Source organism: Oncorhynchus gorbuscha, linkage group LG12, assembly GCF_021184085.1.
Source record: "Oncorhynchus gorbuscha isolate QuinsamMale2020 ecotype Even-year linkage group LG12, OgorEven_v1.0, whole genome shotgun sequence".
Taxonomy (NCBI): domain Eukaryota; kingdom Metazoa; phylum Chordata; class Actinopteri; order Salmoniformes; family Salmonidae; genus Oncorhynchus; species Oncorhynchus gorbuscha.
This window is the reverse complement of record NC_060184.1, coordinates 37364554-37418916: the sequence shown is the minus strand read 5'-3', so window position 1 is coordinate 37418916 and position 54363 is coordinate 37364554. Positions and strand designations below refer to the sequence as shown.

The 54363-nt window shown below is 42.6% G+C and overlaps 1 protein-coding gene across 3 annotated transcripts; it reads left to right on the top strand.

Annotated features, from left to right (window-relative positions):
* Positions 1-703: 703 nt before the first annotated feature.
* On the top strand, positions 704-39187 carry LOC123990967 (serine/threonine-protein phosphatase 2A 56 kDa regulatory subunit gamma isoform-like). 3 transcript variants are annotated; one of them, XM_046292029.1, is made up of 16 exons: positions 704-859; positions 1289-1348; positions 4791-4953; positions 29521-29720; positions 32061-32171; positions 32319-32411; positions 32534-32664; positions 32800-32859; positions 32967-33075; positions 33251-33304; positions 33517-33687; positions 33793-33920; positions 34092-34193; positions 34279-34351; positions 34703-34813; positions 36179-39187. In XM_046292029.1, the coding sequence occupies exons 1-16, from the start codon at positions 833-835 to the stop codon at positions 36311-36313; spliced, it is 1728 nt and encodes a 575-aa protein (XP_046147985.1). In that variant the 5' UTR covers positions 704-832; the 3' UTR covers positions 36314-39187. The 3 variants fall into 3 exon arrangements, with proteins under 3 accessions (XP_046147985.1, XP_046147984.1, XP_046147986.1); XM_046292028.1 differs by having other exon boundaries at positions 705-859; positions 4788-4953; XM_046292030.1 differs by lacking the exons at positions 704-859; positions 1289-1348; positions 4791-4953 and adding an exon at positions 15767-15969.
* The last annotated feature ends 15176 nt before the right edge of the window (positions 39188-54363 follow it).

Below are 54363 nucleotides of genomic sequence, written 5' to 3'. Positions count from 1 at the left end.
TCTACTGGGTGAAATTCCACAGTGTGCCATCACAGCAGCAAGATTTGTGACCTGTTGCCACGAGAAAAGGGCAACCAGTGAAGAACAAACACCATTGTAAATACAACCCATATTTATGCTTATTTATTTTATCTTGTGTCCTTTAACTATTTGTACATTGTATATATATATAATATGACATTTGTAATGTCTTTACTGTTTTGAAACTTCTGTATGTGTAATGTTTACTGTTCATTTTTGTTGTTTTTCACTTTATATATTCACTTTGTATGTTGTCTACCTCACTTGCTTTGGCAATGTTAACACATGTTTCCCATGCCAATAAAGCCCTTGAATTGAATTGACTGAAAGAGGTCGGCATATTGAACATGATGTTTAAGGCACTAACTACAGTAGCTACTAGTAATAGCTACATACACATATTTGCTCATGTGCATCGTTATTTGTGAAATAGATGTCAGAGCATCTGACACAAATACAAATAATTTATAGATAACTGACAATTCTGAATGGTCTCCAGCAGATTAATAAAAAAAATAAAGTTAGCCCCACACATTAAAAGAAACTGCTACCTGCCACGTTGGAGAGGGAACAAGACCCACCCAATGACTGTATACTTTACTTATGCTGTAATTTGTCTCGCTGGCAGGGTGCTTCCATCACGAAGGTATAAAGAACTCCCTCCGATGCACTCAAAGAGCACGTTGGGTCACCTGACAGATATCAGCCTATCATATCCGAGAGGTTAGGCGAACGTCTAGGTGCAGTGGAGAGTTGTCAGGATTTAGCTTCGGTGTGTCAAAACGGGAACGACGGCGGTTATTTTTGTGCAATGCCGAATAAATCGAAAAAAGAGAAGGTGAGTTAGGAGTTTGCTTGCAAAACAGTTGATACTAGTGCAGAGTACTAACAAAACTACCTATTTTTTTATGTTTTAAAACTACGAACAGACACCCATCGACGCGATATTTGTAATGTCCCATCAACGCATCATCAGCTAGCTAACTAGGCTTGCTAGGCTACCTGAGTGTTGTAGTGAAGCTAGCTATAGTTTGAGTAACGTTAATATCTAACGTTGCCGTATGTACGTTTTGTGGTACATGAAAACGCTAGCTAACTCTTAATACAAAATTCACTTTTTAAAGTCAACTTCTTTAACCACAACTGTCAAACAGTTTAGTTAGCGGAAAAGTTAAAGTACTAGCTAAATTAACGTTAGTCTAAACTTGCCTCTGTCCCTTCACATTAGCTGACTGGTGAATAATGCATCTCCATTTTCTTTTTACAGGACTCTCCTAAATATGGAAAAGTTGGCAAAACTGGAGGACAAGAGAACTCGGACATTGAGGTAACTTTCTAACACGTGCATGCTGACCACACCGCTTGCGTGCGCCAACGTGTTGATTTTGTCCACCAGCAACAGACTCTACTTAAAAATTAAGCGTTTATTTGAACCTTTTTAATTCGGCAAATCAGGTAAGAACAAATGTATTATTTACCATCCCAAACGTTGTTTGGCCAATGGTGCGCTGCCCTGTGGGACTCTCAATCACAGCTGGATCTGTGATAAACTGAACCAACTATATTAATTTGGGGACAGGTCAAAAAGCATTAAACATTTATGGAAATGTAGCTAGTGAGCTTGCTATTACTGGCAAATTTGTCCTTGGATATAAACATTGGTTGTTATTTTACCTGAAATGCACAAGGTCCTCTACTCAGACAATTAATCCACAGATAAAAGGGTAAACAGTTAGTTTTTAGTAATCTCTCTTCCTTCAGGCTTGTTCTTTGGACTTTATAGTGGTTGGCAGACAACTTTAAGCTGCATTACCACCACCAACTGGAGTGTGGACCTCAGTTCATCTTTTAATCACCCATGTGGGTATATCCTCCTAAATACCAATGAGGAGATGGGAGAGGCGGGACTTGCAGCGCATCACAAATGGAACCAAGTTTTATTTTAGCGCCTGGCTATGCAGACACTCGTTCGCGCACGCAATGATTGAATAACATGTATGTGTACATTTATTTGCAGCATGTTAGCTAACATTATATAACCAACTAAATATGAATTAACTTTGGTTTTGAATAAAAGCGTTTCCATTTGGATGCCATTTGGTCTATCCAAGTAGCTGTTTTCAACCTGAATTACATGGAGACGACACTAGTTGTTAGTGTTGAAGTCAGTTTCAAAAACATGGTAGCCACTACAATACTTTCCTGTGGATATTTTGTCTCACATTTTAGGGTGGCCAATCATAAATGCATCTATTTTGTCCAATAGGTAAAATGTTTATTGTGTAGATACTCCCATAAGAACACCAATGGTCCAAACTTCATGTCTCTAACATAATTTATTCAAACGTTATGCGTGTTATTACTCTTGTATGATGGCCATTATTATGGTGATTAATGAAGGCCAGAGAAAGTGCTACAAAATCAGGAAAATTGTGTTGTGTCAGCTAGGCTGGGTTCTGTGCAAGAATTAAAGATGCATTATGCAGAAATGTCTTTGCCATTTCGTGGTTGCAAAAATTCTGATAGTTTGTGACAAAACAAGCAAGTATAGTGTAGGGAATCAAAGTACCTTCTAAACCTCTGAAATATATTTTCCATAACCAAAAATATTGTTTTCATTTATTTGAAGCTGGTGTACAAAACCTAAAGTTAAAGACAATAACTAAACTTTTTTTATTTTATAAAAAAACATGTATTTTTTTCCCATGCTAATATGGAAATTATTTGTTAACTAACCAACAACAACTGTATTTGAGAGACAAGTGCTCATTGTGCAAATGTATTTGTTTTCAATAAATATTTGGAAACAAAATAAGGTTTGCATGTTTTCAACTGTCTGTTTTGCCTCATAATTGCGCACGTGTCAGTTTCTGTTGTTAAACAACCAAGTCTATTTTTAGTATACATTCTCACAAAAACAAGTGTATCACTGAAATATTTTTTGATATAATGTTAGACCCCACTGAACGATTCAGAACATGAATAATCATATTTGTCTTGGTAAATTGTATTTAAAACCGAAGGAAGTGAAATTGAATCACCAAAGCTCGCTTTCACAGCTGAAAGACATACCGCACAGACAACCGGTAGAGTAGGGTCAAATGTAATTTTATATAACATTCTGGCTTGTAATGAACTTTTACATGATTTTTGCAGGCAGTTTCAGACTGTATTACAGCCTGATTTAATCAGACTAGGTAGTCAATATCCCTTCAGAATGGATGGTAAAAATAATGTTTGCAAAACATTAGCTACTACCATTGTGCGCTGAGACCACTTGACATAATATATGCCATTTAGCAGACGCTTTTATCCAAAGCGACTTACAGTCATGTGTGCATACATTCTAGTATGGGTGGTCCCGGGAATCGAACCCACTACCCTGGCGTTACAAGCGCCATGCTCTACCAACTGAGCTACAGAAGGACCACATGATTAGCTATGTCCGTTCAAATCAGAAAATATACTGAAGACCAAAACGAAGATGTGGCCTTAAACCCATAGAAACACACAAACCAATCGGTAATGAAAAAAGCTCATAGAATGGAAGATGTCCCTTGTTAACACCCAGTAATGCATTTCTTTATTTTGTGTAGTCTGCTCTTCTCTCTGGGGCTATAACCCTGGATTATGTTTCTACTGTGTGTCATCAGCCATGAGGCAGATCTGCTAATGTGCCAACCTTGTGTCAAATTTAAATCGATGGACAACAAGCTGTTGCTGTTTTACTCCCCCACCCCTTCCCTGCGTACAGCCAGGCTCCACTCTCCTCACGGATGCTTGTGGGCTCTAAGCTTTCGACGTCAATGGGACAACGACAAAAACATGAGAGTCATATTAAGACGGGCTGATTCAGGCTTGGTAATTTCCTTTGTTTAAGCGCCCATGGTCTGTGAGCTGGCATTATCTTCTCATTGTTTGAGCAAGGTTAAAAAGGGCACTAAATGTAAGCAAAGAGGTCTGTTAATATGTATTCTGCTGGTTTCTGAACAGACATTTCTGCCTCTGGTTGATATAGCTAAACCTATTTTCTATCCATTTTGTGTGTTTTGGATGTATGAACCACTCCTCTTACTCAATCTCTAACCCAAGGGCCTGACGAGCCGCAGTATGAAGCGAATACAGTATATGAAGATATTAAGCCCACACATTTTATGAAGCTAACGCTGTTATTTGAAGGTAAAAAGAAGCTTGCACAGTAAGATACTGGCACACATTGGGTAAATGAATCAGCGGGAGAAAAGACCTTCGGTTGGGTCACATGCGTCAGTAATCCAGGCCCATCACGGGGTTCAGCAGCTTTAGTCTCCCAGACAGTCAGCCAGCCGGCGGCTCACTAAGAAGGCCTAAAACCCTAAACCCCTGTCTTGTAGTGTGAAGGGCAAAATTAGTTGAGGTTCTAAGTTCATTTGACAATCCCCACCCCCCTTGTTGTCGTGTGTGTGTGTGTGTGTGTGTGTGTGTGTGTGTGTGTGTGTGTGTGTGTGTGTGTGTGTGTGTGTGTGTGTGAATGGATCCCAGCAGGCAGATGGGACAAGACAGGAGAAACTATGGGACAAGACAGGAGAAACTGCCCACATTCACCAGATTACATATCTAACCTAGGGGAGATTGGGGACAACACTGGGTTGTGCTAAAACCTTTTGAAATGAATAGTCCCTCCCCGTTTGTCTTTTTTTTTCTTCTTTTTTTTTCATTTGGTGTCTCATGAACAAACCCAGGTGCATGCTCTGATCCACCTCTACTCTTTCCCTCCCTTCATACAGCAGGGCTCCAACAGAAAAGGCAGTAACAGTGTCCCTCCTACCACTCAGCTGCTGAAGGGCAAGCAGCTGGGTTCCCAGATGCCTGTCAAGAAGGACAAGAGGCAGAGCTCGTCCCGCTTCAGCCTCAGCAACAACAGAGAGCTGCAAAAGCTGCCCGCCTTCAAAGGTATGCCTGGACCTAATCTAGTCTATTCCTTGCCTTGCTGTAATGCAGCCCATTATTTTGCAGCTATATTTTGCATACAGTCAATAATACAGTTGAAAAATATGTCTATATACGAAGGCAAAAAAAAGGCCATGGTGGGGAAGTAAATGCAATATAGCAAGTAAAACACTAGAATGGTAGATTTGCAGTGGAAGAATGTGCAAAGTAGAAATCGAAATAATGGGGTGCAAAGGAGCTAAATAAATTAATACAGTAGGGGAAGAGGTAGTTGTTTGGGCTAAATTATAGATGGGCTATGTACAGGTGCAGTAATCTGTGAGCTGCTCTGACAGCTGGTGCCTAAAGCTAGTGAGGGAGGTAAGCGTTTCCAGTTTCAGAGATTTTTGTAGTTTGTTCCAGTCATTGGCAGCAGAGAACTGGAAGGAGAGGCGGCCAAAGGAAGAATTGGTTTTGGGGGTGACCAGAGAGATATACCTGCTGGAGTGCGTGTGCTACAGGTGGGTGCTGCTATGGTGACCAGCGAGCTGAGATAAGGGGGACTTTACCTAGCAGGGTCTTGTAGATGACCTGGAGCCAGTGGGTTTGGAGACTAGTATGAAGGAAGCGCCAGCCAACGAGTGCGTACAGGTCGCAGTGGTGGGTAGTATATGGAGCTCTAGTGACAAAACGAATGGCACTGTGATAGACTGCATCCAATTTATTAAGTAGGGTATTGGAGGATATTTTGTAAATGACATCGCCGAAGTCGAGGATCAGTAGGATGGTCAGTTTTATGAGGGTATGTTTGGCAGCATGAGTGAAGGATGCTTTGTTGCGAAATAGGAAGCCAAATCTAGATTTCACTTTGGATTGGAGATGCTTAGTGTGAGTCTGGAAGGAGAGTTTCCAGTCTAACCAGACACCTAGGTATTTGTATTTGTCCACATTTTCTAAGTCAGAACCGTCCAGAGTAGTGATGCTGGACGGGCAGGTCCAGTTGACGAGCATGCATTTGGTTTTACTTGTATTTAAGAGCAATTGGAGGCTACGGAAGGAGAGTTGTATGGCATTGAAGCACGTCTGGAGGGTTGTAAACAGTGTCCAAAGAAGGGCCAGAAGTATACAGAATGGTGTCTTCTGCGTAGAGGTGGCTCAGAGACTCACCAGCAGCAAGAGCGACATCATTGATGTATACGGAGAAGAGAGTCGGCCCAAGAATTGAACCCTGTGGCACCCCCATAGAGACTGCCAGAGGCCCGGACAACAGGCCCACTGATTTGACACACTGAACTCTCAGGTCTATCAGGTTTGGTCCAACATAATTGGTCATATAGACACCGAAACAAATGGAGACATTATTTTACTGTGTTAGAGAAGTGAACCTCTCTAACGAGACCCTTTTATTGTTCAACTACTCAAATTGCGCTCAGAGCAGAAACTACTCAAATGGGAGCATCAATGAACATTGCTTCTGGAAAATGAATGCGAGGTTTGTTACGTGCAGTGTTGTGGTACCAGTAGCTGCATTTTAGCCAATGACTGTTATACTAGCTGTCTATTCTGTTTTAATAAATGTGCAATAAACACAGAACACAATTTAATATAAGGAATTGGCAACTCGTTCTTAGAAATAAGCTAGGCCCCTTAATTTCAACATCTGAACAAAGTGGACAGGCAAATATACTGTTTAAACAGTTAGGGAGACACTGAAGTGTGTTCATAACAATTCAACTGCTCTGCCTTATTAGCTAGCAAATGGATAAAAAATATTGGTTAAACTTGACATATAAAGATTAGCTGGCTACTCACTAGCCTCTTAAGCCTATGGCTTACTTTTTCGAACAGTCTTTTAAAAATCGCGCAACATTTCAACGTCCTGCTACTCATGCCAGGAATATAGTATATGCATATGATTCAGTATGTGTGGATAGAAAACACTCTGACGTTTCTAAAACTGGTTAAATCATGGCTGTGACTATAACAGAACGTGTGTTTCGTCGAAAAGCCCAAGGAAAAAATGTCAATGCGCCATTTGCATGTATTGTCTATGGCACAGCAAAATAGATGGCTCTGAGTTTACAAGTCCTACAGCTTCCACACGATGTCGCCAGTCTTGGCAATTGCCTGGAGGTTGTTCCTTGGTCAAACGAAGAAGAGAGACCCTATACCATCCGGTGTACGACAGGATGTTTTGGAAGAAAGACTTCCGACCATGATTTGAGGACTTGGAGCTATTGAATACACATCGCTCCGTGATCAATTTGATAGATTATTAACGTTTACTAATACCTAAAGTTGAATTACAAAAACATTTTGAAGTGTTTTGTGAAAGTTTATAGGCAACTTTTTTAATAAAAAAAATGACGTTGCGTTTTGAAACTGTTTTTTTTAATGGATCACACAGTTTTAATAGATGGATATTTTGGGTATATATGGACCTATTTAATCGAAAAAAAGACCCAATAGTGATGTTTATGGGACATATAGGAGTGCCAACAAAGAAGCTCGTCAAAGGTAATTAATATTTTATTTCTGCGTTTTGTGTAGCGCCGGCTATGCTAATTCTTTTGTTTAGGTCCCCTTCAGGTATTTCGGGGTGTTGCATGCTATCAGATAATAGCTTCTCATGCTTTCGCCGAAAAGCATTTAAAAAATCTGACTTGTTGGCTAGATTCACAACGAGTGTAGCTTTAATTCAGTACCCTGCATGTGTGTTTTAATGAACGTTTGAGTTTTAACAAGTGCTATTAGCATTTGGCGTGGCGCATTTGCATTTCCTGATGGCTGGGTGGGACGCAGACGTCTCAGGTGACGCTAAGAGGCTAGCACACGAGCTTGAGATTGTTTGAGACCTGTGTTAGTTTTCTAAAACGCCTGCAACAAGAAGTTAGTCAATTTGTAACAAAGGGCATTTTTGTAGACTGACTTGAAAGCCAGATCAGTGACTTGCAAAAAAGACTGGTTAAACTATTTTGATTAAATTATAGAAAGGTATTATGTTTGGAAGGCTTATATTTAGCTTGGGTAGCATTTCATAGGCCCTGAAATAATTGAGATTATTGCTCACTGTTTGAAATGCAGTGTATTTGACATTTTAATTGTACAGCAAAGCTTATTTAGAGAACATTAAAGTCAAGATATTGTGAATCGTCTGAAAGTTTTTTTATTTTTAAATCAAGATTATTTTTAGGCCATATCGCCTAGCTCTAAACAGTTTATTCTAAGACCTATTTTGTGTCACTCTGTTAGGTAAAAGCAGATTATCTGGACCGAACAAAAATATAAACACAACATGTAAAGTGTTGATCCCATGTTTTTTGAGCTGAAATACATATTTGCTGAAATGTTACAAACGCACATAAGCTTATTTCTCAAGTTTTGTGCACAAATTTGTTTGCATCCCTGTTCGTGAGAATTTCTCCTTTGCCAAGATAATCCGTCCACCAGACAGTTGTGGCATAGCTGATTAAACAAAAGTATCATTACACAGGTGCACCTTGTGATGGGGACAATGAAAGGCCATTCTAAAATGTGCTGTTTTGACACACAACACAATGCCACAGATATCTCAAGTTTTGAGCGAGCATGCAATTGGTATGCTGACTGCAGGAATGTCCACCAGAGCTGTTGCCAGAGACTGGTATGTTCATTCCTCTACCATATGCCGCCTCCAACGTCATTTTAGAGAATTTGGCAGTACGTCCAACCGGCTTCTCAACCGCAGACCACTTGTATGGTGTTGTGGGCAAGCGGTTTGCTATTGTGAACAGAGTGCCCATGGTGGGGTTATGGGCAGGCATAAGCTACAAACAACAAACACAATTCCGTTTTATCGATGGCAGTTCGAATGCACAGAGATACTGTGATGAGATCCTGAGGGCCCATTCAACCACCGGCATTGCATGTTTCAGCATAATAATGCACAGCCCCATGTCACAAGGATCTGTACACAATTCCTGTAAGCTGAAAATGTCCCTGTTCTTCCATGGCCTGCACACTCACCAGACATTTCACACATTGAGCATGTTTGGGATGCTCTGGATTGACGTGTACGACAGTGTGTTCCAGTTCCTGCCAATATCCAGCAACTTCGCACAACCTTTTTGAAGAGGAGTGGGACAACATTCCATAGGCCAAAATCAACAGCTTGATCAGCTCTGTGAAGGAGATGTTTCATGCTGCATGAGGCAAATGGTGGACACACCAGATGCTGACTGGTTTCTGATCCACCCACCTACTTTGTTTTTTTTTTGGTGACCAACCGATGCATATCAGTGTTCCCAGTCTTGTGACATCCATAGATTAGGACCTAATGAATGCCCTTTTATGAATTGTAACTCACTAAAATATTTTGTGTGTGTTTGTACACTGCTCAAAAGAATAAAGGGACCACTTAAACAACACAATGTAACTCCAAGTCAATCACACTTCTGTGAAATCAAACTGTCCACTTAGGAAGCAACACTGATTGACAATACATGTCACATGCTGTTGTGCAAATGGAATAGACAACAGGTGGAAATTATAGGCAATTAGCAAGACATCCCCAATAAAGGAGTGGTTCTGCAGGTGGTGACCACAGACCACTTCTCAGTTCCTATGCCTCCTGGCTGATGTTTTGGTCACTTTTGAATGCTGGCGGTGCTTTCACTCTAGTGGTAGCATGAGACTGAGTCTACAACCCACACAAGTGGCTCAGGTAGTGCAGCTCATCCAGGATGGCACATGAATGCGAGCTGTGGCAATAAGGTTTGCTGTGTCTGTCAGCATAGTGTCTAGAGCATGGAGGCGCTACCAGGAGACAGGCCAGTACACCAGGAGACGTGGAGGAGGCCGTAGGAAGGCAACAACCCAGCAGCAGGACCGCTACCTCCGCCTTTGTGCAAGGAGGAGCAGGAGGAGCACTGCCAGAGCCCTGCAATATGACCTCCAGCAGGCCACAAATGTGCATGTGTCTGCTCAAACAGACTCCATGAGGGTGGTAATGAGGGCCCGACGTCCACAGGTGGGGGTTGTGCTTACAAGCCCAACACCGTGCAGGACGTTTGGCATTTGCCAGAGAACACCAAGTTTGGCAAATTCGCCACTGGCGCCCTGTGCTCTTCACAGATAAGATCAAATCAAATGTATTTATATAGCCCTTCGTACATAAGCTGATATCTCAAAGTGCTGTACAGAAACCCAGCCTAAAACCCCAAACAGCAAGCAATGCAGGTGTAGAAGCACAGTGGCTAGGAAAAACTCCCTAGAGAGGCCAAAACCTAGGAAGAAACCTAGAGAGGAACCAGATGAAAGCAGGTTCACACTGAGCACGTGACAGAGTCTGGAGACTCCGTGGAGAACGTTCTGCTGCCTGCAACATCCTCCAGCATGACCGGTTTGGCGGTGGGTCAGTGATGATGTGGGGTGGGGTGGCATTTCTTTGGGGCTGCACAGCCCAACTTGTGCTCGCCAGAGGTAGCCTGACTGCCATTAGGTACCGAGATGAGATCCTCAGACTCCTTGTGAGACCATATGCTGGTGCGGTTGGCCCTGGGTTCCTCCTAATGCAAGACAATGCTAGACCTCCTGTGGCTGGAGTGTGTCAGCAGTTCCTGCAAAAGGAAGGCATTGATGCTATGGACTGGCCCGCCCGTTCCCCAGACCTGAATCCAATTGATCACATCTGGGACATCATGTCTCGCTCCATCCACCAACGCCACGTTGCACCACAGACTGTCCAGGAGTTGGCGGATGCTTTAGTCCAGGTCTGGGAGGAGATCCCTCAGGAGACCATCTGCCATCTCATCAGGAGCATGCCCAGGCGTTGTAGGACAGTTAATACGGGCACGTGGAGGCCACATACTACTGACCCTCATTTTGACTTGTTTTAAGGACATCAAATGACCCAGATCTTCCAACATTCAGAGAGGGAGTGGGGGGAGGTTTGACTGGACATTTTGCATGGCTTGGTGTAAATCTTACACCTGTCTACATTGTTCTCTTGCATTCTGTAAATTGTTTAACATCTTGAAATAATAGGTTATGCAGTCTATAGCAAAGAAATAGGCCACTTGGCATGGCCCTGCTGTGCGCTGCCCGGTCAGCTCCTTACTGCGTGGTGCTGGTCAAGTTGAAATGGGCTATACATCGTCTGTCACATCACGATGTCGTCGCCATCTTCAATATCCGATACTAACAGAAGATTTCCCAACCCTTTTGAACCACTTTTGACTGACTAGTCAACTAGTCCTGTCTCTCAGGACAGAACCATGTATAGGCTTGGTACGGTTTGGTTTCCCAGCCCACCTTACTGATGCCTGTCCCCTGGCCTTGGCTTAGCCTTTAATTTCAGCCTTAACATAGCTGCCTGCCATCTCAGTCTGCTTGCATTCTTATCTGATGTAAATCACACTGTGTCTATCCCTCTCTTGGTGTGTGTGTGTCTGAAAAGCCACACTGCCCTGCTATAAATCGCACCGCCACGGTGTTGCGCAAGCCATGGTAACATTAAATGTAAGTGACTGACTGCTTGATTTAACCCAAGTGTCTATATTTAGGGAAAATCCAGAGATAAGGCTTTAATGCTGTGGGTCCTTGTGTTTCAGGATGCTGCCAGTGCCTAGATAAGCGGGTGGCTGGCAGGGAGCTACAGTGTAGCAACTGCAACCCACCTCTCATCCCCTGCTCCTCTCATGGAAAATGTCAGCACCAGCAGATGCATGTCCAATGCTATGCTATCATGTTACTACTTTGAATGACTGGCACTAAGTTGGCTCTCCATGGCCAAACTTTTAAAGATGTGGAAAGTGCACAGTGTTCAAATCCAGTGGATTTTACAGGAGAGATGATGCAATCTTGCAGAGTGTTTAGGAGCTTCTAGAGTTTTAATGTAGCTGTGTTTGGACCACTGTGTGGATCCTCTCCATGCTAATCTACCATGACCTGAACCACCAAACCTCTCTAGGGCAAAGTAGAGAGCAGCTATCTGGCTTCAACTCAGTCTAGACTGGAGCTTTGGCAACAATCCAGCCGAACAACACCACACACACACACACACACACCACAGTTGCCTTGTTACAGTTGCCAACCAAGCCAGCTACCTCAGTAGTGATATGGTGTCATGACCTGTATTCACCTCTCATTCTTCCCTGTGTCTTCTGTCATATTGCAGTGCTTCCCTCGGATTTTTTTCATCTGGGATTTTTTTCAGCAAAGGTGGCAATAGTTTGGGGGGTGCATGGCTGCTAGGGTTAGTGAATTGCTTGTTAGCGCATTGACATGCTAGCTGTTCTTATAGACTTCAAGTCATTTGAGCTAACGACTATCCATTTAAAAGCTTGGCTCTTTAGAGCCACCGCTGCTAAATTGTAATACTTGGGAAACACTGGACAGCCTACATTGTCAGACACAAAGGACTGTTTTCTCTGATCATGGAGGACCTTTTATCTTGGTTTTACTATGGTCTTTACAACACATTCCATAAGCTTTTATTCGTGATAACAGCTGGGCACGTCCAGCGGCCCAGCAACGAGGACTTCTCCAAGTATTGTCCCATGGGCCATGGATGTTGTCAGTGGTCCTGTCCTGACAGGCAGTCAGGAAAGGCTTGTTTTCAGAGCTTTACCAAAGTGCTCACTCTGGAGACTTGGGCTACATAAAGTAGTAGGTCTGCTTTTGGAAAGTTAGTTCTTCTAGACAGCAGTCTATAGGCAGGAAAAGATGCCTGATACCACCTCACATTATTGCTGAGTGGAAGATGCAGTATGCATTGTGTTCATTTGGTGATTAATGCTTGAAAAGAGCTGTGCCACAGTCGCAGGATAATTGATAAGCATGACAAACATGCTATTTTGGGGGACAGCAACACCACAGCGTTTCAGACGGGTGCCTTTTCAAAAAATATTTAAAAATTCACCTCAACTGCAAGTGTTTGCCAAAAGGTAGTGAACGAACAAACAGCTGGTGATAGTGTGGAAAGAGGAACTGTCCTGGGAGGGATAGTTTCTCACGCTCCGTCTCCCTCTGTTGGGGGGAATGGGAACTGTGGTCTCATAGTGGATAAAGTTCACTGACTTGGCTGGATGATAAATAGCTTCAAGTTCAGTAATAGAGGTCAGTAGAACCTCGAGGGTCAGCGGTCTCAGTCTTCAATTCCTGTCGTTGACTTCTCTTTGAAATCGCTACAAAACAGACTTTGTTAACATTAATAGCCAGAGTCAGTCACAAGATCAACCCTGTCGTTCTGCACAGATGTAGAGGCTGAGTTTATAAATAACTGGAGCCTGGTTACGTGTGCCAAAGTAGAGTTTAGAGGATAACCGCAGACCGCTGGAGAGAAAGTGTGTTTGTTCACGCAGGCGTGCGCTTATTTGGTCTGTATCAGAAGAACAACAGCTCTTCAGAGAATGCCCCATGACTAGACAGTGGGATGACAGTGAGTGGACTCGTTTGGAGGATTTCCAATTGAGTCAAATCTGTCCACGGCATGAGTGCTACAGCATCTGCTTTATGTTTGGTGAGACTGAGCAGAACAGCTGGAGCTCCAAATGTAGTTAACAAAGGACAAGGCTGCAGGTCTCTATCAATAACTTGAGAAATGAGTCAATGGCAACATCAATGCTTCCTCACACCTTCCTGTAGCCACTCAGCCCAGGACCTGCAAAGTTCAGACTGAAAACATTCAGCAGCTAATAACCTGATGGGTCAAGTTCTGTTTTACCTGTTACAAACCTGGACAACAAACTGTCGTTCTCAACTAACATCAAGGCGGTGGCCCGTTCCTGTAGGTTCATGCTCTACAACATCCGCAGAGTACGACCCTGCCTCACACAGGAAGCGGCGCAGGTCCTAATCCAGGCACTTGTCATCTCCCGTCTGGATTACTGCAACTCGCTGTTGGCTGGGCTCCCTGCCTGTGCCATTAAACCCCTACAACTCATCCAGAACGCCGCAGCCCGTCTAGTGTTCAACCTTCCCAAGTTCTCTCACGTCACCCCGCTCCTCCGCTCTCTCCACTGGCTTCCAGTTGAATCTCGCATCCGCTACAAGACCATGGTGCTTGCCTACGGAGCTGTGAGGGGAACGGCACCTCAGTACCTCCAGGCTCTGATCAGGCCCTACACCCAAATAAGGGCACTGCGTTCATCCACCTCTGGCCTGCTCGCCTCCCTACCACTGAGGAAGTACAGTTCCCGCTCAGCTCAGTCAAAACTGTTCGCTGCTCTGGCTCCCCAATGGTGGAACAAACTCCCTCACGACGCCAGGACAGCGGAGTCAATCACCACCTTCCGGAGACACCTGAAACCCCACCTCTTTAAGGAATACCTAGGATAGGATAAAGTAATCCTTCTCACCCCCCTCCCCCCTTAAAATATTTAGATGCACTATTGTAAAGTGGTTGTTCCACTGGATGTCATAAGGTGAATGCACCAATTTGTAAGTCGCTCTGGATAAGAGCGTCTGCTAAATGACTTAAATGTAAAATGTAAACAAACAAAGCCAAGAAGTCCCGCTTAGAGTTGGGGTGTTTTCTGTTCACTGGATGCACTATGACTAACTTCATCAACCACAGTAGGAGGAATACATTGACTCTTCTATTTTATTTTCTCTATACACTCTCACACCACACACACTCACTCGCACAGTCACACTGACACTCCAACACACTCGCTAAATTTGCTCACACTCTCGCATAGTCATCAAATACACTGATGCTACTCTTTTTATCATATCCTGATGCGTAGTCACCTTACCCCTATGCATGCATGCATACATACAGTATCAACCTCTATCACTCCAGTGTCCCTGCACATTGTAAATATGGTATTGGAACTGAACTTGTATACACTAGCTTAATTCTATCTCGTGTTTTTGTTCTACTTTATGTATGTATTCATTTTTTTTTATAGTACTACAGATTGATTACTGCATTGTTGGGAAAGCATGAGCAAGAAAGGCAATTTGCTGTAATTGTGCATGTGACATTAAAAACATGAAACTTGGCTCTTACAATGAACGTGGTTAGTCAGTCTACACTCGTGTCAAAGTCTTATAAAGCAGAAAAGTCTGATACACAACTAAGAACAATAGACGGATGTGAGCCATGGCTGTGTGCACTATGTGGTGCAGATGGGAACATTGCGTTGGTGTTAAGCACTGTAACTACTCACTCTGGGAGAGCAGCTGAGGCAGAGCACACTCGCTCACTGGCTTCCTGTTTTTTGTATCATCGTGGCTTCCTGTTTCTCACACCTGGGCCATCTGTCCACACACACACACACACACACGTCAGCAGTGAATTCTGTGTTTATAACAGCCTTTTACTGAATGGTAATCAATGCTTCCCTTCAAGTGTTGGTTATTTTTCACATCTCATTGTTCACTGTCATTGTGTGATGTTTGAGGGGAAATCCATGTGTTGTGGCTCCAGAAAGGCCAGATAAAGAGAGCCTAAAAATGTCAGTGTGTGTATAGAACTGACCTTTCTATGATGTATCAATGGACTCTGTATTCTTTTCCTGGAGTGAAGATAAGGGAGGTGATATGTATTAGGATAAGCCAAAAACTGCTTGTTGGGAATGTAATTTATTGTAGGGTAGACGTGTGAGCCTGAGGGAAATAAAAAATAAATGAGGGGAAAGGTTAGCTGTGCCTCAGTTAGCCAGACCTCCTGCCTCTGCTCCAATCATAGCAAAGGTCCTGCCCCAGCCCACCAGCCAATCCCCTGCCTCAGCCCACTAGCCAATCCCCTGCCTCATGGTTATGCATTCTGACAGCCTTCCCCATGTGACCCAGGTTGGCCAATTGGGCTCCTTCCTAGAGGGATGACATCACTAACTAGTCTGTTCCCTCCAGCAGCAGGGCATAGCTTTATTTTCTGCTCTGAGTGTTTGATGCTAAAATGGAGGCTGGCTCCTCGACTTAGCCTGGGCTATCGCTATCTCTTCTACCCTAGCCCCTAGATGTTGACATGTACTAGAGCTGCCAGTGCGATGGTTCTGGATTCAACAAACTCAAATGGGCCTTTCCAGCCTGTGGCCCTCTTGCATTTTAGAGGTGAGCAACGCTAGCTGGCTGGCTTTTTGTGTGTGTGTGTGTGTGTGGGGGGGGTGGACAAGAATGTTGCGATTTACCATCTGTAGCTTTTTAGTGTACTTTGGAGATAAACAGTTTTGAAAGTAAAGACTGCTTTAGGAGACAGGGAAGGGTGTCTTATCTTTGTCTGTGTAACTGGGGTGTATTTGGAGCAGGAAAATGTTGTGCGTGTTTGTCTTATGAAAATGACTAGGATCGCTTAGTGAGAGACAGCGATGGGAGGGGGGCTAGTTTTACTGCCTTCTGCCTCTCCCATCCCCCACCAAGACTGCTGACGTCAAAGGAAGTGAGGTCAGAGCCGTTTGCATGTGTTTAGTGTTACCCTAAAGCGGCAGTGGCCTTTGGCTATGTTCTGTCTTGCAGTCCTCCCTTCGCAGTGGAAATGGTTTCTTTTTCATACGTCCCCTCGGTGTTACACTAGCTTTTGAAGGGGAAAATTAGTACAACAGTAGCAGACTATCGTGTGCGTGACTTTTAAGATGAATAAATTGATTTTGCTTCTGGGTTGACTGTATCAGAACACCGTAGATATCAACATAAATTGTCCCCTGTTAAATGTAGGCCCAACATAAGCGGAGATGAACACTTCAAGTCAGTGTGTGTCTACTGTCATTTCCTCCTGTAATAATCCTGTTTGGTTTCCTTGTTGGAATATGAGTAAAGGTTTATAGATACCATACTATGTGCTGATGGGGACACTACACTTATCTCGTTTGATTATGCACATACAGTACCAGTCAAAAGTTTGGACACCTACTCATTCAAGGTTTCTTCTTTACTTTTACTGTTTTCTACATTGTACAAGAATAGCAAAGACCATCAAACTATGACGTAACATTTGGAATCATGTAGTAACCAAAGTGTTAAAACAAATAAAAATATGAGATTCTTCAAATAGCCACCCTTTGTTTTAATAACAGCTTTGCACACTTGACATTCTCTCATCCATAAGGTTGTCTCCAGGAATGCATTTCAATTAACATGTGTGCCTTGTTAACTTGTGAAATTTCTTTCAGGGGTGGAATACAGAAGATGTCCCTATTTGTTAATATGGACTTGGTATTTTATGTCAAGAACAGCTCAAATAAGCAAAGAGAAATGACAGTCCATTACTTTAAGACCTGGTCAGTCAATCTGGAAAATGTCAGACTAAGTTTCTTCAAGTGCGTTCGCAAAAACGATCAAGCGTTATGATGAAACTGGTCTCATGAGAACCGCCACATGAAAGGAAGACCCAGAGTTTCCTCTGCAGAGGATAAGTTCATTATATTTGCCAGCCTGTGGAATTGCAGCCAAAATAAATGCTTCAGACTTCAAGTAACAGACACATCTCAACATCAACTCTTCAGAGGAGATTGCGTGAATCAGGCCTTCGTGGTCGAATTGCTGCAAAGAAACCACTACTAAAGGAGACCAATAAGAAGACTTGCTTGGGCCAAGAATCACGAGCAATGGACATTAGACTGGAAATCTCTTTTGGTCTGATGAGTGCAAATTTGTGATTTTTGGTTCCAACCGCTGTGTCTTTGTGAGACGCAGAGTAGGTGAACGGATATTCTCGGCATGTATGGTTACAACGGTGCAGCATGGAGGTGTGAGCGTGCTTTGCTGGTGGTACTGTCTGCGATTTATTTAGAATTCAAGGTACCACCATGGCTACCACAACATTCTGCAGCGATACGCCATGCCATCTGGTTTGCGCTTAGTCCCCCTATCATTTGTTTTTCAACAGGACAATGACCAACACACCTCCAGGCTGTGTAAGGGCTATTTGACCAAGATGAAGATGAATAGTGATGTAGTGCTGCAGCAGATGACCTGGCTATCACCATCACGCGACCTCAACCTAAATGAGGGTTTGGGTTGAGTTGGACCGCAGAGTGAAGAAAAAGCAACTAACAAGTGCTCAACATATGTGGGAGCTCCTTCAAGACTGTTGGAAAAGCATTCCAGGTGAAGCTGCTTGAGAGAATGCCAAGAGTGCAAACTGTTATCAAGGCAACAGGTGGCTACTTCGAGAATCTAAAATTGAACATTATTTTGATTTGTTTAACCTGTTTTTGGTTGCTACATGATTCCATATGTTATTTCATAGTTTTGATGTCTTCGCTATTCTACAATGTAGAATATATTAAAAAATAAAAACCGTTGAATGAGTAGGTGTCCAGACTTTTGACTACTACTGTAAATTATGCTAAGACACCTGCGGCCTCAGATGTCATTACATTTTTTTGTGGGGTTAATGCATTAAGCATCAGCACTCGTTCAAATATTCATAGAAGCTAATGGCCACTGGCACTGTTGTGAATAGTTTAGTGAGACACTGCAGCAGTGACACTGCCATTTTGGCTTCGAGGTGGGGACTTGTTACTATACCTAGTCATGAGAAATGCATGTATGCCATTATTTGTCATCTAAATGGTGCAAACATTCAAATCAGTTTGTTTAGGGTGGGCACTCCACAATTTCATCTTGGCCTAAAGTATTGAGAGTAGGCACTTCTAGCCACACTACGGGGCTGTTGCAGAGACTCAGTTTAAGCTTGTTACTGGAGTTAAATGTTTTTTTAACCGATTTTCCACTGCAAGTGCCGTTGCTGAATCTGGGTCTGTGCAACAACCACCCTTCAGATGTGCTTGTGTTCACTGGGAGTTCTGATTTTACATTTACATTTAAGTCATTTAGCAGACGCTCTTATCCAGAGCGACTTACAAATTGGTGCATTCACCTTATGACATCCAGTGGAACAGTCACTTTACAATAGTGATGAAGCGGATCCTTGATCTCTTGCCTTTTACACCTGTCAAATGTTCAAATGCTTTCTCTTAAACTGTAAATGCCTGTGGGGGCATAAAGGCCATGTACCCGTGTCTGTCTGTTAGCTGTGTGTGGCCACAGCGCATCCCTTGAATGTTTTAGGCGTGTTGAGAAACCCTAATGCTGTTGTAAGGAGAGCAGGGGTACGGTAGGCATGGAGGATCATAGGACAACCGTGTTAGCGCAACATGTGCCTCAACACACCTGACACCGGCATGTACCATAGCAGGAGCAGTGTTGGGAAACAGGAGATTGACAGGGACATGTTAGAACAGGGCTGTCAGGTAGTATATTTTTACTTTTGAAAAACATAGGTTTAGGCTTAGTTATGTTATGAAATTTTCCAGTTTGGCCAATCATTAGGGTTGGTGCACTACTCATATTTCATACGCAAATGTATTACATTTTGAGTGAAATGCTCGATTTGCTGTGTTCTATGATCAACAGCCCCCGTCCCAGTTTGCGCAACCTTTTCTTCAGGATTTTCTATGGGGTTGCATCAGAAATGGGTTCTAGTAAAAAAAAGTATCCCGTTCCATAGGGAAAAGGGTACCATTTCGGACACAGCCTCTTGATCATGCTGTGGGAACTGGGAAAATCTGACATTGCCAGGCAGTGTCCCCCCCCCCCCCCCTCTGTGATAAGGTTTTGTGCTTGGTGTGATGTTATTGTTGGATGTTCAGTCTCCCTCCTCCAGTATCTCATGTGTTTTTGTGTTAGGGCTTAGCCTATATCCAGCATATCTGTATACACTCCCCTACATATGTGTTTGGACAGTGATGCTATTCTCTCTTCCAACATTTAGGAATTGACATTAAATGTTTCATGAGGTGACTGTACAGATTGTCACCTTTTTTATTTAACCTCTCTGGGATATGCCAGGGGAAAATGCAGAGCGCCAAATTCAAATAAATTACTATAAAAATCAAACTTTCATTAAATCACATGGAAGATGGCAAATTAAAGCTACACTTGTTGTGAATCCAGCCAACATGTTGGATTTCAAAAAGGCTTTTCGGCGAAAGCAAACGAGGCTAACTATCACAAATCGTCATTTTGTTCGATTAATTCCGTCTATATATACACTGCTCAAAAAAATAAAGGGAACACTTCAATCACTTCTGTGAAATCAAACTGTCCACTTAGGAAGCAACACTGATTGACAATACATTTCACATGCTGTTGTGCAAATGGAATAGACAACAGGTGGAAATTATAGGCAATTAGCAAGACACCCCCAATAAAGGAGTGGTTCTGCAGGTAGGGACCACAGACCACTTCTCAGTTCCTATGCTTCCTGGCTGATGTTTTGGTCACTTTTGAATGCTGGCGGTGCTTTCACTCTAGTGGTAGCATGAGACTGAGTCTACAACCCACACAAGTGGCTCAGGTAGTGCAGCTCATCCAGGATGGCACATCAATGCGAGCTGTGGCAATAAGGTTTGCTGTGTCTGTCAGTGTAGTGTCCAGAGCATGGAGGCGCTACCAGGAGACAGGCCAGTACATCAGGAGACGTGGAGGAGGCCGTAGGAAGGAAACAACCCAGAAGCAGGACCGCTACCTCCGCCTTTGTGCAAGGAGGAGCAGGAGGAGCACTGCCAGAGCCCTGCAAAATGACCTCCAGCAGGCCACAAATGTGCATGTGTCTGCTCAAACGGTCAGAAACCGACTCTGAGGGTCCGACGTTCACAGGCGGGGGTTGTGCTTATAGCCCAACCCGCCCGTTCCCCAGACCTGAATCCAATTGAGCACATCTGGGACATCATGTCTTGCTCCATCCACCAAAGCCACGTTGCACCAAAGACTGTCCAGGACTTGGCGGATGCTTTAGTCCAGGTCTGTGAGGAGATCCCTTAGGAGACCATCCGCCATCTCATCAGGAGCATGCCCAGGCCTTGTAGGGAGGTCATACAGGCACGTGGAGGCCACACACACTACTGAGCCTCATTTTGACTTGTTTTAAGGACATTACATCAAAGTTGGATCAGCCTGTAGTGTGTTTTTCCACTTTAATTTTGAGTGTGACTCCAAATCCAGACCTCCATGGGTTGATAAATTTGATTTCCATTGATCATTTTTGTGATTTTGTTGTCAGCACATTCAACTATGTAAAGAAAAAAGTATTTAATAAGAATATTGAATTCATTCAGATCTAGGATGTTATGTTAGTGTTCCCTTTTTTTGAGATGCATGTATGCATGTATGCATGTATGCATGCATGTATAATATATATATCCGAAATGTCCATTTATTTGGCGCCTTTGATCCAGAAAAACTGGTTCCAACTTGCTTAACGTGACTTCAAAATATCTCAAAAGTTACCTGTAAACTTTGCCAAAACATTTCAAATTACTTTTGTAAATTAATGTAAACAATCTATATAAAATGAAAGACTGGATGATCTGTGTTCAAGACAGGAAGAAAACAAACTGTAGCATGCTTTCTGGTCTCGCGCCTCTATCTAACAGTACACTTCAAATGACCCTTGTTCAAGATGGCTGTACTTCTTCATTACATAAAGGAATAACCTCAACCAATTTCTAAAGACTGACTTCCAGTGGAAGTGATAGGACTTGCAAGAAGGTCCCTTAGAAATCTGGATTCCCAATGAAAACACATTGAAAAGAGTGACCTCAAAAAGAAAAGGAAAAAAACCCTATATGAATGGTTTGTCCTCGGTTTCACCTGCTAAATAACTTCAGTGTTTTCTATCCAAATCTACTAATAATATGTATATCTTATCTTCTGGGGATGAGTAGCAGGCAGTTGAATTTGGGCATGCATTTCATCCGGATGTGAAAATACTGCCCAGTCACCAAGAAGTTAAGGGTATTGTCATAAATATCTGCCTTTACTCTTTACAAATGACATCAATTTATATATCTAGTCCCCCATTTTAAAGAAGTCATAAGTGTTTGGACAAATTTCACATAAATGCTGACCACACTGCGAGTGTTGCAAAATAAATATACACAAGTCAAAAGTATGGACACCTACTCATTTCAGGGTTTTTAATATATCTTTACTATATTCTACATTGTAGAATAATAGTGAAGACATCAAAACGATGGAATCATGTAGTAACCAAAAAAGTGTTAAATCAAAATATATTTGAGAATTCAAAGTAGTCATTCTCTCAACCAGCTTCACCTCGAATGCTTTTCCAAACCTTTTGACTGGTACTGTACATGTTGTACATGTCAATCATTGCACCCACACTGCTCACATCCGTCTGCAAGGCCAGGTGCTAAAATATAACTTGGTTCTATATGTGTAGCTTGTTGCGCTGAAAGTCCCACCTCTCCCATCTCCTCATTGGTTTTTAGGAGTATATGCCCATGTGGGTGATTGAAAGATGAACTGAGGTCCACACTCCAGTCCAGTTGGTAGTGGTAATGCACCTGAAAGTTGGTTACCAACTGCCATATGAAGTCCAAAAAACAAGAAGCCTGAAGGAAGAGATTACTCAAAACTAACTGTTTACCCTTTTATCTGTGGATTAATTGTCGGAGTAGAGGACCTAGTCCATTTCAGGTAAAATAACAACCCAATGTTTATATCCTAGAACAAATTAGCTAGCAATGGCAAGCTAGCTAGCTAAATTGCCATGAATGTGTTTCAACCTGTCCCCAAATTAATATAGTTGGTTCAGAGTTTTTGTTATTTCAACCTGCATGTCCTGATCGCGTCTGGGGGTGTGCAAAATCAAAATGTGCGCAATGGCGCACGGTCTGGTCAGCATGTTAGTGTACCATATTCCCAGCACACAATGTCTACATCAAGCTTGTGACTCCAAACTCGTTGGATACATTCGCAGTTTGTTTTAATTCTGTTTTGGGGCATGTTTTGTGCAATAAGTACTGACCTTTAGGTTACTGGCCGCCAGGGTCCCTCTAACTTTCTCACTCATCACCATTCACAATTGTCATTGTTATCTGTATTCATGGTAGGAACCACATTCATGCTTACATACAATAAAAATGACTAAAATGACACCATTATTTATTGTTCACTTCCAATTGGACAAAACAATCTGAAACACAACCAAAACAAGCTTTAAATGTACCAAACAAGTTTGTAGAGTCACGAGCTTGATAGACATTGTGTGTAAGGAATATGGGACCAAATAATACACTTTTTACTTCTTTAATAAATACTTTAATACATTTTCAAATGGGGGACTAGATGTATAAAGTGCTTTTGTTTCTAAACAGTAAAGCACTGATGTATGAAAATTCTGGAGTTTAGAGCCATATTTAAATATTAGTGTCACTGTCCAAATACATAGGTAGTGTAGATGTCTTGATCTCCATTAACTTGTGTGTCAGAACAGAAAGTCTAAGCTAGCCAGGCATGGTTAGGCTACCCATCATGCGAGTGTAGTTTAGCCAAAGACAACAACTTCCCCGGGTATTGCTATATGTGGGATTAGAATTGTCATCTGCGGCCATATGTATCAAGTGCTGATCTATCATCGGGGCCCACTGTCCATACATTTGTGATCTAAAAGGTACAACTCATCCTAGAGCAGCGCTCCTGGTCTCTTGCCTGTCTCAGTGGTGATGGTGATGCATAGATGGAAGTAGTCAGATACAGGTGGGTCAGTAAAAGCACTAACCTACGCTGACAAGTTGAAAAAAAAAATGAACGGCAGACATTTCATAAACATTTGTCTACTTGAACAGGTTAAAAGCAACATTCTGAGTGGTTTACCAGAATGCACTGTCTGAGGCCACGGGAGACTCATGTCAGACTGCATCTGTGTCCTCTGCAGATTGGCATGGCTGTGTAGTGTACGAGGCTGCTTTGTTCTAAACCTTGATTTCTGTCCGGCTGTTTTTATGGTCGGTCATCACATGCACAGTGCACAGAAGGCTGCTGCTCGGCAATGATGAGTGTGCAATAGCTAGCTATCTACATGAGGTGATCGTTCATCCAGAAAAATGAGACTGATAACGAGTGGCTATTTTTGTGAGTTAATGGTTCTGTGGTGGCTGTCACGCTCTGTTATCCTGGAGCATGTTTGAAAGTGTTTTACATTTTGTATTCATTCAGCAAGCACTGTTGTCAGGAGTGCCTCAATGTCTGAGACTGCCTACTATTACAGTATCAATAATTTGCTCATTCCCGTTCTGTGTATGTTATTTTACACTTTTTTAGGAAGCTGCTGCCCACCCTCCCCCTCATCACATTTCTTAATTTCTTATGTATCTGCTGCTCAACCTCCCCCTTCACATTTCTCTCTTTACTCACAGTCTTCTGAACCTTCAACCAATTTGATCAACATGATGTAGCCTATGTTTCTGCCAAAAAAATTCTGAACAACAAAAATAAAAACCCAGCGGCTATTTGAATTGACCTTCCAAAAATAAATACGTTTTGTAGGGGGATTTAGGCTACAACCTTCTCTGTTGTAACTAAGGATATTGCAGTAGCATAATATCCTTAGTTTACATATTGTTTTGCCACAAAGCAATCTGTTTTAAGCACTAGTGTTGTACTTTAGGGCTGGGAAATGCCAGGCACCTCACAACGATATTATCATGATACTTGGGTGTGATGTGTTGCTATTGTGGTTTTTATCTGATTAGCACAGCAAATAACACCACAGAGCTAGTGTGACGGCCACATTGTTTACATCAAAGGTTAGTGGGGTATTTACTGCTGCTCGCTATCAACAAAAGTCTGGTCTCTTTGTACCCCCGTTGAGGCCAATGAGTAGTCACTTTTACTCAACATTCTAATAGTAATAAATACACTTCATCTATGCTACGGGGATAATAATATTTTGCTTGTGTTTATGAAGGTCTTGGGTAACATAAGGAAAAAATCAATCTAAACTACCATTTTCATCAGTTTGTTACTGTTTGTTGCCGTGTGCTCACTTGTGGAGCGCGTGGAACATTTTGAGTTACTTAGCAATGGTAAGTGTTTTGGAAATCTCAGAATATGCTCTTTCTGATACTATATATAAATGTAACCGTTTTACCTGCATGTGATGTTTCGATTGACATGTCCTCTTAATTGCTTGAAATTCTAACATACGTGTGTTAAATAGACTTAGTGAAAAGTCAAGGATGGTGGGGACATAAATACATTTTAAATGTTAAATTAATATTGGGTCAAAATGAGCCCTTTGGCCTTCATAGTGTTAAAATAAAAACGTACTGTAGTTTTAACTTCTTGGTGACAGGGGGAATTATTGAGTAGCTTGGCCGAATAAGGTGCCCAGAGTAAACTGCCTGCTACTCTGTCCCTGATGCTAATATATGCATATTATTAGTAGTATTGGATAGAAAACACTCGGAAGTTTCTAAAACGGTTTGAATGATGTCTGTGAGGTATAACAGAACTCATATGGCAGGCGAAAACCTGAGAAAAATCACACCAGGAAGTGGGAAATCTGAGGTTTGTAGTTTTTCAACTCTTTGCCATTCCAATATACAGTGTAAATGGGGTCATATTGCACTTCCTAAGGCTTCCATTGGATGTCAACAGTCTTTAGAACTTTGTTTGAGGCTTCTACTGTGAAGTGGGGGCGAATGAGATAGGATTGAGCCAGGTGTCTGGCAGCAGCCTCGATCTCAGTGACGCGCATTCACATGAGCGGTAAGCTCTTGTTCCATTGCTTTTCTACAGACAATGGAGTTCTCGGGTTGGAAGATGATTGAAGATTTATGATTATGAAAAGATTATTGAAAATGTATGATTAAAAACAGCCTAAAGATTGATTCTATACTTAGTTTGACAAGTTTCTACGACCTGTAATAACTTTTTGTCCAACGTTCGGCTGGACCTGAACGCGTGTTTGGATTTGTTTACCAAACGCCCTAACAAAAGAAGCTATTTGGACATAAATGATGGATATTATCGAACAAAACAAAAAAAAAATATTGTGGATTCCTGGGAGTGCATTCTAATGAAGATCATCAAAGGTAAGTTAATATTTATAATGCTATTTCTGACTAATGTTGACTACACAAAATGGCGGATATCTTTTTTGGCTGCTTTATCTTTTTGTTTTTGTTGCTTTTTCCGTAACGTGTTTTTGAGCGGTTGCATTAAGGAGAAGTATATCTCGAATTCCATGTAAAGTATTTCTGTAAATTGATGTGGCTCTCTGCACAATCACCGCATGTTTTAGAACTATTGAACCTAACGCGCCAATGAGATTAAGGAGAAATATGCACTTTAGCGAACAAAACATACATGAAGTCCTATGAGTGTCATCTGCTCATCAAAGGTTAGTGATTAATTTTATCTCTATGTGCTTTTTGTGACTCCTCTCTTCGGCTGGAAAAATGACTGGGTTTTTCTGTGACTTGTTGGTGATCTAACATAAATTTGTTTGTGGAGCTTTCGCTGTAAAGCCTTTTTGAAATCACACTGTGGCTGGAATAACGAGAATTTTATCTTTAAAATGGTGTAAAATACTTGGATGCTTGAGGAATTTTAATTGAGATTTTTGTTTTGAATTTGGCGCCCTGCACTTTCACTAGCTGTTGGCGAGGTGGGACGCTACCGTCCCTCATAACCTCTGGGATAATGAACCGCTAGCTTGCTCTAGTCATGTATTATCGACCACCTTACGAGACCTAGACAGTGGTTTGTTTACAGTAAAGCTAGACTATACAGATGCTAGCACTGACACCTTGTGGTGTTAATTTTGAACTGCACACAATGATGGTACATAATAACTTTATTTCAAGCAGCATTTGGCGATTTTGTATTTTGCAATTAAATCAAATTAACCTTCAAATATTCCTCTCCACACACCCTCACGGTTGTGGTATTTGCTAATAATGTCTTCTGTGTGTCACCCCTTAAGGCCTACTTTCCTTACGAGGGTAAGGCTAGCTACAGATTTCACACCAAAAAATGTGATTTAACCAAAACAGGATTCTCAATGTCAGTGTCCAGTTGTAGGGGTTCCGTTTTTAAATGAGAAAATGCCCCCGTTATTAAATTTGTTTTTGCTCCATGAAGTAATCCAACAATGTATAAGCGGTCTCATTGATTGAGACCGGTGGGACCACCGTAAAGTGCCACATTTCATGACACTCACCTGTCTCTTACAATGAGAGAATATTTGAAATAGACAAGATGGTGGCATACACGTTGTTTGATTACTTCATGGGGAAAATATGTATTAATTTTAGTAACAGAGCATTTTCTAAGTTAAAATGGGCCCCCTACAACTGGACATGGACATTGAGACTCCTGTTTCCGTGAATTGAGAACAAAGATAATATCGCCAATACCAGGTTAGTTGAAACATCTGACGTTTTTTGTAGGCAAACCTGTAACTCCCAGTATAATGGATACCAACATTTTGGGGTTAAATCACATTATCTGGATTTAACATCTGTAGCTAGGGTAGGGCTTGCACAAATACATTTCATGACTGCATGTACAGTAGCTGGCGAAGTCGAATCGGTTATTCTTCCACACAGTTAGCCTCATAAAACGAAAAACCCACACACTAATCTTTCCAATATCAGCCTTTTTCTTTTTAAAATTAAGTTACCATCAAATGATTCCTACACACTTTACCTTAGATGTGAGTGCTTTTACTATGTCTATCATTTTAAAATGGAGAACTGTTTACATTTAGTTGAGAAATGTATGAATTTATTAGTCCTGTTTCAGTATAGAAATGACAAGCCACATGCATTGCACATGCCCACAAGGTCAATACTAGTCCCATCAGTTAAATTGCCATAAAATTCACTATACTGAAGTCAAAGAATGAACACTTTCATATCATGCAAAGACCACCACCTACAGTGTTCGGCCACTTGAATTTTTCCACATTTTGTTACGTTTGTCTTATTCTTCTGAAGTTAATTAAATAAAGCGATTTCCTCATCTATCTACACACACTACCCCATAATGACAAAGCGAAAACAGGTTTTTATAATGTTTAGCAAATGTATTACAAATAATAAACACCTTTTATTTACGTAAGTATTTAGTCCCTAGAAATTGAGCTCAGGTGCTTCCTGTTTCCATTGATCATCCTTGATGTTTCTACAACTTGAAGTCCACCTGTGGTCAATTCAATTTATTGGACATATAATTTGGGAAGGCACACCTGTCTACATAAGGTCCCCACAGTGGATGTCAGAGCAAAAACCAAGCCGTGAGATCAAAGGAATTGTCTGTAGAGCACTGAGACAGGATTGTGTCGAGACGACAGATCTGGGGAAGGGTACCGGGACATTTCTGCAGCATTGAAGGTCCCCAAGAACACAGTGGGAATGTTTTTCAGGGCAGGGACTGGGAGACTAGTCAGAATCAAGAGAAAGATGAGCGGAGCAAATAGGGAGAGATCCTTGATAAACCTGCTCCAGAGCGCTCAGGACCTTAGACTGGGGCGAAGGTTCACCTTCCAACAGGACAATGATTCTAAGCACCCATCCAAGACCACACAGAAGTGGCTTCGGGACAAGTCTCTGAATGTTCTTCAGTTGCCCAGCCAGAGCCCGGACTTGAACCCGATCAAACATCTCTGGAGAGACCTGGAAATAGCTTTGCAGCAACACTCCCTATCTAACCTGAGGATCTGCAGAGTGGAATGGAAGTCCCCAATTACAGGTGTGCCAAGCTTGTAGCGTCATACCCAAGAATACGCCAGACTAATCGCAGCCCAAAGTGCTTCAACAAGTACTGAGTAAAGGGTCTGAATACTTATGCAAATAGGATATTTCAGTTGTTTTTAAACATTTCTAAACCATTTTTTGCTTTGTCATTGTGGGGTATTTTTTTAGATTGATGGAATTATTTGTATTTATTTACAAGAAAAAGGGGGCAGCTCTTGGGAACTGTGAGGAGGATATTGGCCTGGAGGTTGGGAGTTTTGGCCGGTGGCTGATGGTTCGGGTCCTTGTTTTTGACCTTGTGGGAGATCTGTCTACGTGCCCTTGAGCAGGGCGTTGACCCTGGTTGCTTCTGTGTGTCGCTCTGATGTGAGTCTGTTAGATGACTAATGTGGTGTAGTTGTTGAGCGCTTTCACTGCAAGTATGTTTTAAATAATAATAATAAAACATTTAGAAAAACTTACTGTGTGCTACACGTCATCCTGGCGCCGCCACCTCTTGCGGCTAACGTTACTATCCGTGCAGGCACTGCATCCCGCTGCCATTCTTCTTTGGGAAATCTTAACTTTTTAAGTTTGAAAAATAGATTCCTTCCCGGTCGTAAGGACGATCCCACCTGTGAATAATATGGTCTATTGCACATTTTGACCTGGAAAACAACTAGATTGTTTACACACCAGCAATTATTTGGGTTCCAGGAATCACTTCTGCTGATCCTCAAAGCAATTAAGATGTACAGTTATGCTGCCATATCGTAACCTTAATTGCTGGAAAATAACACTTACATTGACTGCTTGTCTGCCCCCCTGCTTTGACCATGTTTGCAATGAAAAAATAACATTGCTGCTTCGACTACCTGTCTGTCTTACTTGTGTTTTGATATGCTGCTTTTAGCTTGCCTCCTGAAAAAACATGAAATCACTATATTGGGAAGAAGGGTCCAGGAAAAGTTGGATCCCCAGCCTCTCCATTTCATTATTTTGCCTACAGCCTGTGCTGCAAATTTGTTTGTTCCGCGTATTTTGTCAAGCAGTGAAAAGGAATTTCCCTCGTGAGGCGACAACGTATGAATCTGACTCTCTCTCCCCCTCCTAGATGTCCCTGCGGCGGAGCAGGAAAAGCTGTTTGTCCAGAAGCTGCGTCAGTGCTGTGTCCTCTTTGACTTTTTGTCGGATCCTCTGAGTGACCTGAAATGGAAGGAGGTGAAGCGGGCTGCGCTCAGCGAGATGGTGGAGTACATCACCCACAACAGGAACGTCATCACAGAGCCCATCTACCCAGAGGTGGTGCACGTGGTCAGTAGACACACAGTGGACAAGGCCTTGTCTCATGCACTTACAAATGCACTTACAAATGCACTTACAAATGCCTATCTTGCCGTTTCCCTTCCATGCTGATTATGTGGTGAACATAGGACTAGTCACAACGACATTGATTCTGTCCTCATAAACTTGCTATTAATGGCCACCAGAGACAACCCAGTGTTCCCCTGGAGGTCTTGTCCTGGGTCATGTGTAGGTAGACCTAATAAGCCCCTCATACAAACAAATATTTTGTGCATGGTTCTGTCTCTGGCTTTATTGACGTCAACCCTGCCATCCTCAATCACAAAAGCTATAAACCATTTCAATTAATTCAACTGTCAGAAGCTATTATAAAAATAAATTGTTGAGGTTGCCTGTTGCATGTTATTTCAGTTGTATTTAGATATTGTATTTTGGTTCCTGAGGCGTAGGGAATGGGACGTGTCTATCAGATGAACTATGTGAACCCAGGGTATGACAAAATACAATTGCTTTAAGGCATCTGCATGCTTCCCAGCCCAAACAGTTCAGAAGAGTGCGTTCATATATTATGGTGACGTTTTGGACTTCGGTGAAGTTTGGTGCCGACATCCTACTCCCCTTCGTCGGTGATTGGTCAACAGTAGGGATTCTTCAGTCTTTGTTGTCATTCAACGAGAGACTACCTCGTTCTCATGCACATTTTTTCATTAAGAAATACTGCACCATGTAATATTAGTCAGATGTAAAAATGTGTGATTTAAGATCTAAATGGCAAAAACGTCGAAATGATTGACAGATTTCTTGAGTTGTCATAATTAAAATAGTCATTATTAATCTAAGTGTACACTGGCTACGGTCTCTCAGAAAGGACAAACAATACTTGCTGCTTTTTTTCTAGTTTCTCAAGCCAAGGTCTTTTTAAGGGAGTATGTGAGCACACTCGTTCGGCTTGCCTAGCCGACTTCGGCTAGCCGCCAGCTGAATTGAAGCATACTGAAGCCTTTACACTCACTGGACTTAAATCTTATCGGTTAGCTCTAGGCTTCTTATCTACCAGTATTAACTTGCTTGCTGTTATCAGCCAAGGGCTACTACTGTGGCCTGAATCTGTTTCAGTCCACATAGTTGACAAAAAAATCGAATTGGTGTTCCTCATCATGGGTTCACCTATCTCTAACAGATATAGCCTCCTCGTTGTCCCATCAGTTCAGCCCCGGTTAGCAGGCCAGGCCGCCTACTACCTGTAGCTGAGTGAATAAAATACTGAGTTTGTGGGGTAGTCTAAATGTAAATGAGTCCAGTGTGGACATGGCTGCAGATGTTAAGTGCTGCCTGTGTGCCTGTCAGCCAGCCAGGTCTGAATTAAAGCCTTTGATGTTTATCAAAGCAGGCCTCAATGCTACGCAGGAAACCGAGGATGATCGAGGTGCAAATTTCCCCCTATTCTCCTGATCCTGTCTCTATTTGATCAGTGCAGCAGAAAATGCAAGGCTGCTGCCAAATCGGCATAACAATGTTCTTGGTTTACTTTAGTTCTCCCCTTCTTGCCCCTTCACTTTGAAGTGTTCACTGCTTTTAACATCAAAGTATGGAGATAGATTGACGAAGTGCACTGTAAAAGGTGTTCTTTATGGTTATAATAGGCCACAACAGACAGCTCTTTGATAAGTGCTCTATTGTTAGACGTATCAGCTTCAGATTGGTAAAGCACTCCCTGTTCATGTGCCTTGGTGGTCCATTAGACTGACAGTGACACACTCGGAAAATAAAATGGGTTCTCAGAACGTAAACATTGACAAGTGAGTGCACGCTAACCTCAGGCCTGCAAGGGGTGTGGCGGGATGTAGTGTTCTCTGAGAGGTGAGAAAAGGCTGTGAGATAAAGAGAAGCCTGTGTCTACTCTGACAGACTGAGTGATGAGGGATGTCTGCTGCTTATTCGTTATGGGAAATTGAGAGCCTGGTGAAAAGAGAGCAACTATCTAGGCTACTTGTTTTTTTTTGACGAGCTTGGAGAGCAAGAGGCCAGGTAAATGTCATCTTGACGGTCGTGTCATTTCTTCCTCCTCTGTCTAGTCTGCAGCAGTAGTGGTTTGTGCTTCATCTTTTGGCTGCGTTGACAGAATGTTTTGAAATCTAAAAATGAGCACATAAATGAACAGGCTTGATGGGTGAAGAGGTCCGATGAAAGTCTGTACCGTTATCTTCTATTTAGTTTGATACACATTAATCAAAATATCCGTTTTCACGTTTGTGTGCCGGAGCTAATCTTTGACCCCTCTCATGATGATTTTTTTCAATAGCTCTGTGTGGCGTTTTGTGTAGTGACTTGTCTGTCTCTGTCCTTCAGTTTGCAGTGAACATGTTCAGGACGTTGCCTCCATCGTCCAACCCCACAGGGGCGGAGTTTGACCCGGAGGAGGATGAGCCCACGCTAGAGGCAGCATGGCCACACCTACAGGTACACACACACACACACACACACACACACACACACACACACACACACACACACACACACACACACACACACACACACACACACACGTGAATAAACACACACTGTTTCATACCAGTGATGTGTACACCTCGGCTCCTCTTTCTCCAGCTCGTCTACGAGTTTTTCCTCCGGTTTCTAGAGTCTCCAGACTTTCAACCAAATGTAGCCAAGAAGTATATCGACCAGAAATTTGTAATGCAGGTAAGCACGGGTCCTTTCTCACTGGAAGTAAAGCAACATGGGATGTGACGTTGTCTGTGTGGGACTGACTGTGTCTGTGTGTTGTGAACAGGTGTTGTAAGGTCACTGTGTTGTCTCCACAGCTATTGGACCTGTTTGACAGTGAAGACCCCAGGGAAAGGGACTTTCTAAAGACCACTCTGCATCGCATCTACGGAAAGTTCCTGGGCCTGAGAGCGTACATCAGGAAACAGATAAATAACATATTTTATAGGTGAGTAAATAGCCCTAATACAGCACTGTGAGATTAGTTATATGTTGGCAATGTTTTTAAATGACCATTAATTTCACTAGTCTGTTTCGCTTGGTCTTTGGTCATTTTAATTGATAAACTGTCATTTCTTTGCAGCTTCATTTATGAAACGGAACATCATAATGGAATAGCAGAGTTATTGGAAATATTAGGAAGGTATGTCAATTTGTAATTATTTCAAATAGTTTTTGTGCCTTCGTTGTTTTGCCAATCTCCCCGTATTAGATTTGCTGATCACAACCCTTTTGTCTTTCTGTTTGCAGCATAATCAATGGGTTTGCCTTACCATTGAAAGAGGAGCACAAGATATTCCTGTTGAAGGTGTTGCTACCTTTACACAAAGTCAAGTCCCTTAGTGTCTATCACCCGCAGGTATAGCATCTAGAGCCATTACTGTTAAAGAAGCCTTAGGCCTACTTTAGAACAAAACCTTTTGATATAGGCCTACGGTGTTATAGGTTGGAATACATGATCATTCCAGTTCTAGTCAGCGTTGTTAACATGATAGTTGTAGTTAGTATGCTCTTTTGTGTCTGTCTCTTTCTAGCTGGCGTACTGTGTGGTGCAGTTTCTAGAGAAGGACAGCACCCTCACGGAACCGGTAAGACCTCTTCCAGTTCGCTGGGCAAGAATCACCAGTCCCAGTACACTGTTTGAGATTAGTACATTGCTCCAATGCTGGTTCAGTTATCATGTTTTAATCATCTCCATAGGCAGTGATGGCTCTGTTAAAGTACTGGCCAAAGACCAACAGCTCTGTGTGTGACTAGTTAGTGCAGTGTTAAAGTATGGCTCTACTCTTCTCGCCTACAGACAGTGATGGCTCTGTTGAAGTACTGGCCAAAGACCCACAGTCCAAAGGAGGTGATGTTCCTCAACGAGCTGGAGGAGATGTTGGACGTCATCGAACCCTCTGAGTTTGTCAAGGTCATGGAGCCCCTCTTCAGACAGCTGGCCAAGTGTGTGTCCAGCCCACACTTCCAGGTGTGTTATGTTGTTTGCTCAAGTGTTGTGTGTTGCGTGCTTGTGCGTGTGTGAGTGGTTATGTGTGCTAAGACGTTACCTGACCAAGGATTCCTCATGTGTCAGGTGGCAGAGAGAGCGCTGTACTACTGGAACAACGAGTACATCATGAGTCTGATCAGTGACAATGCCGCCAGAATCCTCCCTATCATGTTCCCCTCGCTCTACCGCAACTCCAAGACCCACTGGAACAAGTGAGTCACTCGGCTAACAACTAACTACCACTATGGAGCTTGCCTCTCTTTCTGCCTATTGGTTTTCCGCCCTGTTATAAGGAAGTTAACAACCGTATGTTTTATTGTTATGCATTCCTGGGTTCATACGAATTTGTGTGTGCGTGTCTCTCTGCATGTCTGTGTGTACAGGACGATCCACGGTCTGATCTACAACGCCCTGAAGCTCTTCATGGAGATGAACCAGAAGCTATTCGACGACTGCACACAGCAGTTCCGAGCAGAGAAGAACAAGTAAGAAGCCTTAAACTTACAACATCCACCCACGTGTTGCCCATGACTTTGAAATGACTGTTCCCCTTTCGTTGTGTGTGCGCAGAGAGAAGGCCAAGTGGAAAGAGCGAGAAGAAGCGTGGGTGAAGATCGAGAATCTGGCCAAGTCCAATCCTCAGGTGAGCATGCATCGTCACTATTCGTCTCTGTGCGGGCATGTTACTCCAGCCCCGGGGTCTCTTCCCCTCTCAACCCAGTAGTACTGCGCCTAGTCCCCCATCTCAGGACAGAACAGCCCCAGGCAGCAACAGACAAATGGATGTACGCTATGGCTGTACTCTGTGTATTGCTCAGAGCCCAACAACCACTTAGCAGAACTGGACACACAGCCATCATATATTTTGACCAAATTATCTAAAAAGGTATATTTATTATCTTTGGTTCTGGGAGTCCTTCACCTCTTTCTCTTGCTGGTTTTACTTCCTGGTGTCTCATTATAATCCTCCCCCCTTTCACTCTCCCATGTTTAGTTCCTGGTGTACGTGGACCAGTCAGGCCTGGGTAGTCCCATGGAGACAGATGGACCAATGATAGAGGACTTCAACATGCTGAAGAAGACTATAGAGGAAGAGGCCACACAGGTAATGTGGGTGTGGGACTGTGTGTTCCTTTCCTGCTGACCACCTCCATGCTGTCGTGTGTTCACGTGAACGTCCAGAGCAGTGTCTTCTTCACTGTGTGAAATGTAGCACCAGTGTGACATTAGTAGAACTAATCTTGTGGATCCTCTCACACCTTGTTGCAGTTTTTAAATATGTGGAGAGACAGACGTGTGTTTGAACAGGAGCAGGGTAGCATGGGCCCTGGTCAAAAGTAGTTCACTACGTGGGGAATAGTGTGCAATTTGGGACGTAGTCTAGGTTGTAGGTGAAGAACAGGTTCAGGGAGAGGGCTGAGTGCTGCACTTATTGACAGGATCAGATATAGGCAGGCTCACATTTCAGAGGCAGTGGAGAGCTTACATTAATTAATTAAACACCGTACTCTAGTGTACACCCTACAGCAGTTGTTTTCAACCTGTGGTCCGCAGGGGTACTGCAAGTGGTATACAAATTATTATATAGAAAAATTAAAATAAAGGTTTTTCTTCCAAAAAATATGTTTGGAGTATTATAAGCTTTTTTACATATCACATATTTGTTTATTATAATAATAATAATCCTTTTATTTGTTACATTCAATGCAAATATTTACAAAATATGACTGCCAAGATATTTTATGTAAAAAAATATATATGTTTGACTCGTTGAATGATTGTCCTCGAGAGCTTTTGACAGTGATTTGGTGGTCCCTGGAAAAGGCTGAGAACCGCTGTCCTACAATGCACAGCATAGTGTACACTTCCTACTAGACTACTACATGTCTAGGAGGGTTTAGTGATCACTGATGGATTGGGCTGAGTTAGCGATACAGTATGAATCACTTTGAGTTGAGATCTCGTCAAGATGTGATGGACCTAGTGAAACTTGTTATTTGAATTTTAGCGGCACTGAAGAGTATTAAGGACTAGAGAACTTTTGTTTTGAGGGGGTGAACTCACTCTGTAACTGTTCCTTTGTCTCTTGGTGCAGAGGAACCAGTATGGGTGTGTGACCAGTCCAATGCTTTGATTACACCAGGCACCATCTCTAACGATAAACTGCTGGACATAATTTGTTTTTCAATGGGGGGAGGAGACGAGGATACATTCAGCAACTTAGCGGTCGACGACTGAGTCCCATGTTTATGCAAATTAGCAGCAACCAATAACCAATCGGGGGAGGGTCTAGTTAGCTAGCTTCGTCACTATGCTGGATAGGCCCAACAGCCAACGTGAAGTTGTGCATGCTATTTGGAAAATACACCCAAAAATGAGAGTGCTTGGCAATTTCTTACTATTTTGGAGCTTTTGGTGAAACTGGACTATGCTTATCTGTTCTCTTTCTGTTCCTGCCTGTCCCTGATAGCTCCAGAGGAACGAGCGTAAGGAGCGTCCGCTGGTCAGGAGGAAGTCTGAGCTGCCTCAAGACATTTCCACCGTCAATGCCCTGGAGACACACCGGAGGGCCGAGGACATGGTAACACCACACGACGGCCACTAGAGACCACACACAGTACAGTCCGATTCACACTGACAGTCCGATTCACACTGACAGTCCGATTCACACTGACAGTCCGATGCACACTGACAGTCCGATACGGACGGAAGGACACGACAGACGGACCAGCACAGAAGAGAAGAGAACAGAATGACCTGGCTGAAAAAAATCTGGAGCTCAAATCAAATCAGCACAACTCTACTTAGCCCAGTCCAACTATGACAGTTGATCCCCAGTCCACTCCAGCCCTGCGCAACAGATGTCAATGGCACAGGACGTTATGGCATGACTAAACATGACATTGTTTCTCTCGCCCCACCTCCCTATCCCTCTGTTCTGCTCTCGCTGTCTTGTAAAAGCGCTCTAGGGTGCAGTGGTGCCCCCTTCTGGTAATTTCTCTCAGGTTTTCTTGTTTTTATTTGTTGGTTTGTTTCTGTTCTTTTTCTCTCATTAATGATGTCATGTGCTTTGGAAATCTGACTGGCGAATAGACATGTATTATAGTTACATGCTGTACGTAATGGGCGAAGGAAGAAGCAGCTTGGTTGAAGACTACTTTTTATTTTCTTCCCATCTCTCTCTACTTGAGCATAGAAAGGAAAGCACCGTACTTCTTCCTCAGAGCCCCATTACAGCTGCTTTTGCCATGAGCTTTACCCTTATCTCTCTGTGTGCATTTTTCTTTGTTCTGCTATGATTGGATAGGAGGAGAAGCAAGGGGGACAGACGGCGGACTGTCTGTTGGTCAACAGACGTTGTAATGGAGTTGTGGGGATTTAAATGTGCTGGCCTGAGGAATGTTGAGGCTGAGGGACAGGAAGGGGTTCTTCTGTCCTCTACTGGATATCTGCTGGTCTGTACAAACATAGTTTGGTGCCGACTTCACTTTTTAAAAATCTGAATGATATTGTAGGCAATAAGTTGACCCACGTTGCAGTGTGTTTGGGTTGTTCACACAATGGTCAATGGTTTTCTGGATTCATTGGAGTTTACTGTCCATGTAAAAACAAAAGACTCCGTCTGTGTACTTCACAATCCCCATCAGTCTTTCAGTCCTCATTAATATTGATCAATGTTATCCAACTCCTGTCATGTTATTGATGTGAAAACTCCAAGGTCTAATTTTATAGTTCAGTGTTTATAGACTCCCATTTTGAGTTTTAGTGTGTGAGAGTGGGACAAGAGGAACTGAACTGGGCTACACACAGAGGAATACTCAGCTGGTTTTTCTACTCTTCATAACCAAAACCCCTTTCTTTCTGATGTTGCTGTTATGTGTTAGCAAGTAGTAGGCTAGTTCAGCCATATAAAGACCATTCTGTCTGGAGAAACCGAGTCGAATTTGAACACAAGCCTTTCTTTTCATAGTGCCTTTATTATACATGGGGGACATCGGCTTAACTGGGAAAGAATAGAAGACTAACGTTATTTGAAGGCCAAACCATGTTTAATTCATCATTAGCTTCCCAACAGACCAGAGAGAGAGAGAGACACGTCGAAACACACTGCCCCAGAGTATTGTTAAATCTACAAAGCTGATGATGATGGTGGTCAAGCTAGAGAGGAGTGGAGTAGCCCCAATGACTTAACATGGAAGGACTTCCTGATTTTTAAAACATGAACAATAAAAATATCCAAAATGAGTCATTCATGCTGTGTGGTCTGCTCGGGTCTGTCAGTCCCTCTGTGTGCCCGATGAATAACGTGTATAGAAGGATGCTTCCCAATTAACCACTAATTCCCCGTTCCATTTAGGATCTATCCCAAATGGCAACTTATTCCCCTAGAGCCCTATAGACCTTGATCAAAAGTAGTGCACTATATAGGAAATAGTGTGCCATTTGAGATTCTATCAAGAGTATTGATGTCTGTTGCAGTACCATTGTTTGCACCCCCAGACAGACAAGAACTCTGGCTGTATCCCTGTAGAGAAGCTCACCATTCAGGTGGTGCTGCTGTGTATGTTTGTGTGTTTGAGACTGCTTCGGGATGCTTGCAGGGTCTATTCCTTTGCCTGCAAATTATATTATTTGCCTGTTCAAATTGAATGTGCAAATGGTAGATTTACTACCATTATCACATTTTGTGGTTTCTTTTTTAAGATATAACATTCACCCATTTATGCCATCCCCTTCCACTCCCAACTATTTTGCTGTACAATTACTAAAAGGAAGTCTAGAGTGCTTTATAGATGGCACAAACAACTGGATGGCTCCAGGGTTGTGGTCAATTCACTTACAATTTCATAAATTAAGGAAGTAAACTTAAATTCCAATTCATTGCTTCTCAAAGAAGAGAATTGGCTCTTCAGTTGACTTCTTGAATTGACAAAGTAGAATGGTTTCCAACCCTGTCTGTTCCAATGTCATGAGAACCGAGGACTTCACTTTGGTGATATCAAATGGCTTTAATATTATAGTTTCTTTGGAGCCCTCTTTATATTTTGCATAAGCATATATATATTTTTTTTTCAAAAGAATAATACTGCAAGTGTCCTTTTGGTAGACATCCTGTACTAAATGGCTTAATCTACTATTGTACATATAATGTACTTTTATTTGATCTGTGTATTATTAAATGGTAGATGCCCCTGTGTACATACAGGAAACAAAGGTTATTAGCTACTGCAGACAGTTTGGATGTGGCACAGACTACAATATGTGACTATTTTGCATTTAGAGCAGTTAAGAATTTGAATTATAATATTTTTTTATCGCTTTGTAATTAAACAATTTGTTTTACAGCATTTAAAAAATGTGAAGTGATCCCACATTAGCATTTTGTGAGCGCTTTTATAAAATAAAAAAACAGCTGTGTACATCAACATATATGGTAAATAAAGAATGTGTTTTTTATATTTTCATCCAAGAACAGCCATTGAGTGCATTCATGATTTGCCTCATTCCTCCTTGACTAGCCTTGGAACCCCATGAGACGAGATCAGAAAGGATGGCCACGGGAGACTACTCCTTGATGGATTGCATCTCCTATCCCTCTTATTTAGTTCGGTATCCATGGACACACATCACTTATCAAGGTTTCAGTCTCAAATCTCCATCACTCAATCTGGAGATGACCTTTTTAATACATCTCTACACCACAGCACATCAACCCTGAGAGAATATTTACAAATCAAACACCAGACCTGTTTGTATTGGCTCTCTACCAAGCCTACCATTTGAGCCCATGGGTACGATTTTAGCCTGCAGTCATGCGTTGTATGAGGCATTTCATTTAACCTTTATTTAGGTAGGCATAGTCAGTTGAGAACAGATTCTTATATACAATGACGGCCTGGCAAAAGTCCTCTTGCGGGGACGGGATGGGATTAAAAATGTATTAAATTTAAAAATTAGAACAAAACACATCAAGTGAGACAACACTACATAGAGACCTAAAATGACAACAGCATGGCAGCAACAGTTATTATTATTTGACACCCCTAGTGTCTTATAATCAAATGCTTAAGCTTGTATTTTATACTGGTACGAGGATATTGGAATGTAGGCAATTATTCTCACATTAAAAAATATATTTATTACACCACCTGCAATTTCCGGACGCAAGCAAGCATTTTCCTAGCATTGAAACGGGGCACCGGATCAAGCTGCGAGACTAGAGATTCCTACTGTAACTCTGCTACCATCTTGTGGTTTAAAACGGTCACTTTAATACTGAGCTCCGGAAAACAAATACTTAAGCTTTCGATCAAAGTGAACTCACTGAACCAGTGACATTCTGAAGCGATTTGCTAGTCTGCCATTTGGTGTACTAGACAAGGTGGCAGTTGCATAAAACTGATTCAGTGGAGCAGACACGGAGGGCCTTGTTATTGTTTTGACATACTAGACTAATTTCAGTTAGCCTGTTGCGTAAATGGGATGACCTATTGACTGTTGGAGGGCTTAGTCAAAGTCTGGGGGCTAAACAACTGAATCAGACCTGGGTACAATCAAATACTTTTGAGATTAGTCCAGATTAAAGAGTTCACTCACATTGGGTAAGAGGTCTCTGTTCACGAGATTATGTATGATGTGGTCAAACAGGCTCCCTTCCATTGTCCATAGCATACCACTTATTGTGTATTTGATACACAGTGAACAATGGACATTTGTCACCCAGCCCAGGATTTGTACCAGCGACCTTATGCCTACAGGTCTGCCTCCTTAGCCTTTGGGCTAGTGAACCTCAGAGCACCAATTCATAACCTTGAGGCAAAAGCTCTACCTCTTAGCTGTTATTGACCAATATCACCTCATAGATGAGGTAAGTGTAGGCTATTTCTGTGCTGTGTTGTCCCTGTACACTCTCAGTAGTGGTGCAGTGAGACAATTGGCTACACGGTGCCAGCTCCGGACTTAATTGGTTGTTCTAGGGTCATGCAGTTCCCCAGCCCCTTAGAGAGCAGACAGGGCTGACTGCGGAGTGGGGAACGCTACCCCTACGCATCCAGCCATCCAACAGACCAACACACTCAGCCACTCAGGGAATCATGTCTATAATTATTATGCTCACTCAAACCCATGATCATTATCAGGATGATAATAATTGTGATGGTTGTGATTGACACAGTCATTTTTGTTTTCTGGCCTCTGTATTGTGGAGGTGATGACTCGTGCGTGTATGTCCATAGAGCCGTCCTCTATAGACAGTGTGGATCACTCCCAGTAAGAACAACATTAGGCATAATCGTTTTAGGTTAGCAGGGAAAAAGGAATCGGGTGGTCAACTTCTGAGAACTATTCATCTGTGTCATAATCATTCATTTACGTAAGTGAATAGTGTCCCCGTTTTGACCCTTATTGGAGGTGTTTATTATGAACAAATAATTTGCTTTATCATCGACACATTGCTTCCCATTTATCCCAAAACATATGTTCTCTGGGGAATCTGAGATGTTGAAAATAACTAAATAAACTGGTTGTCTAATGGTCCCCCCCCCCCTGTGGTTACCCTCCCTCTTTCCTCTCTCGCTCTCTCCCCCTGTAGGTACCCTCCCTCTTTCCTCCCTCGCTCTCTCTATCTTTCTTCATCTCTGTCTCTCAGACGAGGTCGTTGAAGATGCTGAATGTTTTTGCCGACAGCTGTAGCGTTTTGTATAGGATACCAGAGATTTTCAAAAATTATCATGTACTAGTTATGTGCCTGTCCTCCTGTATACCTCCCTCCACCTCCTGTGTTAGATCTTACGGCTGCGGTGCTACCCCAGGTCTCTGTATATAAAGACATTTTGTCACGACGGGATGGTGTCAGCTCCTATTGCCATGGAAACATGACTTGGAACTTTTAAGCGTCGACTCCATTGTGATTGCGTTCAATAATACACTGCTCAAAAGAATAAAGGGAACACTTAAACAACACAATGTAACTCCAAGTCAATCACACTTCTGTGAAATCAAACTGTCCACTTAGGAAGCAACACTGATTGACAAATTTCACATGCTGTTGTGCAAATGGAATAGACAACAGGTGGAAATTATAGGCAATTAGCAAGACACCCCCAATAAAGGAGTGGTTCTGCAGGTGGTGACCACAGACCACTTCTCAGTTCCTATGCTTCCTGGCTGATGTTTTGGTCACTTTTGAATGCTGGAGGTGCTTTCACTCTAGTGGTAGCATGAGACGGAGTCTACAACCCACACAAGTGGCTAGGTTGTGCAGCTCATCCAGGATGGGACATCAGTGCGAGCTGTGGCAAGAAGGTTTGCTGTGTCTGTCAGCGTAGTGTCCAGAGCATGGAGGCGCTACCAGGAGACAGGCCAGTACATCAGGAGACAGGCCAGTACATCAGGAGACGTGGAGGAAGCCGTATGAGGGCAACAACCCAGCAACAGGGCCACTACCTCCGCCTTTGTGCAAGGAGGAGCAGGAGGAGCACCGTCAGAGCCCTGCAATATGACCTCCAGCAGGCCACAAATGTGCATGTGTCTGCTCAAACAGTCAGAAACAGACTCCATGAGAGTGGTATGAGGGCCCGACGTCCACAGGTGGGGGTTGTGCTTACAGCCCAACACCGTGCAGGACATTTGGCATTTGCCAGAGAACACCAAGATTGGCAAATTCGCCACTGGCGCCCTGTGCTCTTCACAGATTCAGGTTCACACTGGGCACATGTGACAGATGTGACAGTCTGGAGACGCCGTGGAGAACGTTCTGCTGCCTGCAACATCCTCCAGCATGATCTGTTTGGCGGTGGGTCAGTCATGGTGTGGGGTGTCATTTCTTTGGGGGGCCGCACAGCCCTCCATGTGCTCGCCAGTGGTAGCCTGACTGCCATTAGGCACCGAGATGAGATCCTCAGACCCCTTGTGAGACCATATGCTGGTGCGGTTGGCCCTGGGTTCCTCCTAATGCAAGACAATGCTAGACCTCATGTGGCTGGAGTGTGTCAGCAGTTCCTGCAAGAGGAAGGCATTGATGCTATGGACTGGCCTGCCCGTTCCCCAGACCTGAATCCAATTGAGCACATCTGGGACATCATGTCTCGCTCCATCCACCACGCCACGTTGCACCACAGACAGTCCAGGAGTTGGCGGATGCTTTAGTCCAGGTCTGGGAGGAGATCCCTCAGGAGACCATCCGCCACCTCATCAGGAGCATGCCCAGGCGTTGTAGGGAGGTCATACAGGCACGTGGAGGCCACACACACTACTGAGCCTCATTTTGTCTTGTTTTAAGGACATTACATCAAAGTTGGATCAGCCTGTAGTGTGGTTTTCCACTTTAATTTTGAGTGTGACTCCAAATCCAGACCTCCATGGGTTGATAAATTTGATTTCCATTGATCATTTTTGTGTGATTTTGTTGTCAGCACATTCAACTATGTAAAGAAAGTATTTAATAAGAATATTTCATTCATTCAGATCTAGTATGTGTTATTTTAGTGTTCCCTTTATTTTTTGAGCAGTGTATTTTAGGAAGAGCATTCGACAATGAGCATTACTTTCGTTGCAATTGCTGTGTGTGTGGTGTGTGTGTGTGTGTTACTCCCCCGCATCCCCATGACTCAGCACCCCTCTCCAGCAGCCTGTGGATGAATGGGATAGGGAAGGGGGATGGAGGGGGCCAGCTACAAAGGAAGGAGCTACTGAGAATCAGGAAATGGACTCACACTGCCCTGAAGGTCTGGAACGGCTGTGATATGACTCCCTCTTGTTTAATTCTCTGTCTTCAGCTGTGCTGCTTCTTAGAGAGGGAGGTGTTTGTTTTCCCTTATATACTTCCTGTCTGTTTCCTCAGTCATCATGGGACCATGCGATCCATTCACTAAGTCATCCACCACCAAAGCAGCTCTCTCTGTCGTCAGCACACTGACTGGAGTGGTGTGGCATGGAGCAGGGAGGGTGAGAGATGGGCACACAGAAGGAAGGAAAGGGGGGGAGGAAGAGAGGGATGGAAAAGGAAAGAATAAGGAGATCAAGTGAGGGAAAGTGGTACACCTAGTCAGTTGAACAACTGAATACATTCAACTGAAATGTGTCTTCCACATTTAACCCAACCCCTCTGAATCTGAGAGGTGTGGAGGGCTGCCTTAATCAACATGCACGTCTTCGAGAGGGGAACATTTATGACACTGACAGGGGCGTGAATGGATCTACTCGGAGAGGAAGTGGGGGGTGGAGTGGTAGAGCAATAGAAAGATGTAAGGAAAGGGAGAGTGTAAATGAGTGGCTTAATTAAGGGGCATATCTAGTTTAGGATTTGCTACCTGTGGTGCTCTTGCTTTAATAATAACCATCCTTACTGGTGCAGGAGCAAGGTCCTGTGTGTCTTTCAGCTGAGGGGTTATATTTGTAGCCTCCACTTCATGAAACACACTTTTAATTGACCCGGAAGAAAACAATGAAAGAAAGAGGGAGCGAGGTGGAGTGAATGAGAGAGAGTGAGCGGCAGCATCGACTTAATATGAGCTTCAACTGAGTGGGTGGAGTCAAGCCAACGTCCCTCTCTCACCCTGTCTGAGGCCACAACAGGACAGCAACCTCGAGACTGGCTTTTGGTCCAGTCTACATGTAGATAACCATTACACAAGATGTCTGCTGAAGCCTCTAAAGTCAGTCACACCTTATCACAGCTTCAGTCTCCTTTGTCTCTGTATTGAATAAAATAGGCTGTAAATTCGGAAATAGGCTTCAAAGGGTTATTCAGACTGAGACTTCAGTAGCCTATTTCAATGAACTATGCCTTTAAAAAAGAAATGCATTTCCTGCTGAAACCCCCAGTATAGACCAACCTAAATTTCAAGCTGGTCTAGCTGGTTAGGCTGGCCGACCATCTGTTCAAGCTAGTGATGCTGGTGACTAGCTCATGCTGGTATGCTGGTGATGCTTGGTATGCTAGACCTAGCTGGTCTAGCTGGTCAAGATGGTCTGGCAAAACTACACCCATAATATTTCCCAGCATGCTCTATTGCTGTTTGATTTACAATTGTTTGTATCAACGTCTGTTTTAATTGTTTTTGCATGTGCATTGATTGATTCATTAATCTTATCATGCACAAAGATAAATACCATACATTTTGATAAACTAATCCAATCTGTTAGTTGGACTTATTACAACTGTTACTGAAATGGTTGTTAAAGTTGAGATGGTTTAGGAAGTCTATGACCCCGGCAGTCATTCTGAATGCAGAATGTGGGTGAATAAAAGTTCCAGTTGTTGGATATCCCCACTCTGGCTGGATTCCTATAGGAATCAAACATAACTTTGCAAGCCAGTGGAAGGTACCCTGGCAGTTAGAGTGTTGGGCCAGTAACTGAAATTCCTGAGCCGACAAGGTAAAAACAATCTGTTGACGTGCCCTTGAGCAAGGCACTCAACCCTAATTGCTCCTGGGTCGCTGTTGATAATGGCTGACCCTGGCCGTGACCTCACTCTCCGAGGGTGCCTCAAGGAGAGAAGGGATGTGCAAAAAAAAAAACATTTTCAATTCACACACGCGTATAATACACACTTGTACATAAAATTGGACAAACATAAGCACTCTAAATGATTTCTTATTTTAATGTGGCTTGCAGGCCAGATGTGGCCACTGTATTAGCGAAAAACTAGGCCTTTAAAGTAAGGCTGTATGTAATGTATTGTCCTGTTTTGCTGGTGGCGAGCATATGTTTGTATGCTGGTGACCAGTGTCCAAAACACAGTAAAGGCTGGTCACCTGCAAAAACACAGTGACGACACCAGCAAAAGAAACTAGTGTCCAAAACAGAGAAAGCCTATGCTGGTCTATGATGGGGTTTTTTCAGCATGGTCCTGACAGTTTTTTTTTTACCAGGAACAGATATTTGGGGATGTTTTGTTCTGGCCTGAAGGGAGGGTTACATTGCTATCAATGCGCCGCGAATGAGGCCATTGTGAAGGCCACACAGAGAAAGGATAATAGATGGAAAGCAGAGAGTCCATGGGGTTGGGGTCCATGGGGTTGGGGTCCATGGGGTTGGGGTCTCTGAGAGGCGAAGCACAGTTCTTTGGTTTATGAATCTGCTGTTAAGTGTTGTGATGGTGCTCTATGAACTTGGTTTGAACTCACTCAGAGTTCACTCCAGTCATAATAATAGAAATCGGCCGGTGACAGGCTAGACTTGCAGTTCACACCTCCCTTTTCCCTACAGACCAAGAGTGATACTTGGCTCTAAAATAAAAAAAGACAGCTCGACAATGTTCTAGTCTAGTTCTTGAAAATAATAGAAGGCGTCTTTTCCTCCTCACGGTCTTGGAAGTGATTAGTTGGAAATGTTTACTGATCAGAGCTGACTGGGTAATGGATGTCGTGGCATCTTGGCTATCTAAGTGTGTTCCCTAACTATCCAAGAAAGGAAGGGTGAAGCATGTCTATAGTATTAGAACAGGCTCGTTGTCTAAAACTGCACTGTAATACCCATTGGATCTTGACCAAGTACAGTTATGTTGTTTTTTTGTTAGGAAATCTCTCGCTTCTTAACAAGAGAAGAGGTGACTTCCACGAATTTGTGTCTTCTAGGAGCAGAGAGGTCTTCTGTGAATAGTGTATATTTTCTTGCTGAACTCTTGCCCAGGAACTGTCTTAAAGATTTGTTCCAAGAGCTATATTTTGTGCTGGAGTGGGAGCCAGGAGGGTGGGGGGGGTATGTTTAAAACTTGAGTGCTGAGAGTTCGTCTGAGGTGAGGCGAGGTGAGAGGAGGGGAGACGCAGTGATCTGAGTTGAACTGATAAGGCAGGACAGGAGGTGCATTTTGTGTGTGTGTGTGTTTGTGAAGTGGATAAAGCTGTGTTGGTATCCTCAGCCGTAATCCAATCAACAGGGACGCTGGGACCGCTGTCTGTCAGGATATGACAGAGTTACACCAGAACACTCTGCCGCTGTCACCCTCAGTAGCAGAACACACATGCACAAGCACACACACACACACACACACACACACACACACACACACACACACACACACACACACACACACACACACACACACACACACACACACACACACACACACACACACACACACACACACACACACACACACACACACACACACACACACACACACACACACACACACACACAAAATGTTTATTCGAAAATGTTTACTTATCAGAGCTGACTGGGTTAATGGGTGATGGGCATTCCAGGTATGTTTGGTGAGCCAGATCCTTTGGCTCCACTCACCAAAATGAGCCGTTAATTTGGCTCCTAAAAAAGCTCAATGGGGTTCAAACGGATGAAAAACCATGAAAAATAGCACATTTCTAATGTAAAGCATGAAAGGTTGCCTACCCTTATGTCAGATTGTGAAATGTGAGTTCCAATACATTTTACCTGCCAAAATTGGTTTGCTTGTTACAATAATTATTTTAAATTATTTTACACACTGCAAATTTTTTTTAATCATGGACCAGAATGAGGCTCTCTCCTCAGTACTTATTGTTCCTGTAGTGAGGAATTGCCATCTTCAGATAATGTTTATATAACACACACCCACAGCCACACCCAGGGACTATGCTATTGTCCACCAGAGTCAAATGGGAACAACAACAACACCCTCTCTGTGTGAGAGTCTGAGGGACAGGTAAGTGTGTGTCTTGCTGCCCCTGCAGCTGTACTGTATAAGGGACAAAGGTACATTCAGACCACACTGGAAAACCACAGGTAGCCAAGACCACACTCTGACTGTCAGAAACAGGAGTGGGCAATCTTACTCTGCCAGTGTGTGTGTGTGTGTGTGTGTGTGTGTGTGTGTGTGTGTGTGTGTGTGTGTGTGTGTGTGTGTGGGTCCAGGCTTTTGTTCCAACCAAGCTGTAACACACCTGAATATATTACTCAAAGCCTTGATTAAAGACTATGAAAAGTTGATTCGAAGAATCCGGTGTGTGTCTGCTTGAATAGAGCATTTGTACATTTCAGTAAGAAGAATTACACGTAGACTGATGAGTATTTGTAAATGCCAAGTGCAACATCTCTAAGGTGCATTATGTCCAGCATGGTGATGAACTAATTATCAATTTGATACAATGGCAATTTATTTCAGACACCAAAAGATCCAGCATTGGGTTGGAACGAGATTGAGAAGACAGCCCAGAACAGGGAGCGATGGAGAGGAGTTGATTGATTGCCTATGGTCCCTATGAGCCTACGTATTACGTAAGTAAGGCATTTTATCACAGTTTTTCCCATCCAATTGATCAAGATGATCACACTATTGTGTCACGCCCTGACCATAGAGATCTGTTTATTCTCTATGTTGGTTAGGTCGAGGTGTGATTAAGGGTGGGTTATCTAGGGGAATTGTATATCTATGTTGGCCTGGTATGGTTCCCAATCAGAGTCAGCTGTTTATCGTTGTCTCTGATTGGGGATCATATTTAGGTAGCCATTGTGCATTGTGGGATCTTGTCTAGGTATAGTTGCATCTGCTAAATGGCATATATTATTATTATATATATATTATTATATTATTATATTATATTATTATATTATATAGCATTATTATAGCGTCACGTTTCCTTTGTTAGCTTTGTTGTTTTTTCTTTGAAGTTTTCTATTCCATAATAAAGTACGGAAACATACCACGCTGCATCTTGGTCTACTCCTTATGACGAACGTGAAATATTGGTAGAATTTTCTAAACTCTCAGTTTCAGCATAAACATATCAAAAACATTTGTAACATATTGTAAGATTAATATAATTTTTAGTTGAATTAAAATTAAATTCTGCACTATAATGACGAATCAACAAAATAATTGTTTTATGAAATACCATCAGAACATTGAAATAAACAGAAACACCTGCTTCATTGTTAAACTGTTTGAGCAGACAATGAACTTGACAGATCGTCCATAATGAATGTCTTTGATGTGTTAAATAAAGGGAATAACGGATAAATTACCATTTTGCCAGGCTCACAGTGAAACTACTTTGAATCATTCATTGTTCTTAGAAGTACAGTATCAATGCAGTTCATTTTGGTCTCCCTCTGTCAGTTAATGTATCAATTTATGAAATGCAGATGAAATCCAAGATGCCTCAGACTTGCAATAATCTGTCAATCCCAGGGTGTTTCTTCCATGTTGAACAGAACCTATTCTCCTGATTAATATTGCAACAAGCCATCTCTCCATCTCTCTCTCTCTCTCAATTTCTCCTGGGGGAATGCAGTCGAAAGATTGAGTGGCCACATGACATCAGGGTTGTAACCTCTGGCGACAGGTTCAGATGTTCAGCTGTGAGCCATGGTTACAGTTCCTTCAGAAAAGTTTTCACACTCCTTGACTTGTTTTGTGTTGTGTTACAGCCTGAATTTAAAATGGATTCAATTGAGATGTGTCACTGGGTTTAATGGCTGCGATAGGAGAAAACTGAGGAGGGATCAACAACATTGTAGTTTCTCCACAATACTAACTAAATGACCGAATGGAAAGAAGAAAGCCCCGTACAGAATACAAATATTCCAAAACATGCATCCTGTTTGCAATAAGGCACTAAAGTAAAACTGCAAAAATATGCCAAAGAAATTAACTTTATGTCCTGAATACGAAGCGTTATGTTTGGGGCATGATGGTGGCTCCATCATGGATAAAAGCGTCTGCTAAATGGCATATATTATTATTATTATTATTATATTATGTTATGGGTATGTTATCGGTAAGGACAAGGGAGTTAATTTTTTAATAAAAAGAAACAGAATACAGATAAACACAGGCAAAATCTGAGAGGAAAACCTGGTTCAGTCTGCTTTCCAACAGACGCTGGGAGACAAATTCACCTTTCAGCAGGACAATAACCTAAGACACAAGGCCGAATATACACTGGAGTTGCTTCAATGTTCCTGAGTGGCTTAGTTACAGTTTTGACTTATTGAATCGGCTTGAAAATATATGGCAAGACCTGAAAATGGCTGTCTGCCAATGATCAATAACCAACCTGACAGGGCTTGGAGACATTTAAAAAGAATAATGTACAAATATTGTACAATACGGGTGTGCTATATTCTTAGAGACTTTCCCAGAAAGACTCACAGCTGTAGTCGCTGCCAAACAGGATTCTATAACATGTATTGACAAGGTGTGTGAATACTTATGTATATGAGATATTTATTTATTTGATTTTCAATAGATTTGCTAACATTTCTAAGAACATTTTGTCATTAGGTAGGTCATCATTGCAAATAAGCATTTGTTCTGAACTGATTTGCCTAGCTAAATAAAGGTTAAATAAAATAAATAAAATAAAATGAAGGGGTGTGTAGAGGGGTGAGAAAAAAATATTGATTTTATTTTTTAGTTCAGGCTCTAACACAACAAAACGTGGAATAAATTAAGGGGTATGTATACTTTTTGAAGGCACTGAATGTCATTAACACCAGACAGGAGAAGTTTAGGATCCATGGTGGGCTATTGGAACAGAGACTGTAACTTTCAGATTGATTTTGTGATATTCACAGATTGATTCTGTTGTGACGCGTTATCAATTCCCTGTGGCTTAAACTCTAAAGGGAAAAGCCGACCAGAGACTCAGAGTTCCTGCATAATGTCTTGAAGACCTGGATCCTATGCCTCCGTATTCCACTCACAATCCAACCTCTGACAACAACCTTCTTCAGATTCAGGTGGGATGGTACAGGCTGCATTATGTTACGTAGACTTCAGTCACTTTACTGAAAAAGTCAAAACAGGTTGTGTGCTCCCCATTTCCCTCCAGAGTTTGGTTTATAACCAGGACCAGAGGCACTTTCTGTGTCTGACCCTGACCATTGACCCATAACCCTAACCCTGAGGTCTTCTTAAACATGTATGTGTGTGTGCGTTAAATTCCCATTGTGTGTCCAATTCCCGTTGTGTGAAGACCAATTGTCAATTGTGTCAAGTGGACAATAACTTTATATTGAATTGTATTGTATTGTAGACTCTGCCAACAACTGTGGCTGTGATTTATATCTCCTAGTACAACATAGGGTCGGTCGTATGAGGCCAGAGGCTCTAACATTCATGTAACATGAGACTATCTCGAGGCCAGGGCCACGCTTAGCACAAAGCCCTGACAATCAAACTCTCTCACCCCCCCCCCCACACACAATTCAGTCCCATTCAAAATCTTATTTACCCTAACCCCATAACCTCAACCCTAAACCTAACACCAGTTCCTAACCCTAAAAGTAACCCTAGTTCCTAACCCAAATTCTAACCCAAACATTAAATCCTACCCCACCTAGAAATTGCATTTGACCTTGTGGGGACTCTCTCTCTCTGACTGTGCCTTTAAACAGCTTAGAATATTCCCAAAAATTGTCATGGCTTTAGAAAGTTCTGATAGGCTAATTGACAACATTTGAGTCAATTGGAGGTGTACCTGTGGATGTTTATCAAGGCCTACCTTCAAACTCAGTGCCTCTTTGCTTGACATCATGGTAAAATCAAAACAAATCAGCCAAGACCTCAGAAAGAAAATTGTAGACCTCCACCAGTATGATTCATCCTTGGGAGCAATTTCCAAACGCCTGAAAGTACCACATTCAACTGTACAAACAGTAGTACGCAAGTATAAACACCATGGGACCACGCAGCCGTCATACCGCTCAGGAAGGAGACGTGTTCTGTCTCCTAGAGATGAACGTACTTTGGTGCGAAAAGTGCAAATAAATCCCAGAACAACAGCAAAGGACCTTGTGAAGATGCTGGAGGAAACATGTACAAAAGTATCTATATCCACATTCTAACGAGTCCTATATCGTCATAACCTGATAGGCCACTCAGCAAGGAAGAAGCCACTGCTCAAATACCGCCATAAAAGAGCCAGACTACGGTTTGCAATTGCACATGGGGACAAAGTTCGTACTTTTTGGAGAAATGTCCTCTGGTCTGATGAAACAGAAATAGAACTGTTTGGCCATAATGACCATCATTATGTTTGGAGGAAAAGGGGGAGGCTTGCAAGCCAAAGAACACCATCCCAACCGTGAAGCAAGGGGGTGGCAGCATCATGTTGTGGGGGTGCTTTGCTGCAGGAGGGACTGGTGCACTTCACAAAATGGATGGCATCATGAGGAAAGACAATTATGTGTATATATTGAAGCAACATCTTAAGACATCAGTCAGGAAGTTAAAGCTTGGTCACAAATGGGTCTTCCAAATGAACAATGACCCCAAGCATACTTCCAAAGTTGTGGCAAAGGACAACAAAGTCAAGCTATTGGAGTGGCCATCGCAAAGCCCTGACCTCAATCCTATAGAAAATTTGTGGGCAGAACTTAAGAAGCGTGTGCGAGCAAGGAGGCCTCACAAACCTGACTCAGTTACACCAGCTCTGTCAGGAGGAATGGGCCAAAATTCACCCAACTTATTGTGGGAAGCTTGTGGAAGACTACCTGAAATGTTTGACCCAAATTAAACAATTTAAAGGAAATGCTACCAAATACCAATTGAGTGTATGTAAACTTCTGACCTACTGGGAATGTGATGGAAGAAATAAAAGCTGAAATAAATCATTCTCTCTACTATTATTCTGACATTTCACATTCTTAAAATAAAGTGGTGACTGACTGATCTAAGACAGGGAATTTTTACTCTGAGTAAATGTCAGGAATTGTGAAAAATTGAGTTTAAATGTATTTGGCTAAGGTGTATGTAAACTACCGACTTCAACTGTAGGTAGTTGAGTGTACTGTATGTTGACAGCTCGCCAGGGCTCTTACACCACCCCACGTCAAAGGTACTGGGCCAAGCATCATATGGGGACACCATGATTCGCAGGAGTGTCCCTGGGATACGCAGGGAAGGGGGAAAAGAGGGAAGGAAACAGGGGAGGGGGACAGTCTGTTGGGTGGAATGCTATTCTCAATGGGCACTTGCAGATGGCCAGGCAGAAAGGTCTTGGTTGTGTAGTAGATGACTGCTAATCATTACTAGCTACGCATCGCAGTCTGACACTGTTTATTTTGGTATGACTGATACTGTTGTCAAGACAAGTCCTACCAATTGTTTTTACCTGGAAACTGTGGAGCGTAGGCCCTATTCTATATTGCAGTTAGTCACTGACCTCACTCATTATGAACCAGAGGATGAGGGGAAAAACAGTGGTTAGGAGATCTATAACAGTCCATGTTAGATTTAACACACTCTAAAATGATGCTTCATTAAGATAAATGCTTATGGAGAATCAATCAGTCATTCCTTCTTTCTCTTTCCTGCATGAGCAATACCATTAAGGCTATAGATTATTCTTCCTTTAGAAATATATATATATATATTGTACATGTGATAAGTGATTTGATTCTGTTTCAGTGACAAGTCAGAGTGTAAAAGCTAGGAGGTCGAGTTTTAACTGTATGTAACTGAGTCCGTTTTGAGAGGAGAGGAGAGGAGAGGCATCCGCAAGCCACTGTGTGATCTAAAGATGGATTGATCTCATAGCAACCGCGTCGCCATGGCAATCCGGGATACAGATTCCACGCTGAGGTGACCTGACGAGTGATTGGATGCTACATGACCCAAAAAAACTGACGACATCGTCTCGTCTTCTTTTCGCTTCCTTCTTTTCTTCTGTTCTCCATCTCTCCATCGCAATATTCATACCATCCCCTGACAGTTCTCTAATAGGTTATTATTAGATTACATCCACTTTAGACTGTTGTGTAATTATCACGTGTGTAATTACCTAAACTTCAACTTGTGTCTTACAATAACTGTCTTAGACATATTGTTCGCACCATTCTATATTCACCAGATTGGTTAGAGAATAGATATCCACTTAAAGATGTGTTACGCTTTCATAACAGCATACGTTCCTGTATCCAATCAGAACACCGGTCCTGTGTTTTACAGACAGAGTCTGAGGGACTGGCTAGAACAACACTTATAGCTACTTCTCCTGTCCATGTGTCTTCCACCCAGACTTTCATCTATCTTTAAGTCACCCTGGAGGAGAGGAGTGTTTGATCACATGAAATATTATCATAAAAGGTCAACAGATTATCGAGGGAAATGTCATCCCACCAGAAATCTGCTCCTCTCTCGCTCTCTTGCTCTCTCTCTCTCCTCCACAGTCTGTCTGCCGTGTGTGTTGTGTGTATGTACTTGTTCTGACTGATGAGTTTGAATGCCATATAGTACATACCTTTGTGCCACAAGCAGAGTGGATGAGCAACAATTTCTGAACATGTCTTGTATACTCATGTTCGGTCCTGTTCTGTAACATGCACATACGTGTTACCATTTTGATACATAACATGCATTCAACCAGGTAGATACAAAGCTGCGTTTCAGAAATGCTTGCTATTAATATTGTGAATATTGTAATATTGTATAGTCACACATTGTAATTAAATATAGTTCATATTTCATTGAAATCTGGGAACACTGGATAGTTACTTACTTATACAGCAGCCATATGTATTTATAGGAATACACCGAGGGTACACCGAGTGTACAAAATATTAGGAACACCTTTCTAATATTGAGTTGCACCCCCTTTTGACCTCAGAACATCCTCAATTTGTTGGGGCATGGATTCTACAGAGATGCTAGCCCATGTTGACTCCAATGCTTCCCACAGTAATGGAGCTCCTTGTACTGCCCAATGC

Coding starts and splice junctions, on each gene's coding strand:
- LOC123990967 (XM_046292028.1), top strand. CDS start 833: ATGCCGAATAAATCGAAAAAAGAGAAG. Junction 29,721..32,060: donor ACCCAGAGGTGGTGCACGTG/GTCAGTAGACAC, acceptor TCTGTCCTTCAG/TTTGCAGTGAACATGTTCAG. Junction 33,076..33,250: donor TTAGTGTCTATCACCCGCAG/GTATAGCATCTA, acceptor GTCTCTTTCTAG/CTGGCGTACTGTGTGGTGCA.